Source organism: Meriones unguiculatus, chromosome 14, assembly GCF_030254825.1.
Source record: "Meriones unguiculatus strain TT.TT164.6M chromosome 14, Bangor_MerUng_6.1, whole genome shotgun sequence".
Lineage (NCBI taxonomy): Eukaryota > Metazoa > Chordata > Mammalia > Rodentia > Muridae > Meriones > Meriones unguiculatus.
In genome coordinates this window covers 75718867-75790955 of record NC_083361.1, presented here as the reverse complement: position 1 = coordinate 75790955, position 72089 = coordinate 75718867, and the positions used below count along the sequence as shown (strand labels likewise).

General features: G+C 42.8%; 1 protein-coding gene across 2 annotated transcripts; it reads left to right on the top strand.

Moving 5' to 3' along the window:
• The first annotated feature begins 45118 nt into the window (after nucleotides 1-45118).
• Nucleotides 45119-70345, top strand: Eed (embryonic ectoderm development). Of its 2 annotated transcripts, none has more exons than XM_021644042.2 (12): nucleotides 45119-45404; nucleotides 47532-47684; nucleotides 51933-52025; nucleotides 53066-53131; nucleotides 54360-54485; nucleotides 55495-55576; nucleotides 57711-57802; nucleotides 60866-60999; nucleotides 63010-63115; nucleotides 68577-68735; nucleotides 69385-69458; nucleotides 70010-70345. In XM_021644042.2, exons 1-12 carry the CDS (start codon nucleotides 45291-45293, stop codon nucleotides 70134-70136), a joined length of 1326 nt encoding a protein of 441 aa, XP_021499717.1. In that variant the 5' UTR covers nucleotides 45119-45290; the 3' UTR covers nucleotides 70137-70345. The 2 variants fall into 2 exon arrangements, with proteins under 2 accessions (XP_021499717.1, XP_021499718.1); XM_021644043.2 differs by having other exon boundaries at nucleotides 68577-68646; nucleotides 70010-70148.
• Nucleotides 70346-72089: the final 1744 nt, after the last annotated feature.

Here is a 72089-nt window from a genome sequence, read left to right as displayed (position 1 = left end):
AGGCAGTTCGCACATCTGTGAGGTTTGGGGTGCCTCTCTGTTCCTCCTCTCTTCGGCTTAAGGGATTTCATAAATGACAGAGGAGCCACAAGAAGAAAATGTCTTCCAGGAAAGCAGGGTCCCAGGAGTTGTTCCAAAAACGTAAGACTGTCGGAGTAAAGGAAAAGCAGACTGAAGTTTCCCAAGCTACGAGACCCCCCCCCCCCCCTCAACACCTGCCTCCATGGCAGAACTGAGATCCCGGATCCTGGATTGGAGTGAAGCTTTCCAGTCCTATGAGGATGATTTCAAAAACAGCTGTCCTGGCTCCAGGAAGGTTCGTCTCTGCTCTTTATGAGGAAGGAATGATGTTCCAGATGCTGGCAGGGCATGCAGCATTCTCCGTCAAGATCTCCAGAGGACGGAGAACAGAATGTTCACGAAGCAGACCTTGTCACACTCTGTCCCTACGACACCTGAAATGTGCGCAGACCAGCCAACTGGGTGGCAGTGGCGCGGAAGCTCTCGGCCCTGTCTGAGTAATAAACGCAGTGTTTGAGGGGACTGTGCCACAGGCTGAAGAAATCTAATAAAGTCCAGATCCGGATGTAAACTGTGTGGCTTGGAGCAGACAGTGAAATGCGTGTCGTGTAAATTCACTTCTCCTTTCTGAGGGTGCTTGAGTATAATTTAGGAGCCTCTTCTTGCCAATAAGCCATAATGTACCCTTCCAGCCTGAGTGTCTGAGGAAATTCTGATCCTTTGTTCCTGACACAGCTCTCTACTGAGTACTTATACATCACAGGTGTTGCAGGGAGACTTGGGTTCTCCGGTCTCATTCTAAAAAAAAAAAAAAAAAAAAAAAAGAGGATGTTGTTTTGTAAAAATCCAGGCCCCTCTTTTTGAACATCATTTGTGGGAAAGGGTGGCTGACTCTCTCGACTGCATATGGAGAAAATAATTTCATGCAGAGCTTAGTTCTGGCGTTTGCCAAGCTCCTCATCCCATCTGGGGGCAAGCCCAGGACTGAGAGAGAGAGAGAGAGCGAGCAGCAGAACATGTTGCTATGGTAACTTGGCATCACACACCTTTGCTCCTTTATGTCAGCCTCCTTCCCAGCAGCCCAACTCCAAACCTCTAAAATACCTTTATAACCGGCATACCACTTCAGAATATGGAAAGCTTTTCTTAATTTTCATGCAGCCAGATATAAAGCCATTCTTCTGAGCCAGGAACACGCCTGTAATCCCAGCACTCTGGGAGGCAGAGGCAGGTGGATCTCTGTGAATTGAAGGCCAGCCTGGTCTACAGAGCAAGTCCAGGACAGCCAGGGCTACCCAGAGAAACCCTGTTTCAGAAATCAAAAACAAAGCAAAACAAGACATTCTTGGGCTCTTGGGCAGAGAGACAGTGCTTCCTTTTGAAGGCTAAGGGTCTACTGATTTTGCTTCCTGACACACAACTACATAACTAGACCCACACTATCTTCTATGAAGACTTCACTTTCAAATCCCTTTCATATATTAGCGGACTTTATCACCATGTTGTTTTAATCTCAGGCTCAAACAACCCTAAAAGACAAGAAAGAAAGCGTTCTTGCTTAAACATTCTGTGCCTAGAAACATCCATGTGAGGTAGAACTAATTTTCCTATTTTGCAAATGAGGGATGGTGAAGGGTAAGACGGGTCAACGGAGCTGGGCTCGGGGACACATGCCTGTAATGCCAGCACTAGGGGAGGCAGAGTCAGGTGACTCAGGGGGAAAAAAAAAGAAAAGATGAGTCAATGGATAAAGGTGCTTGCTGTTAAGGCTAATGACCTGAGTTCAATGTCTGGACCCTGCATCATGAACTTCTGAGAGCTGTTCTCTGACCCCAACAAGCATGCTAAGGCATGCATGCATCTATGCGCACAAATAAATAAACATAAAAAATTCTTTTGAAAAAGATAAGTAATGTAATCAGGCCTTTGACTCTAAATTTCATGTATCGCTCTTGTATCTCAACTGGTTATTTAGTCTCTTTCAGCCTTCATTATTTTGTAAAAATACAGATTCATTCAAAGCAGCAACTAGTTTGGTTTGCTTTTGTTTTCTTTTCTTTCTTTCTTTCTTTCTTTCTTTCTTTCTTTCTCTCTCTCTCTCTCTCTCTCTCTCTCTCTCTCTCTCTCTCTTTCTTTTTGGCTTTTCAAGATAGGATTTTCTCTGTGTAGCCCTGGCTGTCCTGGAACTTGCTTTGTAGATCAGGCTGACCTCAAACTTACAGAGATCTGCCTGCCTCTGCCTCCCATGTGCTTTGGTTTTTCAAAAACAGCTTTTTCAGACAGGCTTAGTTGCACACATCTTTAATCCCAGCACCAAAAGGGAAAAGGCAGTCTACGCATTATGCCAAGCACTGGTGGTAAATGTTTGTAGCCCCAGTACTAAGAAGACTGAGGCAGGATGGGTGTCAGCCTAAAATACACAGTGAGTTTAAGGCAAACCTGAGCAACTTAGCAAGACTCTGTCTCAAAAAACACCAAAAATATACCCATCCATTACCAATGATTTTTAAAGTTTGTGACTCAAGGAATACACTGGCGTGATTCACATGCTGTGCAGTCTTGTCCACGTGAAGCCTATGCTCCAATCATTTTCAATATTTCAGCAGAGTTGTGCAAATATCACCACAGTCAGTTTTAGAACATTTGTGTTATCTCAAAAAGAAGTCAAAGATCTTTTAACTTTATTCCCAATCCGCTGACCGTCACACACCCACTTGTATGCCCAACCATAAGCAATCGCTAATACATTTCACGTCCCTATAATCTTTCCCACTCTGGGCACTTAATATTAATGGGTGTGTGTGTGTGTGTGTGAGTGTGTGCTTCTTCATGACTGCCTTTTCCTAATGTTTTCAAAGCTCATCCATGTTTGAATGTGATAGTATGGCCAAGAGGTATGATATTTCGTCATTTAATCAACAGTAAGTGGGCATTTGGTTGCTACTATACTTTTTGTTGTTATTAATAATGTTGCCATGAAGGTTTGTGTATCAGTTTTTCTGTGGTTTTCATTCCTCTCCAGTTTATGCCTAGGAATAGCATAGCTGGACCAAATGATAACTCTCCATCTTTCCAGACTGTTTCCCAAGGTGATGTCACCATTTTACATCCTACTAAGAAGGCATACAAATTCTAGTTTCTGCACACCATTGCCAACATTTGGTGTGATTCAGTTTTTTTTCTTTTTGCTTCTTTTTATTTCACAGTTGCATTTCCGTGTCTGAATGGTTATCGTTTTTTGATGGTTACAAAGTGTTCTGAATCAGTTGGTGCGCCATTGTTTAATCACAGCTTTAAAGCTGGGGCTTTGGATCTTGTCCAGTTTCAAACTGTTTTAGACCATAGGACCCGAATTATTAACACTCACTGCTTTTTTCCCTTACTCTCTTTCCTTGATGTATGTTCCAAAGCAAACAATGGATACACACTGGTTTGATATTGCTTCTCTGATTACTCTGCACAAAAGTTGTCTGTATGTAAGATGCCACCGGTAGAGTTGGTGCCTGCCTTCCTCTCGAGAGCTTCTGTTAAGAAAAGGCTTTGCCTCCTTACTGAGGAGTACTAATGGTACAGGTATATTATATAAAGGAGCCCTAAGTCGCTTTGATTTGTGTTCCTTTTTGCTGTTGGGGACTTACAACATTTTAATGGCCATCAGATAGCCCAATTGAGTCAACTGAGCCAAAGAAGCCAGGCAGCACAGGAAAGTCCAGGGATCAAAGCAAAATGCAGAAGAAGTTGAAAGAAATTCCCTTGGCGTGGGTTCGTTCTAGCGAATGGCTAGCTGTAGATGAAGAGGTTGCCGGGAGGGATGCTGAGCTGATCTAGACACATCCTTCCCCAACCCATGCTTCATTCAGTACCGTTCCTTGCTTTGCTTCTCCCTGTGTACTCATTCCTTCTCATTTCCATTGAGAGTTTTCCCCATCACTTCTCTCTTTAACATTGGCATTCTCTGGAATTCCATTCCTGGATTCTTACCTTTCAACATTCTGGGTAATAATCTCCATCTTTCAGAGAAAGCACTGATATGACGCAAATTCCCGAAGTTCCCATATAGTCCCCTCCAGCTCAGCACCATGAGGTTTAACACTGTTCCAAGCACGTTTGTTTAGACAGTTTAGACTGGTGGTTCTCAAACTGTGGATCGTGGCCCCTTTGTGGGGCAAATGACCATTTCACAGGGGTCCTCTAAACCAATCTACACATCAGATATTTACATATAATTCATAACAGTAGCAAAATTACAGTTCTGAAGTAGCAATGAGAATAATTTTATGGTTGGGGGTCGCCTCGGCATGAGGAACAGTATCAAGGGGTTACAGCATCGGGAAGCACTGCTCTAACCTGTAAGCCCCACTGGCCCAGGGACTGGTAACTTCCTGAACTACTGGGGCCTGTCATTCACCTAAGATAACAAGTCACGTGTTTTCGCAAGCTTGGTTGCCCCAATTGCACAGGATGAGCTTGATCACATGTAGTTGGTTGCCCCAATTGCACAGGATGAGCTTGATCACATGTAGTTGGTTGCCCCAATTGCACAGGATGAGCTTGATCACATGTAGGCTGGAAGTATGTAGAAGGAAGGGTGTCAGGATGTAAACGTGCCCCAGATTGGACAAAGGTGGGAAGTATGTAATCTTGTGGGTTTTGCCTTTATCAAGCCTGGGGCTGCTGTAAGTCAGTACCATACTCAGGGCATCCCGGGTGTGGTCCTGGCCAGTGTCCATTGTCCTGGCCAGTATTTAATAAAGCTTGCTTCAAATTTGGCTCAAAAACTGTGGTAGTGGTCTTCTTCTTGCAGGTAGGATTAATAGCATTCCATGCCAGAAATCTTCCACAATTCACGTCTGAGAGAGAAGGACAGTGTAGACTTTGAGATCTTTACTCAGTTCTTAGAAGGTCTGGGGCATAGAGCCAACATCAACTACAGTTCGCCAGAGACCCCAGTCCTTTCTACCTCTGTGGTCCTTTCTACCACTGAACATTATTTCTACTCTTTATGATAGCTCCATACTTAAGATAGTATTCTCAGTATGCAAAAGCTGCAGCTGAGATGCAGAAGGACTTAGGAAGACTGTCTCAGGGCCTGTCATTCTCCATTCAGCAGGGACCTGAGTTTTGGCGGGGGCCTGGAGCTCGCTTCCGGACCGAGAACGGAGTTCTGTTTCTCTCAGGGGAAGCTAGAGCGCTTCAGAGAAAGGCCCATGTGCTTGGTGTGTGGAAAAGGTTTTCCACAGAGTGTTATGGTTTAACTCTTTGAGCATGAGCTCACCAGTGGCAATTGAAGCTAGGGGGTTCCAAAGCTTGTGTCAAGAGAGAAGTGTTACAGCTCTTGGTAAAGCTGATGTGCTGAGCGTGGCAGAGGTGCGGGAAGAAGCCCATGGCTGGTCAGCTTGCAAGCCAAGGCACAGACCTGGCAAGGTCCAGGCCCAGGGGGGCTGGAGGGCAGGCCTGGTTAGACACGGCCGGTGGTTGTCATGGTGGAAGGCTAATGGTATCACAGCCAGTCAGCAGCATGCACCCCAGCATGTTTATTTGAAATCATGGATTAAGTAAACCTTTGAGCAGTGGGAGGGATTTTTGAGGGTGAACATCTTTGAGGGGGTCAGAGGATCAGAGATACTTGGTTTGCATGCAGTGGTATAGCACCTCATTTTCCTTGCAGTAGCATGGAAGGAGAATACAGTACTTAATTATGCCAAGTAGAGTTGATGTCACTGCTTAAGACTAAGATCCTTTGCAGGATGGGCCATTTCTAGGAACAGATGGCTATCTGAACCAGTTTCCTTACCTAGAAAGGGTCTGGCCTGTAACCTTCCCTGAGGGCTATGTGATGATCCTTACAAGACCTGGGGTCACCCAGATCAGGGGAGATTTTTAGAACCCTGCTGAGAAAAGGGAGTCTGTCATTATAGACTGAGCGCAAATAAATGGCTATCCGGGGACATCAGGCTTCAGCCTTATCCAGCAGAGGCTCACAGGGCTGATGACGCTAAGCAGTAGAACTGAGCCCTGGCTCACTGGCAGTGCAAGGGCTCAAACACAGGTTTTGTGCCCCTTGTGTGATCACCCTACCCACTGAACTACACTGCCAGCTCTAGCACGGGTTTCCTCCAGGAGAAGCTTCCATTTCACCACGCAGGTATGCTCTTGGATAACTTACTTCAGTTCTAAGCCTCAGTTTTTAACATCTGAAGAACACACATAATAAAATGGTACCTACGCTATCATGAGGCTCAAATGCCCATAGAGCATGGAAAGCATTTAGGAGTTACCTATACTTAACATTGTAAATTCCCCTCCAGCCGCCTGTCCCCCTCTTCCCTCTCTTCCACTGCTTCTGGTGACTGTCCTGTTTGCCCTTTTGAATGAGAATTAAACATCTTCCCTAGGGTCATCTTTGTTGTTTAGCTTCTTTAGGTCTGTAGATTTTAGTAAGGTTATCCTATATTATATGGCTAATATCCACTTATAAGTGAGTATATACCATGTGTGTCTTTCTGCTTCTGAGTTCCCTCACTCAGGATGATCTTTTCTGGTTCTATCCATTTGCTTGCAATTTTCATGATTTCCTTGTTTCTAATAGCTGAGTAGTATTCCGTTGTGTAAATATGCCACACTTTCTGTATCCATTCTTCCATTGAGGGACATCTAGGTTGTTTCCAGATTCTGACATGATCTCGGTTGCCTGCTCTTTGATCTCGTATGCCTGGTGATGCCACAGAGGAAGAGAATCCAGGCGGTCCTGGTGAGACTTGATAAGCTAGGATTAGATGGCAAGGGAGGTGCCTCCCTCTCTCAGTGGATCAGGGAAAGGGGATGGGGTGGGGGACCAAGAGGAGATGAGGGAGGTGGCTACAATCGGGATATAAAATGAATAAATTGTAAATGAATAAATAAATAATCCCCCCCTCCAGTTCTGTCTTTTAGCAGCTGCATCATCAGTCTTTCCTGTTCTCAGCTGGTCCCTGTGTCTGTCTGTCCTGCTGCACTGACCACACTTGAGATCAGGAACTCAGCCTGCCCTGTCCCTGTCCCTAGCACAAGGCTGAACACAGAGCTGTTGTGTTTACTGAAGCAAAATTTAAAAAAATGAGTCTCTGGGGAACATATGCTACATCTATTCTTGGATTGTTTCTTTAAAACATTCATCCCATTCTTATCTCCCTGCAGCGCCAGCCTTAAGATATTTCGTGTGTCTACCTTCTATTCAAGTAAACCTACCCTGTTGTGCCAGTTTCCTTCTGTCTTCCTTTGTTTTAGCCACTTCCTCTTTGTTCTTTTGACTTCCTCCTGCGGAAGCTCATCTCCTGCTGTGTCAGTCTCCATCCCCCTTTGTTTTTGTCAGTGTTGAGAGACTTTTCCCTAAAATTAATGTTATTGAGGGTTTCCCAGAAATCTGTATAGAGTTACAGTAACAGGGAAAGCCCCACCCTTCCTTTTCCCCTCCTGCGGCAAGCCCTCAAGGCCTCAGAGTATCTGTAGACTGAGTGTGGAGTCAGCCTGAGCTGCTCTCTACCAGCAGGATTCAGGCCTGGAAACGTTTGACTCAGAGTTAGCTTAGCGTGGCCAGCCACACAGTCAGGAATTATTAGAAGCAAAGGGTAGCCAAGGCCTGTCCACCCCGTGAGCTCACAGGTGAAGAAGTTGTATCGATGTCAAATACATTCAAATATTCCCCATTAGACTTCACAGAGATCTGGCTCCTATTTAACCCTTTTTTTGAACTCTAGCCTTGAATGTCCAGAATAGGGGCCTGTCCCCTGATAATGAACCCTACACCAGTAATTATCCTGATCTGTCTAAAATCTGTTCTGTTTAGTATATGAATATTAAAACAAAATACGAGATTGAAGGGGATTGATTAAACTCACTGGGTGGACACATGCCTTTAATCCCAGCACTGGCGCAAGGGCAAATCTCTGTGGGTTAGAGGTCAGCCTTGTCTACATAGTGAGTTCCAGGCCATCTTCATAGTGAGAACCTATCTCAAAAGAAAATAACGATGAAATGAAATACACTGTGGCTGGCAAAGAAAAGACGCACAGTAAGGTGTGGTTAGCAGACTCGGTTTAAGACATGGAGAATGTTCTCTTTCTTCCATTTAGGCTGGCGCACAAAGGAATAATCTTCCACCATGATATCTGCATATATACAAGACACTTATAATTCTTGTTTTGGCTGCCACTATTAAATGAAGCACTGGCCAAGTCTCACAGGCTCTACTATCAAACCGAAGGATTATTCAGTTCGCTATCAAAGAGAACTTTGAACTGTGTGACTGAGTGCTGTGTAAGAAGGAGAAAGGGAGAGAGCTGTTTGGGCAGGTTTTGCTGTGTCAGTCTTGCCGAAGCCTTGCCTCAAAGCCACGTGGGATTTTTGAATGAAAAGATGAACAGAAGGATAGTGTGGAGCTAGAGATGAAAGCAACAGTTAAAATAAGAAGGCAAAGGGCTGGAGAGACGGCTCGGCTGTTTGTTAAGAGCACTGGTGGCTCTTTCAGAGGACCCGGTTCAATTCCCAGCACCCACCTGGCAGCTCACAACTGTGTGTAACTCCTGTTCCAGGGGACCTGACACTCTTACATACACATACATGCAGGCAAAAAAATGTCAATGTACATAAAATAAATGCTTAGGAAAAAAAAAAAAAAGAAGAAGGCAGGAGCATTCAGACACAGCAAATACTCTTAAGAATGCAAGGACCCGCCAGGTGGGTGATGCACTCCTGTAATCTCAGCACTCAGGAAGGCAGAGGCAGGTGGATCTCTGTGAGGCCAGCCTGGTCTACAAATCAAGCCCAGGACAGCCAAGGCTACACAGAAAAACCCTGTCTCAGATAACCAAAAAGAGAGAGAGAGAACAAGGCTAGTGAGCCCTGTGAAGGGCTGGGTGGGCAGGTCATGGAGGGGTGCTGATGGCTATGAAACTGAAAGACTCCCAGGAGCCTATCTAGACGGGGAGACCCCGCTTCCCAAGGAACAGCGAGACCAGCCTTCGGATGCAAACCGCAAGAGGTTTATTTTGATACACGGGTACCCAGGGCGACCAAGCCTATCGGAGGACTTGCGTGCCTCTCGGTTAGGGTGACGGGTTTTTATAGGGCTCGGGAGCAGGAGGCGCCGTTACAGAAGCGAGAAGCAGTTACAGGGTTCTGATTGGGTGGTTTGAACAAAGCCGTAGTTAAGTTACATACCCAGAACAGGGAAGGCGGGAAGGCAGATTGTGAGCCAAGTCACGTACCCCCCGGAACCGGAAGGCGGGAAAGAATGCAGCGAGGTAGCTCTTGCTATACCACGCCTACTCTACATAGTGTTAATGATCGCTGCTATCTTTTGGTCTTTCAAAACTACAGCTCATAATGGAGCCTTAGAAAGGTAGAACATGAGGACCAACTCCCAAAGTTGTCCCCTGACCTTCACATGGACATCACGGGATGCACAAGTCCCGCCATAAAACACACACAAAAAATATAAAATAAAACACACAAAGCAGGGTGTGGTGGCACACGCCTTTAACCCCAGCACTCCAGGGAGAGGCAATCTTGATCTCTGTGAGATCAAGGCCAGCCTAGTCTACAAAGCCAGTCCAGGACAGCCAAGGTTACAGAGAAACCCTGTCTCAAGAAGACAAAAAAAAAAAAAAAAAAAAAAAAAAGGAAGAAAATACACAAACAGATTTTATTTTTTAAATGTTTTATGTTTTATAAACATCTTAAAATTTTATTTTATGTGTATGGGTAAATAAATATCTGTGCACCATGTGCCCGGAGCCTAAGGAGATCAGAAAAGGGTATCAGATCACCTGGAACTGGAGTTACAGATGTTTGTGGGCTGCCATGGGGGTGCTGGGAATCAACTCAGGTCCTCTGGAAAAGCAGTCAGTGCTATTAACTGAGCCATCTCTTCAGCCCTAACAACAACAACAAAAAAAAAATAAAAACAAACATGGGGGAGCGCTTTTTTGAAACAGGGTTTCTTTTGGCTGTCCTGGACTCTCTTTGTAGACTAGGCTGGCTTCAAACTCATAGCAATCTGTCTCTGCTTCCCTGAGTGCTGGGATTAAAGGGCAGCCCTAATAGATTCCATTTTAAACAAAGCAGAAAGAGAAGATTGGCTTATGAGCAATGGATGTGTGTGTGTAAGACCTATTGAAGATGAGATTGATAGAAGTTTGATCTAGGCCAAGTAAGATGTGCATGAAGAGAACGGCTCATCTGGCGGGAATTTTGAAGAATCTGAAGAGGAAAGCATCTGAGGTCTCCACAGAGTGTGGATTTTGTTAATGGAAAGAGGAAGAGTACTGGGGCACTTCTGGGAAAATTCGCTGTTTCGTTTGTAGACATGAAAGAATACCTTTACTGGGAGACCTTTACATCAGCCATGTTTTTCTCGGTGGGGAGAAGTGTGAATATTACTGTCAGGCCAGGCTTGCAGAGTTTTTTGATCTTTCACAAATAAATCTTTGAATAATTCCAGGTTATTTATTCTATTCCTTAAAATAATTTAACTCCTGACCCCCCTGCCTCGAGCATACATGCTGGTAATCTGGGTAATAATATTAGTAAAGGCAGGTTAGTTAATACCAACACCTCAAGTCCCAGTGGTCGAAAAGTATTCTTTAGCGCATTCCTTATTCCTCTCTTATTTTTGTGTTTCAAGGGACAAAATCCAAACCATGAAGTGTGCTAGGCAAGTGCTCTCCACTGCTGCCCCACACCCCCAAACACACTCCCATTTAATTGGCCAAAACAAGTCCTGTGCCACACTGTCCTCAAAAGAGCTGCACATTCCCTTGATGCCTATGAATACCAATGTTGAGACTGGCTGTGACTCTGATGAAAACCCAACAGACATTTTCCCTACGTCTATCTGCAACTGCTCTGCTGTGTTTGCATCGTCACTAAAATGTCCTCGCTATCCACCAGTGATGCCATAGCGCAATTTTCACTGGCCCCCAGACTTTAACGCTGCTGGCTCCATGATGTACCAGGCAGCAAATAAAACTCAGCACATAGACAGCACCACCAGCCAACGTGAGAGCAGAAAACTAATCCGTCGAAGTCCAGAGTTCTGGGGAAATCTCTAAATGTGCTAGCCTCGCTTTTTGGCTTCCGTAGTTCTGCTTCTGGCTAATTGTTTGTTTTTGTTAACTGAGGTACGTCAACCCAAGAATATGGTTTTCATCCTTAAAAGCTACATTAGGATCCCAAACATTCAGTGTAGTCATTGTCTGGATAATAAAGACTCTCTACTGGCTTAAATTCATGTTCAAGTAGTAATGTCTGGTGGATATCCCAAAACATAATTGCTACAGGAACAAGTTGTTTTGATATTTTGCTCTTTCTCTTTTTTTTTTAAATTTATTTTATTTTTTAAACGTGTATGTGTGCATGTGTGTCTGTACTCGCACGAGGGCAGGTGCCTATGGAAGGCAGAGGCACTGAATGCCCTCTGCAGCTGGTTACAGGCTAAGCTGCCTGATCGGGGTGCTGGATCATGAACTCTGCATGAGCAATACGTGCGCCTAAGCACTGGACCTTCTCTCCAGCTCTTTTCAGTCCTAGGTCTTCTATTGGCCGAATGACCAGTAAGCCCTCTCTACTTCTCTGCTCCCGAGGGCCCACTTCCCTAACTCCTCCTGGAAGGCTCAGTCCTGCTCTGCGCTCTGTGCACGCTGTGCAGTTTCTTCATACCGTTTCACTTCCTTATCACTCAGCACGTTAGGTTGAGCCACAGAACAAAATAACCCGCAGACAAACAGCAAATATTGCCCAATCTGTTATTTGTTCTTCCTGACTCTCACCAGTTAGTTACCCGAAGTTCTCAGTCTGTGCCATCCTATGAATTGCTGACTGGATAATTCTGGTAAGAACTACTCATCCTTTGTGTCAGGATTCCACACACTGCTCTTTGAATCTCTGATCCGACGATCACTGCCACCCCTACATTAAGGGTTTTTTTGTTTGTTTTGTTTTTGTACATAATTATTTTATTGATGCTAGTCTTGTAGGTTACCTTGATCTGTAGGTGGTACATATCCAGAAATTGTTAACCCACTGTCAGATACTGTATTTTATGAAACTGACTGCTAGTTCTAGTTACATTGAAGTAGATCTTGGTCTACAATTACACTTATTAGACTTTTGCTCATATCCAGAAGAAAGGAATATGCAACAAGTACATTAAAATATAATTTTTTGCCTGGCAGGGCCTTTAATCCCAACACTTGGGAGGGAAAGGGAAGCAAATCTCTAAATTTCAGGCCGGCCTGGTCTACAAAGTGAGTCCAGTACAGCCAAGGCTACAAGAAAAGCCTTGTCTCAAGAAACAAGCAAACAAATTCTGATTACCTTTGAACATCTCACTTTCTGTGTTGTAGTATAGTGTTACTGCTTGTTTATAATTCATAACATACCTATTTTCTTCTTCTTCTTCTTCTTCTTCTTCTTCTTCTTCTTCTTCTTCTTCTTCTTCTTCAAAAAGAAACATTATTCTACTGATAGAATAATAACTAAAACAAATAAATTCAGGGTCTAAAGAGATGCCTCAGCAGTTATGACCATTGACTGTTCTTCCAAAGGACTGAGTTCAATTCCTAGCATTCACGCGGCAGCTCACAGCCATTTGTAACTCAAGCTCCAAAGAATCTGATGCCCTCCATAGGCACCAGGCATGCATATGGTACACAGATATGCATGCCAGCAAAACATCCAAACACATAAAATTAAAAAGCACAGAGCACACACAAACGAAAAGCAAATAACTTCGGAGGTGTCTGTACCAGGGACCTTTATCCCAATCCTGTGATACTTGGTCCTAGTAGAGAAAGAATACAAACAATTGTTTCCAACCCAGTCTGGCCCAGGAGCAAACAAGACCAGAAGAATTGAGAGCTCAACCAGTGTGTTTGTTTGTTTGTTTGTTTGTTTTTCAAAGCAGGGCTTCTTTGTGTAACAATCCTGGCTGACCAGGAACTCACTATGTAGACCAGGCTTGTCTCTGTCTCCTAAGTGCTGGCATTAAAGCCATGGGCTACCATGTTCCACCTCAACCAGTGGGCTATACGTGGAATCACCAAAAATGCCTGGTGAGATAGGAGAGGGGGACACTCCAAAACCATTTTATAAACCTGAAGAATTTTGTGAGTGACAAGAGGGATGTGGCCCTCATTCTGGACATCATCCACTTCTTGTCCTCCCCTCAGGACATCATGGAAAGTTCGTTTTCAGTTCCTGATATGTGTATCCTCGGCCATCTAGGCTGGCTAGATGGCTCAGTAGTTAGAGATGCTTGCCCCGGGACCCACACGGTTGAAGCAGAGATCCCACTCACACAAGCTGCCCTCTCCCCTCTTCATTTGAGCCACGGACTGCACTTGAGCTAGCTCGAACGCGCATGCTCGTGAACATGCGCATTCGCACAAACAGCTAGACAACACATAAATGCAATTAAAAGAAATTCTTATGAAAAATAATCAGAATAACTTTGATTCTGAAAACCTAAAGAAAAAGAGGCTTCTATTATTTTACTACAACACCTTCTGCCCCAAATAGCAGCTGGGAGACAGGAAAGTTTGGTCGAAGGATGGAAGCTGAAACCACATCCTCTTGCACTGCACTTACTTTGTAGGACTCAAAGGAAATGCTCTGAAGTACCTTATATTCAGCCCTTCACTGCTCACTACCAGAATGCTGGGCTGTGCAAAGAGAAAACTGAAGATGGGCACCTCCTCTGATACCCTCGTTTGCCTCTGTGTCCAAATCCTGTCCCCAGAGGGAGAACAGCAGAAACGAGGCTCAGAAGATGAAACCTCTTCTTCCACTCTGCAGTGCTCCGTGCCAGCTCCATACCCTCCCACTTAACCCACTGACCGAAACCAAGCCGACCACGCCTCCAACTTCCTGTCATCCATCTACCCTACGCCTATAGCATTCCCCTTGAGGACATTGAGAATCCACATTCCTTTCTCAATCTTGGAGCTTCAGCAATGCTAAGAGAAAAATGGGAAGTCATTTTGTGGACGTATCTCAATTTACTGGTTAACTTGCAAACCTTAGGGTTAATTTTTGTTCTCCTGTGGATGACCTAATCTTAGCTGTAACTTCTTGCTGTACTGCTGAGGAGAACACAAGATATGGACTCTGCAGCTTGGAAATACGCACGTAAACTATGTGCTCAGAATCCTAACTGGCTGGAGTGTAGCTCCTTTTAGACCAGGAAGCAGCTGCTCGGGATTGCAACAACATAGCAGGAAGCTATAGATGGAGGAGGATGATACTGTCTCATCACAGGGGCAAAAATTTGTATCAAGAAATCTGTTAGGCCAGAGAGATGGCTCAGTGCTTAAGAGTAGTTACTGAACTTGCTTGAGAGAAGGCTTTAAGGAAGTAACAGTGGAGCAGTGTGCCTAGCCTGTCACAATGGTGCCATCGTGAGACAATTCCACGCAGTGTAAAAAGTGAGGGAGGAAATAGAAACTCTTAGTGAAGACCGCATGGTCAAGAGCTACAGAGCCCTGCCAGATCGTTCTTCATTCACAGCACACACATCAAATGTCTCATCTCACTAGAGGTGCATTGCAAGTTGAGGCATAAACCTGTACTCTTTCATTTCTAAGCGCTTCTCAGATTTTCAGTTGATTTCCTCATGCTTATACAACAACACCAGTAAAATGTGAACAATAGCCATTCTCCATGGAGGCATGTAATGATGCATTTATGTACTTTTGGTTCCTGGTACACAGTTCCTAAAATGCTAAGTCTGCTAGAATTATAAATATCTCGTGTACACTAACTAGATAACTGGCAGTTGGGAGTTTAAGCAGCTTCAGGGTAGGAACTAGCAGGTAGAAAGTTTTGAGCGCAATTGTAAAACTTTCAGCCTTGTCCCTAAATTCTGGGATAGAAGGGTTGGAAACTGAACTCAATCACCAATAGCAAAATGATTTAGCGCATCACATCTACTTAATGAAACTTCATGAAAAGTCCAGCACGGTGGGGTTTGAGGAGCTTCTCAGCTGGCAAACACATTTACCACAACTCCGTGGACAAGAGGTCCTTATTCTTAGCACATCTCTGGACCTTGTCCTCTGTACTTCCTGTCTAGCTGTTCATTTAAAATGAACTGGGAGCTGGGCTGTGGCCCATGCCTTTAATTCACTCAGTAAACAGAGGCAGGCAGATCTCTGTAAATTAGAGCCAGCCTGGCCTACTGAGCGAGTACCAGGACAGCCAGGGCTACACAGAGAAACCTTGTCTTGAAAAGCAAATAAAAAAAGAAAGAAGAGAAAGAAAAAGAAAAAGTAAAAAAACTGGAAAATGTAAAAAAACAAGCCTTTGTAAATTCAGTGAAACATTCTATCAAATTATCAAGCCCCAAAACAGGGAGGGAAAGATAAGACCAGGAATGTACTTTCAATGACATATTCCTCTGAGTGGGCGTCATCTCCAGAAGTTTCTTCCATCTCTCAATAATGCCACCCATGACTCTGTCAGTGGCTTAACCCATATATGAAGGCAGGACCCTTCTGATCCAATATATTCCTCAAGCCCCACCTCTGAACACTATACCAAGGACCATCGCAGAGCATTGCACCACGAGTCTCCTGTAATGAAATTTATATCCAAACCATCAAATTTCCTAACAGGCATTTTCACAAAGGAAATGTAAACGTGACCAACAGGAACATAGAAAATTCTCAACATCACTAATCCTCAGAGAAATGCAAATTAAAACCACAGTGAGGGGCTAGAGAGGTGGCTCGGCGGTTAAGTGCACATGCCACTCCTGCAGAGGACCTGGGTTCAGTTCCCAGCATGCACCTCAAATAAGTGGATAACTGCAGTTTCAGATGACCCAGCACCTCTTCTGGCCTCTGTGGGCACAAGACATGCACATGGCGCACATACAGGCATACATAGAGGCAAACACTCCTGCCCATGCAATAAAAGTAAACCTTTAAAAAGTAAAGAAAATCAGAGTGAAATATTACCTCACACCTGTTAGAATAGCCGTTACTGAAAATGCAAAAACTAAGGTAGGTGACGAAACTCCCATACATTGCTGGCCAATGTGTGAGCAGACACAAGCAGTATGAAAAGCTGTGTGGAAGTGCCTCAAAAATTAAAAATAGAGCTAAGCGAGGTAGCGTGTGCCTTTAATCCCAGCACTCTGGAGGCAGAGGCAGAGGCAGAAGCAGAAGCAGGCAGATCTCTGTGAGTTCAAGGCCAGTCTGGACTACAAAGTGAGTCCAGGACAGCCAGGGCTATTACACAGAAAAATCCTATCCCCCCCCCCCAAAAAAAAACTTCTTTTAAAAATAGAACTAGTAGGCCAGACGATGATGGTGCGTGTTTTAATCCCAGCACTCAGGAGACAGAGGTAGGCAGATCTTTGTGAGTTTGAGGACAGCCAAGGCTACATAAAGAAACACTATCTCGAAAAAAACAAAACAAAAGAACTACTACATGATTTAGAAATCTCACTACTGGGTATATCCATAACAAAAGGAAATAAAATCAACATACCAAAAATACACTTGAGTCACATCACCTTTGCAACATTATTTACAGTAGCCAAGATATGGAACCAATTGTCTTTCAACAGATGGATAGAGGAAATGTGATTCACATGTTCTTCAAAATAAATTTCAAGCCAGGCAGTGGTGGTGCATGCCTTTAACTGCAACACTTGGGAGGCAGAGGCAGGTAGATCTTTGTGAGTTCAAGGCCAGCCTGGTCTACAGACTGAGTTCCAGGACAGCCAGGGCTATGCAGAAAAACCCTATCTCGAAGAAAACAAAACAACAAAAAATAAATAAATTTCACTATTTGTGACAGTTGACATAAATTTGCAGGATATAAACAAGCCAGGCATAGAAAGACAAATACTGTAAGATCTCTCTTACATATGCAAACTGAAAAGGCGGAACTCAAAAAGCAGAATGTAGAATGATGGTTGCCATGATCAAGATGTGAAGGAAGAGGACTATAGAGATATTGGCCTAAGACTCCAATTTAGCTGGACAGGGTGGACAGATCCCTGGGTTCTATTGGGTAGCCTGATAACCATAGTTAATAACATGTATTATATGCTTGAAAGTGTCTAAAAAAGTAGACCATAAATGTTCTCACCACACGGAAGTGTGTGGAGGGTAGGCATGTCAATGTGAACAAATATGAAATCCTCATAGCGCACATCGTAAATCGATACAATTTTCACTCCTCACTCATCCCTCCAGAAGAGAACAGAGACATTTGGGTGATCTGGCATTGTGACTGGAATCTGAAATGTGGACAATCTTGTATAACTGAGCTGTAAACCTGGATTCTAACAGTAACTCCTGGTAATTTATGTCAGATTAAGTGAATTGTTGGAGACAGTGTTATTGTCCAAAGGGGACACTAACTGGGGAATTGGTTGCTATGAGTGTGGGGAAATGCCTGTATTTGATTAGCAAAAGTAGATGGACTTAAATAATAGATCTGTTGAGTTAGGAAAAGAAAACTAGTACAAGAATCCCAAGGATTTCACAAACATCCCCCCCACACACACATTCTCTTTTTCTGTGTGTACATAAGGAGTCGAAGAAAATGCTTTTAGTGGATGTTGGGATACACTGTATTACTTTTACTCAAATAATCCAGGTCAAGGTTTAATATTTGCTTTGTTTTTTTTCTATTCCATTTCCTTTATTTACTCTGGCAAATGTCAAGCAAGCTCACCATGATTGGAAATCCACATTGACTCCGTTCCACTCATCCAGCTCCTCTCGTGGTTCTGTCACGCACTCCATTTTCTAGCACGTTCTGTACGGCAGCGATGGAGATAATCTAGGCTTTGGAAGAATGGTGACTGCTGCCATGTGATTTGGGAAGGCCCTACAGAACACAAGTTTGAAGACAGAATCTGCTGCACTGTGGGCTTCCCATCCCTGGCCATGTTGATCTTTGATATCTAGTTCTTTATTTCTTTTTAGACTACCCAAGGCCCCAACGAAAGTCATTCTAGGCTTCCCCTTTCTGGACTCATACATACTCATTGCCACCATCTACATCTTTTCTTCCCTGATACCTAGAATGAGCCTTTCATTGGGGTGAGAGGCGTTTTACCTGCATGTATGCACCTGGATACCCATGGAGGCCAGAAGAGGGTGTCAGAACCCTGAGACTAGTGTTCTATGTGGTTGCTAGTCTCTGTGGCATTGAACCAGGGTCCTCTGGAAGAGCAACCAGTGCTCTTGACTGAGCCATCTCTCAGCCTCATCTCATTGCTCTTTACTCTGCCATATCATCTGCTTTCTTGCTCCATCTGCTTGCTCATTCACTCTGGATATTGTATTTTTTAACAAAATACAAAATGCTATGAAGCCTTCTCAAGAGACATACATGTTTCTTAGCATCTGTAACCCTACAATTGACATACAGTGGATTTTATTTTCTTCTCTTTCCTTTTCCTGAAGATGAGGTTCTACTGTGTATCCCTGGCTGGCCTAGAACTTGCTGTAGACAGCAGACTGACCTCAAGTCCACAGAGAACCACATGCTCTGCCACCACACACAGCCCCTACAGTACATATTTAACCCACAGGTGTTGACTTAAGGATAGTGTCAGTGTGATCATCTCAATACTAGCCATTGAGGCTAACTGAGAGAGCAGATACTTACAGGTGACCTCGCCTTTCATTACACTTACAAAGCATGCAAGGATCACGTGTTATACACCCACATGTTATGATCTTGTTTTGAAATATCCCGAACTGAGCCATTTTTTACAAGAGTATAATGAGTTTCCATTATATAGCAGACTATATATTGGCATATATTCTCAAATTTATATAAAACAATTTTTATTGTGTGCGTGTCTCTCCCACCACTATTTTTTTATTGCTGTTGTTGTTTTCCAGAATGAGAGATGGCTTCTCAGAGGACACAAGGTCCAAGTTCCTATGGCCCATGGGTCAGTGCATCAGGATATGAACCTAGCTTTGTCTTCTTTAAAAGCACAGGACTATTTCTTCATACTGTACTACTGATGGGTTAATCCAAAGAACCTTTTTATAGGACCAAACAGGCTGTCGGTAATTACTGTTAAATACATAAGCAATGTAGATCTGAATGGTTAAAAATGACCACTTAACAAACTGAGCCCATGCAGCACACATCATTAAATGTTTGCTTCAAAGTATGCCAGGGCTGGAGAAAGAGCTCCATTTGGGAAGTGTTTACCTTGCAGGCATGAGGACCTAAGTTCTATCAGCAGAATTTACATAGCAAAATTTAAAAGCCACGCCAGGCACGGTTACATAGCCCTTGGGGAGGCAGAGGCAGGTGGAAGTCTATGAGTTTGAGGCCAACTTGGTCTACAAAGTGAGTCCAGGGCAGCCAGGGCTACACAGAGAAACCCTGTCAAAAAACCAAAAAAAAAAAAAAAAAAAGAAGAAGAAGAAGAACGAATTATTTAAATGAGATTAATATAGGTAAGTAGTGCTTACACTAATATCTGTATTAGTGAGTAACTCTCAAAATGGCATCCTTTGTTCTTACTTTCTATATCATGGTAGCTTTAAACCTCATAAGGCACTACCACATGTATTTCTCACTGGAGTTATTTAGCGTTCACACACAGTGCAGTATAGAGGTGAAGACGTAGGCTGGTAAAGGAAGAAAGCCTGAAAACGAGATTTCTTCTTCTTCCTTTGGCATTTAGCACTCATCATGTTTCTAAGCCATTCTAAAACTCTAAATCTCGCATGTTTCCTCCACTTCTCTCTCGGGGGCTTTCAGCTCCTCTCCTAAGTACCCGGTGGGACTGCCATGACATCCACGCCGCCACACATGACTGCTCTTCCACCACCTCACCTTTCCCTTCACAGTCATTGGGGCCTTCTCCATCTTAATCAGAAAAGGCTGGACACCCCCCCCCCTTTAAGGGCAACGAGGGCTCAGCCCCCAGGGTTCAGCTCAGGGCCTTTCTCTTGGGGAATGCCCAATGCAGTGGGAAGGCTGGGTGAGAGATTCGGTGTCACCCACAATGTTTCCCCGCCTTCTCTTTCGCTTGGGGCTTCTCTAGCAGTTGGGCCGGGGAACCCCAGCTCACTCATCTCTTAACTAAGATACTGATCTTACACTCTGGTTGCTTTGGTGGGGGCAGAGGGCTGAAGTAAGTGTCCCCACCTACAGCTAACGTTTCCCACCGCTCTAGGCAAGCTTTACAGAAATCAGTTCTCTGTAAGCCTACCCTGTCGTTCCCAAACTAGTGAGAACTATTGATGTGCAGGGATTCTCTTCCTCAAACAACGAGCAACAGGACTCAAACGTCCTCTCACTCAGGCTGAAGGGGTGTTCCCTGCCCAAGTCCTTCGACAAAAATTCCTTAAAGGATTCGGAAAACAGACACTCAATAAGTTTTTAAGGGAGAGGGCTGTAAAAACCCAGAGCAAAACTAGTGGATTTGGGAGAATAGCAGCTGCAACTCTGCCTGCTCAGGACCCCTCTGCCTACAGGAGGTTAGGCATCTGGAGTATTGGTTTGACTTACCCTTTCTACAAGACACTAATAAATATCTATGAAAATTACCATGCCTTCCTTTCTCACATTCTTGATAATAGCACATGAAGGCTAGTCTTACTTACCTCTTGCTAGGCTATTTAAAACAAAAAGATCTTAGGTGGGACTGGTATTGTAGGCCTTTGCTCTCAGCTGCTTGGGAGGCTGGGACTTGACGTTCACAAGTTCAAGGCCTGCCAGGGCTACAGAGTGAGTTCAAGCCCAGCCCGCACAACTTAGTAAAACTCTGTCTCAAAAGGCGGGTATACCTTGGTGGTAAAGCACCTGACTAGTTAGTGTATGTAAGGCCCTAGGTTCAATTCCACATATGAGCTTGTGAGGTTAGAGAGATAGCTCAATGGTTAGGAGCAGTGTTAGCTTTCCTGATCCGGCAGGAAGGTGTCTAGGAAACCCACAACTCTGAGGCCTGGGAAGGTATTCCAGGTCTAAGGTGGGGCACTGTCCCAAGGGTATTCTGAGACACAGGAGTCCAGGAACCACACAGCTCTGAGAGGAGGCCTCCTCAGCAGAGATGTTGCAGCTCCCAGGAGACAGTAACCCCAACCTCTAAGGAGCTGAGGAGCTTGGGAGCCTGAGCCCCAATCCTTCTTCCCTTCTTCTGGCCTTCTTGGTTTCTCCCAATAAGAGAGAGACACCAGGCAGTAAATCTCTTAAAAAGAGATTAATCGGAGGGATGAATACAGGAGTGGCTGCCTCTGCTCACAGGTGAAGACAGCAGAGAACTGGGCAGACATAGCCTTTATGCAGGATTTCTTTTAGGAGCTTGGGGAAAGCTTAGGATTGGGGAGGTTTTGTTCAGCCTTTTCACCTAAAGTTAGTATAAATCTGGGAGGGGTTCCACTGAGGGGCTGGAGATGGCCTTTGTGACAGTTAGAGGCTGGAACTGCACGTTTGACAGAGAGTTGTGGGGGAGTTCATGCCCTAAGGAGTTTATACAGACTTGAACTCTAAACAGAACTTTCCTTAACTAAACTGTGAGCTTAAACTAAGAGGTCAGGTTTCTAGTTCTGGTCCCTGGCTGTCAGTGTCAGACCATGCAGAGCCCCCTGCCCGGAGGAATGACTAGTTTATACATTGTTGCCACAAAGATGGCACCAGAGCTCAGACTAGCTTCAGTTAAACACGCCTCCCTCCTGGAATTCCCTGTCCACAGCAGCCTTAACTGATGCGGGGCTCTGCTTTCTCTATGGCTTCAGCTTCTCAATTCCTCTGATCTCAGGTCTCGGGCTTCGGAGGTTTAGCCTCAGCTGCTCTGGAGTCCTGAGGTGTTGCTGTGCGGAGGTGTAGAGAGGCCAGCAGTACAGCCTGAGGGTCTGAGCACCCCTTTCAGGGACCACAGGGGCTGGCACCCAGGGTTGTAAAGAGGGAGTACCCAGGGAAAGATGTAGGGGGAGCCTAGAGGCAAAACTTGAAGCAGCCCAGCCTGGGTGCTGGAGCCCCTCAACAGGTGCCTGGGCACTATCCTTCAAAGTATACAAAGTTTACAAAGTAGGAAAAGTAAACAGAGGGAGTCTGGCAGGGACAAGAATAGCCAATAGGCACTAGCTGCACAACCTTGAGGACTAGAGTTTTGAATCCCAGGACCCACACAAGCCCAGTGTTCCATGAATTCCAAAGACCCCAGTTCCAACACAGGGAGAGACAGGAGGCAGCTCCCTGGCATCCAGTAACACCAATAAAATGAGAGTCACAAGATCAGGGAGAGACCTCGTCTCCAAGAAAAGGGCAGAGAGGGATAGAAGACTAAATCCAACGCCGTCTTCTGCCTTCTGCACTCAGGCCCAGGCTTACACACCCACACAAACATGTGCCGCACACCCATGGGCACACATTCACACAGAGACACAGACACGCACATACAAATGTTTAAAAAATGTTAATGAGTTTGATGGGTGGACTGCAGTGAGCAAACTGCAGTAGGTTAGCAGATGGACTGTGAAAGCTCAAAATACCAAGCCCTGACTTTTCAGACGTCTTCTCCTCTGCTCACAGCTGTCAGTGACATCAGGAACGATTCTGGAACAGCACAGCAAGCCTTCCACCCGGCTCCTTTAGTCTATTGTGCCTCGTGCTGCTGGCTCCTACCTTGGATCTTAGCTCTGGGTACCTTCCTTCCTTTTTTTTTTTTTTTTTTTTTTTTGAGACTAAGTCTCACTATGTATGATGGTTGGCCTGGATAGACCAGGCTGGCCTTTAGGTCATAGAGATTCATCTGCTTTTGCCCCCCCCCCCCGGTGGACTACAGCTGTGTGCCACACCAGCCACCAGATATCATTTATTATTACACCATCCTAAGTGTTCTCAGTCTGAGCAACCAAAACATTGGAAATCCACGACCTCTATGCAGAACACTCAAGCCTCAGTGTGATTGATTTATTTTTTAATCTCCCAATCTGATATATCAACACTAGCTATGCTGCTATCTTCCAGAAAATGAAATCAACTTTAGGACTGATTCCCTTTGAAGGTTCTCCCTGCTCCCTTCCTACTGTGAGATCAGTGCGAATGCCATCCCTACTATCCAAGACAGCAGCTGTAGCTGAATCATGACCGTGAAAAGACTTTCTGGAAGTTGCAAATGTTGCCTTATTTGACAAAAACAAAACAAAACAAAAAAGTTTGGGAGGGGGATTTTCAGATATAATAAATTGAAGGATCTTAGGTTGAGGAGAGTACCCTGTATTACCTGGTAGACCCTACATGCTTTATTAGCGTCTTCATATGAGAGCTGAAAATGGAGATTTGACATACTAGGAAACTGCTATGCTTTGTACCTCCCAGCCAGTTCTCCTGTCGACTGGCCAATACTTCTGAAGCCTTCAGTGTGAGGACAGTATTTATAACACTACCTGAAAACACTGAAAAGAGCTGAAACGTTTCTCCAAGATACCCAAAGGTTAAATTTACTGGTTTCTCCAGATCCTCAGCCAAAGACACAGCCATTGAATTTGTTTGGGTCTTTGGAGAATGTTTAGGTGACAATGGAAAGAGCCAAGAGCCAGGAGGCTCACAGAATGAGAAGCAAGGACAGTATCAATGGGTTGCCATCCTTGATTTGTGATAGCAAAAGCACAGGGAGGAGAACTGGATAATCAGAGGAGCTTAAGACCTGGCAGGTTTGAGGGTTGGAGCTTTTGTAGGTGGTGAGGTCAGTCTTGAGGAAGGATTCAGTAGCTTAAGTAAGGCAGGATAAAGGACACTTAGTGGTTGACAGGACATGGAAAAGAAGAGTGAGGCGTAATCTCCAAGACACTGAGTCTGGGTAGGATACAGAAGGAAGACAGACACACTTGCCAGGCAGAAAGAAAGGAAATGTTTAAGCTGATATGTTGTGCTTATTTGTGGAGTATAGTATTGTAAATTAATACATTTATATACTTTACAATGATCAGATTGGGATAACTGGTGTACGTCCTCAAAAATCACTTGCATGTGTCGGGAACCTTCAGGTTCTATTTTAAATGTACGTTCTTCCTTCCTGTCTCTGATTTACTCCTACCATCTGTTCTATGTGATCAGTTGCTTCTTAGCTCCCACAGATGGGCTAAGGTGCACAGCACTTGTCTTTCTGTGCCTAATGGTGTGATGAAAGGCTGCACTGCAGCTTGGTGCCAACACCCTTGCCTGGCTGTCCATGGCCCGGAGTTAGATTGCCAGCAACGGAGTGACGATGGAGGAGCAGCGATCTCTATGGGGAACAGTGACGGGACTTGGAGTAAAGCCGGGCAGATCAAGCAGTGGGAGCGGTGGAGTGTCAAAAAGGGTTTTTATTGTTTTGTCGTTTTGTTTTCTCATGAGGTGGGACGAATTAGAGAAATGGAAACACTATCACAAGCTAAAATTGTGGTTGAGGGGTTATTAATGGAACTACAAAATAGCAGTTACCCTATAAAGCCAAAAGCTTGTACTCGAAAGGCCATTTTCAAAACTTGCCTCTCAAGCTGGGTATGGTGGTGCATGCCTTTGATCCCAGCACTTCCAAGGCAGAAGCAGGTGATCTCTCACGAGCTGCAGGCCACCAGAGGCTATAGAGTGAGACCACATCTCAAACAACAGCAAACAAACAAACCTAAGCCCTCCCCCTCCTCGGGCCTCTCCTGCTACCTGGGTATAGATGGGTTTCCCTGGGGGTGGCTCTCTCTGTTGTCCTTCTACACCCCACCACCAGGCATATCCCCCTTATGCTTATTAGGTCACCATTGTCCTGATCAAAACTCTATAAGCAAAATCAACACAGTTCCCCAAGCCCTCTCTTCTACCCAAGACTGGGGGCTTTCTGGGTATACAGGAGCTCATATATTACAAACAATATATCATCTATATCACTGGCCTCGGTTATGGGGGTACAGACTCCTCAGTTTGGAAATAACATAAAATAAAGGCTGCAGTAACTGTTTCATGTTTTTGTTTTGTTTTGTTTTGGTTTTGGAAGAATGAACAGAGGAGAAAAAGCTACAGATGCCTCAATTTGGCTTATTCAGATTTTCCTCCAGTCTAAAATAGTTGTCTAGGTCACATGTTCTGAGAATTCAGATATTTTTAAAAATTTTTTAAAGATTTATTTATTATTTCTACAGTATTTTGCCTGCATGTACACCTTCACGACAGAAGAGGGCACCAGATTTCACTATAGATGGTTGTGAGTCACCATGTGGTTGCTGGGAATTGAACTCAGGACGTCTGGAAGAGCAGCCAGTGATCTTAACCTTTGAGCCATCTCTCCACCCCTCAGATATTTTTATTTCTGATGATGTCAGGCAAACTGACTCATGAAGTAAAAAAAAAAAAAAAAAAAGTGACCATACATACCATACTTAAAATTAAAAGATAAACCTTACAGAATTAAATTTATTTTCAATATATCTTACCTGGAAATCAACCAACACTGCTCTATATTTACCCAAAATGAGTCAGAAACTAATGTCTACTCCAAATCCTGCCTACAGATGTTTGCAGTATTTTATTCAAAATTGGAAATTACCAAGCTGTCCTTCGTAGAATGAATAATTAAAGTGTACTACATGCAGACAGCGACACATTATTAATCAATGGAATGAAATGATTGAAAGTGGGGAACAAGGGAGAACAAAATATAATGGCATGTTTGTGTGCAAATGCCAGGAAGCCCATCATTCTGCCTGCTTATTTTGATTTTCTATTGCTGTAGTAAACACCCTTACTGAAAGCTACTTGGGAAGGAAATGGGTTTGGCTTATGCTCTCCAGTCACAGCTGATCCCTGAGAGATGTCAGGGCAGGAACTCAAAGCAGGAGCCTGGAGGCAGGAAATGAAAAGCCACATAGCAACATCCATTATTAACTTCCTCTCCACAGTTGGCTCAGCCTGCTTTCTTATACAACTCAGGACAACTTGCCTGGGGTTGGCTCCACCCACGATGGCCTGGGCCTTCCCGTATGGATCATTAGTCAAGAAAATGTCCCACAGACTTGCTTCCAGGTCAGTCTGACGGGGGTGTTTTCTTAATTGAGGTTCTCTCTTCCCCTATGACCTGTGCTTGTGTCAAGCTGAGAAAACCAGTCTACCCGTATGCTAACCGAAAGCATTAACTAAAAGCAAAAAACACGTTTTTCAAAGGTCAATGAGGCTGAGTGTATTGGTACACAGCTCTCCTAAAGCATATAGTTCCCATATCTTAGCTTGGCAAATGCTGACCCAAACACAAATGCTTCCTAGTTTTTTTGTTTGTTTGTTTGTTTTGTTTTGTTTTTTGTTTATTTTCTTTTTTTTTTTTTTTTCATCTGTTCTGCCAAGATTCAGCAGTTTGAGGACAAGCCTGTAGTCTTTGGGAAGGGTTTGGTCATTGTGTGGCCCAAACCAACAAAGACCAGAAGGCTGACCACCTTGTCCAATTGTGGACAGCCTAGAGCACTTGATTTGTGACCTTTACTTGTGACCATTCTTTCCATAGCTCAGGATTACCCATCTGCTCAGCATATCCAATGATCTTTGCACCCTCACTGGAGTTCTTTGTGCTCCCAATTTTTCTTGTTTTCCTTGAAGTCTAGCTGGATTACAGAGCTAAGTTTGTAATTATAACCAAAAACTAAGAAAAGAAAAAGCTAGTCTGAGAAGGCTGTATGAGTCCAACTACAAATGCTTTTGAAAGGCAAACTATGAAGACAGTATAAAGATCTGTGATTGCTGCTGTTGTAGAGGAAAGACATGGAAATATGGAGAATAGAACAATTTCAGGCAGTTCAATATGAACAATGCTGTAAAGTGTGATATATGTCACTGAGGTATTGTGGAAAGGATATTAGACTCTAGAAGGCTTTTCTTCATCAGCTAGTTCCCAAATAACTGAGACCGAGAGCTTTTAGACTTATAAAAGCTTTGAGGCACAATAGTAGGCAGATATCAACCCTCTACACTATTTTGTTCTTTCCTAGCTTCACACCCCAAGTTAGTTGCCATAATTGTTCCTGCCTCGGTTGCCTGTTCCATCAGACCAGCCCTCATGACCACGTGCTCATGGTCCATACTGCCCCATGGCAATTTCGTTCTCTCTGGCTTCCTCTTCTCCTTTATCTGGCTTCCTCACTTCCTTCCTTCTCTCTCTTGCCTTGTGGTCCCCATCTCAACCCAAGCCCAGGAACCTAAGCTCTGCCTACTTCTCATCTGCCCAGTTACAGGCTTTTACCTATTTTTATTAACCAACCAACTTTAAATTTGGGAGCAAGGTTTATATAACATCACTTCATGTACATGAGCATCCAGATCTTGGGGGCCAGCATATAACATATAGCACCAGACCAATCTCCAACATTGAGGATTTCTCAAACCGCAAAGAATACACAAAAAATAATGGATTACAATGTGAACATGAAATTTTAATTAATAATAATATGACAATATTGACATATCAACTGTAATATATCTACCACAAAAGTAAGAGAAGCCTAGTGTCCCAAGCGTTTGCTCCATGCTCTTCAGGAGCCCAAGGCAGAAGGATCTAGAGCTCAAGGCTTACCAGGGCTATAGAGTGAGTTTAGGGTCAGCTTAGGCAATTTAGGAAGATCTTTTCTCAAAATCAAAACAAAATCTTTTAAAGGCCTTGGAGTATAACTCAGGGGTAGAGAATTTGATCTTCAGCACCAAGTCAAACAAATAAATACAACATCAGTAATGGGGGGATGTAATGCAAGAACAGGGACAAGGTCATGTACAGCTATTCTGTACTTTCAGCTTTTTCTGTAAAACTAAAGCTGTTTTTAAAAAAATCTATTTATTTTAAAAATGCCTTCAAATTTAGACCCTGTTAGTTTATAATGACACAAAATGCATTTTCCTCCAATAGAATAATAATCATAAATCTGAGACTCTTACAGTGAATTTCTATGTAAAAAGATGAAACAGAAGTATATCAAAAGTGCAACAATAATCATACATTAACTATTTTTAAGGAAAAATGCAGTGAGGTAAAGAGCATAAAAATAGGAAAAACATATTTGCAGAGATAAGACAGTCAAATGTGCACAGAGCTGCCTGAGAGTCCACTTGGCTTGGACAAGGCACACCCCCCCCTAACAGGGTAATTATTAGCCTAGGACCCTCTGCTGCATAGAGGGAGCTGCTTCATGATCCAAGCCATGAGTAAGTGTCTCCTTTTTAATTACCTCTTGGAAACTCCTTTTTTGGGGTCAGTTTCCATTCAGTCCTGTTGTGGATCATATTCAGGACTGGAGATGGGGTCCATCTGGACTGAACTGGTTTTGGATGTGTGCACAGTAAGGCAAACTATCCTAAAAATGAACTATTATGAAAAATTCCGCTATTTATCACCTTGTGTTTGTGCACAATTAGATATGGATATGATTAAAATCAGATGCACCATGGGAAAGGGCATGTAATCAAGAAATGTTTACATAACCCAAGTTTGTCCATCAAGACAGAGAACCACCCACCTTACGCCTCCAACTCCTCTTCCTCCTAGACTCCATAAAAAGAAGTCCCAAATAATAGCAGATACCCCTGAACTCAAGAACTGGAGGAGTCTGATGCTTTCTTGCTGTGTGTCTGATCTACACTTTCCTTTTTTTTCTGAATAAATTTTCCTTGACAGTTTGTGATCTGTGTGTAAGACTAAGAATAAGAATGGCTCCCCTAGGCTCATATCTTTGAATGTGTGCTCATCAAGAAATAGCACTGCTTGAGAAGGATTATCAGGTTTGGTCTTTTTGGAGGAGGTGTGGCCTTGTTGGAGGATGGGTGTCACTGGGGGTTGGGCTTTGAGGTTCCAAAAGCCCAAGCCAGACCTAGTAGTTCTCTCTTCCTGCTGCCTGTGGATCTGGATGTAGAACTTTCAGCTATTTCTCCAGCACCATGTGTGCCTCATAAAGCCATGCTTCCCACCATGGTAATAAATTAAACCTCTGAAACTGTAAACTAGCCCCAATTAAATGCTTTCTCTTATAAGGTTGCCTTGGTCATGATGTCTCTTCACAGCAAGAGAACATTGGCTAAAACCCTGAGTGTCTTTCTTCACTTGTTTGAAGACATCAAGAACCTGGAAAGAGTCCAGACTTCAAAACTCTCACCACCACAACAAAAGGGAAAGTATGAAAGATAAAGTAATGGGCAAACATCCTAATTTTTAAAAATACATTTTTAAAAATAAATAGGCAATAAATACGTGTAATATATTCATGGAAGAAATGTAAATGACTAATTAACTTTCAAAAATATCACTTATTTAACGTTTTGTTGGTTCTTTGTGATCATGCACCAAATCCCACGCATCTCCCCGTCTCTCCATAATCACCCTCTGCCCTTGCAACCTCCCCCTCAAAATAAAAATAAACAAAACATCTTGTGGTGGAAGCTGTAATTTGTCATGGTTGTGTCACATAGTATACGCTTTGGTCCGCACATTTTTACTTGCAAATGTTCATTGCATTGAGTCTAGTTTGAGGGCCTCTGGCTTTTGCTTCACCATCAATCCTGGATCCTCACTGAAACCTTTCCCTGATAGCCTGTTGTTGCCTTGTATTGTGGAGACCCTCCAGCTTTGGTATGCAGGACCTGCCCCTTCATTTGGCCCCTCAGTTCATAGATGGGTGGATGCTGGGGTGGGCCAACTCAGAGCCCTGGATCTGGGCCTGTGTGAAAACTGAGCGGGTCAGCCCAAGCACTCTCCTGTGGGCACATCATCAGTGCCGGCTTTGCCTGGGCAAGGGGTGGGGCCAGCTTTCTTGTTCTCACACATGCACCCCAACCAACAAGGCCAGCTCTACTGAGCTTCCCGGGCGAGGTGCAGGGCCTGCTCTCCTGAGTGTCACAGCTGTCGAGAGATAGGGCCAGCTCTCCTGCTCACTTCTTCCTGACCATCTGTCCTCCACCAAAGCCGCCAGAGCCAGCTCTCCCACACTGACCCGGAGAGAGGCAGGGACAGCTCAGCATAGTGCTCAGACATCAACATAACCTCAGGGGGCACCCCAGATCAGGACACCCACATGGTCTTTGGTGGTAACATGGGCCTTGGGCATCAGCACAGACCCCAGCTGTGACAGGACGATGAACCCAGATATGGTTCCCAGGGGCAGCATGGGCTCGGATGTCGCCATGGCCTCAGGTGACAGTTTTGTATGCCAGCCTCATACAATTAGCAAGTGGAAACAATCTGGCCAGGATCCTGAATCATGCACATGGTTTTCAACAGTTCTCCCCCATCGGTGCACAGGTGATGCTGCTGGAAGCAAAGGCTCATTCTTTCCCGCCATCTCAGGCCAGATCCCAACCCAAACAGGTCTCTGCTGCAGGAGCTAACAGGACAAAGACCTCCTCCGAGTGTACTTTCTCTCTAGTGACTTAATGTCCCAAGCATCAGTCAAAGCTGGGAGGAGATGATAAAATTTAAAATGACTACAAGAGTCACCCAGAGGGTCCTCCAGATTAATAATGCGGAAAATGTCTGCACTCCCTACCTTTAAACTCTGTGCCTCTTCTAAAGTCTTCCCTCCCCATTTCATCGCGTTCTGGATTTTTAAAGACTCCTCTTAAGGATGGAGATCTTGGGCTCCCCCTTGAGGCGTAAGTATGCCACTATGTCTTCTTGGACTGGCTTAGTTTTCCCATCTTACCATCAGCCTTCCTAAGCTGTTAAGTTTCCTTCATTCTCATTTCAGAGAGACTGTCTACAATTCCCATGACACGCTCTTTGTGCCTTAGCCACTCTGCTCTTGTAATTGAGAGGATTTCTGGCCTGAGGCATAAGTACCATTAGTTTGGCCTTGATTTCCCCACCCTCCTAAACCACCACCCTCTAATAACGCAGCTCTCCACTTGTCTCCCCGGCTTGTAGTGTCCTTCCTCCAGATTCTTGTATCTCATTGGCACACAGTTCTCTTCCTGCCTTTTTCTCAGCCCTTTTAAATTAAAATTTTCTATTCTTCAAAAGTCTAATTGATGCAACTTTCCACTACACAACTCAGAGATCCTATAAATCGCTTTACAAAGGTCTTGTCCAATGCCTAGAATGAAGTTCTCTCTCTATATATATTTTTAAATATCCCTACTGGTGAGTACGCAATCTCTAGCACATTTATTATTAGATAAATATCAAATCAAGTTGTTGAAGGATGATTTCAAACACCCAATTTTTTATAAGCAAATATAACTTCATTTTTAAAGAGGCAAAAAGGAAAGAATTAAAAAAGAAAGAGAAAAGGAGATTAGAGAAGAAAAATAAAAACAGAAGAAATTAAAGTGCCTGGAAGGCTAACGTTATGAGACTCACAGTGTAGAAGGAATCTCTTGTATATTGTATTTAATTTACCTGTCAATTAAAAAAATATGGCCTATAGCTTAGGCAGGAAACAGAGGTTGGACATCCAATAGGCAGAAGAAATTCTGGGATAAAGACAGGGGGGTGGGGGGCAGAGTTTCAGCCTTCAAGATGTAAGGAAGATGGATGTATGGTGCCTGAGCTCAGGTAACCTGCCACAAGGCAGAATATAGATTAACATAAATGGGTTATTAAGTTATAAGCTAGTCAGAGAAGAGCCTAGCTAACTGTCCTAGGTATTTGTATAATATTTAATGAGTCTCATGAGTCATTATTCCAGGAGCTAAAGGACAGGGAGAAAAACCACCCACAACATAAAGACAACTTCACAGTTCATACTAGCCGGGTGTGGTGGTACACACCTGTAATCTCAGCACTCGGGGAAGCAGAGGCGGGCAGATCTTTGTGAGTTTGAGCCAGCCTGGTCTACAAGTCCAGGACAGCCAAGGCTATGCAGAGAAACCATGTCTCAAAACAAACAAACAAACAAACAATCAGCAAATGTCACTCAAGTCCCATTGTGCTCTTAACGACTTAAATGTCTACCAAACTACTCTCGAAGCCCTAGCTTCTCTAAAAAAGAAAAACACTGGGTTGTGTGCACCCCAAAATTATGTGACCATCTCCCCATTTAAGCAGACTGATGGCTGACTGAGCAAAATAGCCTTCAGAGAGAGAGAAATGGCTCAGTAACTAAGAGCAATTGCTGCTCTTCCAGAGGACCAGAGTTCTGTTCCAGCACCTACATGGAGCCTCTCAAACCTGTTTGCAACTCCAGCTCCAGGGGTCTAACACATCTTCTGGCTTCCACGGGTACATACATGACATCCATTCACTGTGGAAAGCTGCTTGTTAGTCAACTGCTTTGTTATTGAGCATTCAGCGAAAAACATGTTCTCACCCTGGGCTTCACCTTGAGACAGAGATAAGAGAATGTTTTGCCAAGTTCCTTAAACTTTTTTGTCTGACCTTGGACCTTAAACCACTGCTACAGGGATGTGATTTAAGAAAACAAGTTCACAAAATAGCTGGGCCCAGGGGTCTTTTCTGAGACTGATACTCCAACCAAGGACCATGCATGGAGATAACCTAGAACCCCTGCACAGATGTAGCCCATGGCAGCTCACTGTCTAAGAGGGTTCCCTAGTAAGGGGAACAGGGACTGTCTTTGACATGAACTCAGTGGCTGGCTCTTTGATCACCTCCCCCTAATGGGAGAGCAGCCTTACTAGGCCACAGAGGAAGACAATGTAGCCACTCCTGATTACATCTAATAGACTAGGATCAGAGGGAAAGGGGAGGATGACATCCCCTAACAGTGGACGTGGAGAGGGGCATGGGAGGAGACGAGGAAGGGAGGGTGGGATTGGAACGGGATGAGAGAGGGGGCTACAGTTGTCATACAAAGTGGTTGTCCTCTGACACCACACACATGCCATGGCAAGCCCTCCCATCCCAAATAAAATAAGTTTTTCAAAAAATGGAAAGGAATTTAAATAAACATATTAGAAAAATAAACAGACCAGGGAATTAAACTGCAACTTCTGGGACACTAAGAAGCTTTTGTGATTTTCTTAAAGTTTTGGGTTTGGTTTTTGTGTTTTTGTTTTTTTTTTTAATGTTTTTTAAATACTGCCCTGAATTTGCTAATTTTATGATGTTTTCCTGACTTCTTTTAGGCAATTTAAAAAAATACGTCTATGTATCTATGTGAGGGCTTGTGTGTATGCATGCTGGTGCTCACGGAGGCCATATCTCTCAGAGTTGGAGTTAGAGGTAGTTGTGAACCTCCCATATGGGTTCTGGAAACTAACTCGTCTTCTGCAAAAGCAGCAAGTGCTCCTAACCACCGAGACATCTCTCCTGTCCTTTAGGGGATTCTTCAACTACTCACTGTCCTTGCAAGTAAGTGTTGCTGGTCCCCTCTGAGCCTCCAGATGTGTTGCTCGCTCCAGGAAATCCCTCTTACCCCATTCCTCACAGTCTATTTTCAACCTTTGTAAACACATCAGCAGAGTGACTATAGACCAGATGGTCTATAGCCTCTTGATGCCATCATTGCCACCAGTGCTGTGGCCATGGTTGGGTGAGTACCAGGCACACCCAGTTGGGGGTCAGTGTGGTACTTGAGGAGAGAATGAACTGGTATTGTAGAACTCAACTGTAAGAAACCAGTGCTTTTCCTTACTGAACAGTCAATGTCAGCAACTTCAGAAAGCATGACAACTCCATGCTGCCCAGCCTACAGCCTAAAAATTTCCTCTATCTGTTAGGGACCTTAACTCAGATAAGATGAGATCCTTGGTTTTAAAGAAGATCAGTTCAGGACTAACCATTATGAAGGAAAATTGGGGTTTACTATCCCCATAAATTGATGTTTTTAGTATCACTACTAACTGTGAGGGTTAAGAAAAGGAGCTGAAGGAGAAAATAATAGTCTTGAGCGTGAGTATGGACTCTAGTTGAAGCTGAAATTCATTGTCTTGACAATTAGATTTGATTGGTTCCATATGCAAGTCCTGGGATATCTGTACTTTTGGTATTTGATAATTTACAGGAATGTATCAGAGATATCCTGAAGGCATGTATGTATGTTTGCCAGTTTATTATAAGTGATACAAGGGCTGTCTGGTTGAAGAGATATACCAGGTGAGATCCAGAGGGATCCCAAGAGCAGAAGCCTCTGTTTCCACAGTCAGGGAGTACAAACACCACTCTCTCAGCACCTTGATGTGGACACTGACTGTGAAACTACCCATTCCTATCACTTGGTGCTAGTTATGGAGATTTTGTAACGTAAGTATGAATAATCAAGTCACTGGCTAGTAGTGAATGAACTCAATCTCCAGGCCTTCTCCTACCTTTGAAGCAGGACCTAGTCTATAATTCTATATTTCCAAGGAAGACGGCCTTCCTAGTTGCCAGTCTATATCCTGAAGCCATCTAAGAGGCAAAAAATTGCTTCGTTAGATCAAAAAAAAAAAAAAATGTTCCCATCACCCTTCTTACTCACTCAGGAAATTCCAAGGATTTTTAGGATCTCTGTACCAGAAACCTAGACAAAGACCAAATATCTTTCTATGATACTACAAAGTGGCAATGAATTCAAGGGCATAAATTCCAGGGTGTATGCAGTTAATAAGTACTTTGTAATGATGAAGCCAACAATGTTGTTAACTGGGTTTCAAAGGTAATGATAAATCATTAGGTTGTACTTGCGTTTCATTGCAATTTATTTCCTACTAACTTCTTAAATTGACAAATTAATGACATCAGCATGTCTTCCCTTAGTAATTACAAGCCTACCCTTCCCACTTTCATCTAGTCCTAACACTATCTTACTCTGAGTCATTTATTTGATAATTAGATGTTACACATACTCCTGGGACTGTGTGGCTGAACTGGATATTCTGATGCTGTATTCCAGTTAGCTTTTCTAGGGAGGCGAGGTGGATGCTTTGCAACCATGGCCCGTTCACGAGACCTAGGAGTTTAAGTCTGAACTTTGCTACTGTACACCAATGCTTACCCGATTGAAAACACATGTTCTACCACAACAAACTAGACAGAAGTTGGCATTTTTTTAAATATTTCTTTTAAAGTGTGTGTATGTGTGTTTTACGTATGTTTCTATGTATATATGAATATATATTTACATGTAATATGTATGTATAGCATATGTATATGTATATGTATATGTATGTATGTGAGTGCAGGTACCTGGAGAGTCCAGAAGAGGGTGTCTTGTGTGATTCCCTTGGAGCTGGAGTTACAGGCAATTGTGGGCCACTTGACATGGGTGCTGGTAACCAAATGTGGGTCCTCTGCAAGAGGAGTTCATATGCTTAAGTGCTGAGCCTCTAGCCTCTAGGAGTTCATATGCTTAAGTGCTGAGCCTCTAGCCTCAATAAGTAAACAGTTTAAGGGAATAAACCAGACTCTGCTGATCTACATACGCATGCTCAAAACTGTTCCTGACAGGGTTATAGAAAGTAGAAAGCCCACTCTTTCTTCCACAGAAAGAAAACAAGAAGATTATCTTATTATAAACTTATTATTATGTATTGTTGTAAACTACACTGAATAAAAAGCAGCTGGATATTTGGTTTTTCCTGTCCCCGAAAAACCAGAAAGCAAAAGCTATCCTGGACTCACTTTGTAGAACAGGCTGGCCTTGAACTCAGAGATCTGTCTGCCTCTGCTCACCTAGCAGTTTTCAACTCACACTTTCGCTCTTTGATCCCTCTTTCAGGGTCCCCAGTACATCACAGGGGACTCTGTGCAGGACAAATGTGTGGAGATGATTCCAGTAACCCTGGCAACAGCAGATAATGACTGCAATGTCTGTAGCATCAACTAGAAAATGGATTAGGGATTAGAAGCTGAAGATCATAGTCACCAGGACCTGGAAGAGCATGGGCATGGAGTACCATAACCACAGGTGCAACTAGATTCCAACCTCAAAGATGCCAGGCGCCCTGGCCTGAAGTAACATTTTGATTGCCAAGACCATCTCTGCCAGGCTGTTAGCAAGATGAAAGCAAAGGAAATGAACTAGAACAAGCTAAAAGAACTGAGGTTCAATCCAAGGAGCCTTCTCTGAGTGCCAGACAGTCAAGGCTGGCAGCAGCATTACCGACTTCCCCTTTCCAGCGTAGACAGGGCAGGGAGAGTCCTGTTTCTCTAACCAGTCACTGATAAGCACTGATAAGCCATGACTTTTGTTTTGTTTTGGTAATGACTGGTAGTTCTCTCGATGAGACCACTCACAAGAACAGCAGTGATCAAGGTCAGGAATAAAGAGGAAACAGTGAGCCACGTAAACTGCATGGAAAATTAAAATGAAAACTAAACAAAACAAAAATTCATTCAAACCACAGGTCTGATATGGTGGCACATACCTGTAATCCCAAAATTACAGGGGATTATAGGAGAAGTCTGCAGGATCAGAAGTTCAAAGCCAGCTTTGAAAACAGAAAGCCTGGTGGCGCACACCTATGATTCTTGCACTTAGGGAAGCAGAGGCAGATGGATCTCCGTAAGTTCTAGGACAGACTGATCTACAAAGTGAGTCCAGGACAGCCAGGACTACACAGAGAAACCCTGTCTCGAAAAACAGAAAAACAGAACAAACAAAAACAACCCAACCGAACAAACAAATAAAGAAACAAACAAAAAAAACCCAGAAAATTCAACGATAGTCTGAGCTAAATTAAACCTTCCCAGAAAACAGGCATGGCTAGACAGATCATGGGTAAAGGTACCTGTGCACAGGCTTAATGATGAACCAAGGTCAATCTTCTGATCTTAAGTCGTGGACTGTGATACAGCTTTAGAAAGGGGTTGGAATGTCTGCCTCTAGCTTGAATAGACAAAAGACATTTAGAGATATGTGTATTCAGGACTTTCATAACGAAGGCTCCAGAATCTAAACAGTATATTTTACCCTCTACTCTCTATCATTAGAGAGGATTATGGGGCTTCTTAGGGTGTTTCTTAATTTTACACACAATCTGCCACTTTCACGAATATGGTATAAGCGATTGGCACAGACAGCAGACATCTTATAAAGATATTGATAAAACTACAATCATGGGCCTGTGACACCTGGGTCAATAACTGTTGTTTCAGTGGATTTTGACCTGAAATAACAGACCCTAGGCATCAAGCTCCTTCAAAGCACGGTTTGGGGGCTGATGTGAACAGGGATTTTCTTTTCTCTAGGCAGTATTAACGTAACACTGAGAGCTACAAGTGTGTCAAAACTTTGTACTTTCCAAATGCAGGTTTAGACAAGATTATTTTAAATCCCTTTACTTATATGGATTTCTAAACCTCTGGTAGCATCTGTGTAGAAGCCCCAAACTAGGATTGTTTTTGTCTTTGCTCAGCCAACTTCAAGAGCTTGTTATCTTTTTAATCCTCTGAAGAAGTCAATACAAATGAGATATAATGAGATATAATGCTGGTTTCCCACAGTGGAAGGCTCCCATTGGGTTTGAAGGCACTGTGGATGTCAAGAGGAACCAGAAACGGAATCTGCGTTACAGATAGGCACAATGAGGCAACTGAGTTGGAACAGGGAATACTGAGGGTGTAGCTCAGTCGGCAGAGAATGTGCTGTGCCCGTTTGGTACAGGACTGCATAAACTGGACATGCGGGGCCGGGAAGACGTCTCAGGGTAAAGGTGACTGCTGCCAAGAGGATGACCTGAGTTCACTTTCTGGGACCCGCACGATGCAAGGAGAGAACCAGTTCCTATAAACTGTCCTCTGACCTCCACATGCACTCACATACATGCTTAATAAATGTAATTCAAAAATAAAACAAATCAACAAATTTTGAAAAATAAACATACAAGCACGGTAGTGAAAAACCTGTAATCCCTCGTTACTTAGGCCCAACCTGGGATACAGGAAACTCAGTCTTTAAAACAAAACAAAACCGGGGTGTGGTGGTGCATGTCATTAATCTCTGAGGCAGAGACAGGAGGCTCTCTTTGAGTTCCAGGCCAGCCTGGTCTACAGAGTCCTGGACAGTCAGGACTACACTGAGACCTTACCTCAAAATCCAAAACCAAAACAAAACCAACCAAACAACAACAACAAAAATAAATAAAAAAGAAAGAACTTAAGAAGAAGGTATTTTGTATTGCTGGTTTGTGAATTTGAAAATGTAAGACAATGGATCCCAATCACTCAGAAGGCAGAGGCCAGACAGCAGAAGTTCCAGGTTATCCTTTGTACCTAGCAAGTTATAAGCTAGCCGAGAGTAATAACATCCTGTGTCAAAAATAAGCACACACTCAAAAACCCCATTAAAAATTAAATTTCCCAACTATGTGTGTATTTATATCTCTGTGTACGTATAAGGAGACTAAATGTAAACATCAGTTATGGCTATCTGCAGCAGTAGGATTATGGGAGCATTTTTTCTCAATGTTTTCTGTTTAACAAATTATCCGAAATATACACCTTACTCTTGTCATTCCAAACAAATTATACTTTGAGAAGAACAAAAACAAGGTTTAAATTTCTTTGCATAAAAATGTCTCAACCAAACTCCCCCAGGGCATACACAGTATTTCAGGATGCCAACTGTGAAGACTCAAAGTCTCACTGGGAGAAGTTGTATCTGGAGACAAAGAAGGTACTTCCTGTTCTTCCTGGAACAGTCACAGGAGTGGTAGGGAGTGTTTGAAGACCTACATACTCTTATAATAGATCAAGGGTTTTTTTTGACAAGATTTCTCTGTGTAGCAGCCACTTCTGATGAGATCTGATAGACTAAGATCAGAAGAAAGGAGAGGAAGACCTCCCTTATCAGTGGACTTGGGGAGGAGCATGCGTGAAGAAGGGTTGGTGGGAGGATGGGATTGGGTGGGGAGGAGGGAGGAGCTTATGGGGGGGGATACAAAGTGAATAAAGTATAATTAATTAAAGAAAAAAAGATTTCTCTATGTAGCCCCAGCGGTCCTGGACTTGTTTTGGACACCAGGCTGGCCTTGAACTCACAGAGACCTGCCTGCCTCTGTCTCCTGAGTGCTGCCTGTAGTTCAAGTTTAAAAAATTTTTTAAAAAATAATATGTATGTTTGGTACAAGTTTATCTGCACCACTTGCATGAAGGTGATGGTGGAGGCCAGAAGAGGGTGTCATTTCCTCTACACGTAGGCTTAAAGGTGGCTGTGAGGCTGATGTGGGTGTTGGAAAATGAACTTGAGTCCTCCAAAAGAGCCCCCAGTGCTCTTAACCACTGAGCCATCTCTCCACCCCTGTTCAAGGGTTTTTGATTCTGGTATCTCTGGCTCCCAACCATCTATAATGAGATCTAGTGCTCTCTTCTGGCGTGAAGGCACACATACAGGCAGAATACTGTATAAATAATAAATAAAATCTTAAAAATAACAAAATAAAATAAAATACACAGGCTGATTTAATTCAGCAGTTAAAAAAAAAAACATTATTATGTATGCCTGTGATCCCAGCATCAGGGAGGCAGAAGCAGGTGGATTGCTGTGAGTTTGAGCCCAGCCTGGTTTACAAAGTGAGTCCAGAACAGCCAAGGTTACGTGGAGAAACCTTGTCTCGAAAAACAAAAAAACAAATAAACAAAAAGTATGCATATGTGTGAATGCACACACACATATATAATTCATGTACATGTGTGTGCATACATACATATATACGTACATACATGTATGTTAGTTTTCTTTTATGGAGAACCCTAATATACATCTTTGCTGTTTGGCATACAGATAAAGTGAAGGTAATGGACGTTAACTCCACCATTTACCCTGGGAATGAACAGTCACGGTGTCACTTAGTGTGTACCCCAGGTTCATGAACTGTAGGGCATTTTACTCAGTGCGCTTTCTTTTGCATTTTTAAACTTGTGCACTTGGAGGAGTATATTCTATGTTTCTGTTCAGTTACACTTGTGTTGGATCTAGATTGAAACAGTCCCTGAAGGAAGGAGGGAGGAGAGGTTTAAAGGACTCCAGAAATTCCCCAGAAAAGTACAAGGTTTCTCCCTGGGTTGTCTAACAGTAAACAGTTACTGGAGAAGAGGGGAGTCTGGGATGGAGGGGTCTCACATTGTTTTGTAAAATCTGTGTAATTTAATCTATGTAATTGCCCTTTCAATACAAAAACAGCAGTCTGTGATGAAAAAGAAGAAACTAGCTTTACAAAGAAATGGAACCCCAGGTGTTTCTCAGGGTTAGAGTGAAGTTCCAGCTAACGGCACTTCTCCACACCTGTCGGAGGCTGGCTTGGGCTGTTAGGCAACAATGGTTGCTTTCTTATGGCAGCTTAACAAACTTTCCAACACTGGGAAGATTGAAAATCTTTTTCCCCCCTGTCTTTTTGTAGTTGTTAGAGACGAGGTTTCTCTGCTTAGCCCTGGCTGTACTGGAACACCCTCAGTAGACTAGGCAGTCCTTGAACTCACAATGATCTGCCTTCCTCCTACTCCCTCGTGCTGGGATTAAAGGCATGTGCCACCTCCGCCTGGCAAGATCTTGAGTCTTAAAACAATACTATCAAATTTTCTCCACATCCAGCATTAAGTCCTAATTTTTTTTTTCAGAACCTGGCATTTATCTGTAATATTCTAGGTCCTAAAATGAAAACCTTTATTTAATTTAGCAGTGATTGTTGCCTTCAAGGGGTTGAGCACACATGTACTATGGGCCAGGAAGGACTTTGTCTTTAAAAAGCAATGTGTTTACTTCTTAAAGTCAACATTAGGCATGGAGGTGGTTTTGTTTTTCTACTAATAAGGGAGAACTTGGCTATTTAAAGTAAATAATTATGGATGCTTTTGGAGCTAAAACAACATTTTCTCCTACTTCAAATCTAACACGTGCTTAATACCAAGAAGACAGAGAAGCAGAAAGGCAGAAAGACATGATAGCAATGTGGCAATGTACAGTACTTGCCTTGTGTGTGAAAGGGACCCTGGGTTAGATCTCCAGCAAGTACAGCAGGGAGGAAGTCGATGAAAAGAAAGGTGAATATATTGGCAGCTTACTGGAGAGCCGTATGGTACTGGACCCAGAGTTAAGCTGTATGAACTCAGAACTCGCCATTCCACATGCCACCTTTGCAACTTGAAGCTTCCTTATCTATAAATAATTATAAAAATTAAAGATCAAATTAGGTAAGTTATGCAACAGATCTTCAGTGAATCTGACCTCTGGACACAACTTCTGGCTCCTTTTGTCCTAGCATCTTAAAACAGGAACTGTGCTGGCTTTGATACATTTGAAAAGAACACCCTGTATCTCAAGTCACTTTCAACAACATACGTTTTCCCTGGATCCTTTTTCTTACTGCAAAGGAGGGAACTGTGGATAAAATCTTACTCATAGAGCTCACCCTGGTGGTGTGGGTGCAGGAGAGCTGGTGGGCTGACCCGCTCAGCTACCTCCCAGGTCCAGATCCAGGGCTTTGGGTTGGCCTACCCCAACATCTACCCAGCTATGATCTGCTGGAACTTGTGAAAGGCCCAGTTCAAAGCTGCAGGAGCTCTATGACACAGGGCAACAAGAGGATATCAGAGAGGAGTCCCCGTGAGGATCCAGTGTTGACAGTGTAGCAGAATCTAGAGGCCTCCAAACGGACCAGTGATTCATTGCACTGAATATCTGCAAGACGCGTGAACAAAAGAATATATATGTATTTAATTCTTCTTTTCTTTGGGCGGGTGGTTGCAAGGGAGCAGGGCAGATACACAGGGATGGGGTACAATGATGTGAAGTTCGCAAAGAATCAATACAAAGTTTTTTAAAATCTCACTTATAAAATGAATACTAATAACTGTAAAGCAAGGTAAACCTTTGTTTCAAAATTCAAAGTCTATCTTTCAGCGAGTTTTCCAGAAATGATAAAGGTTTCAAGTTCTTTCAAATAAATTGTCTCATTTAGCTTACACAAACTTCCTCTGCAAAACTAAGATACTGAAGTTTAAATCCATTGTTTGAGCTGATCCTTCCTTAAATTAGGGAGAGACCATTGCCAACTATTTGAACTTAGGAAATAAACTTACATTTTGTGTCTCCTCTCAACAGTAAGATAGGAAGACTTTCCTTGTCCCAGTGATGCTGTTCCTCAGGAACTCAGCCACACTGATGGCTAGAGAGGATCATTGTCCTTCGACTCTGCCATACCATCAGTTACTGATGGTTCTTAAACATCTCCAGAAACAACCCTTCACTTGCTAGCTTTACTTAGCAGTTTATTATTTGTCTGAGATAGGGTTTCACATAGCCCAGGCTGTTCTGCATGAACACCTGGTCCTCCTACCCTCTCCAGGGCTAGGATTATAGGTGTGAGCCATCATGCCTGTGTATAAAACAGTTGGTTTTTGTTTTTGTTTTTTTAAAGTGCTAGGCATGGTGGTACACACCTTTTATCCCAGCACTTGGCAGGTGGATCTCCATGAGTCTGAAGCCAGCCTGATCTACCTTGTCTCAAAACAGCTAGGACAACAGTGTGTGTGTATGTGTGTGTGTGTGTGTATACATGCATTGCTGGGAGCCAGAGGAAGACATGAGGCCTCCTATCCACTCACTCACTGCTTTATCTCCTTGAGACAAGGTCTCTGTTAAACCTGGAGCTAGGCTGGCAGCCAGAAAGCCCCAGAGATTTTATTTCTGCTCTTCACAGAGCTGAGGTTCCATCATGCCTATTTTTCTGTAGCTATCACGGACTCAAACTCAAGTCTTCATGTTCACTCTGTCAGCGTTCTTACCCACTGAGCTACCACCCTAGCCTAACATGGCCCTTCTCTCTCTTGCTGGAAAATATTAAGATTTTGACAGTGTACCCCAGTGATTCTCAACCTTCCTAATGCTGCAGCCCTTTAATACAGTTCCTCATGTTGTGGTGACCCCAAAAGTATTTCATTGCTACCTCCTAACTGTGACTTTGCTACTGTTATGAATGGAAACGTCTACTATTCAGGGTATCTGCTGTTGGCCTCTGTGAAAGGCTATTGACATCCAAAGGGGTTGTGACCCACAGGTTGAGAACCACTGGTGTACCCAGTCTTACTTTCCCTTTCGTGACACCTCCTACCCAAAATGACCATAAACCGGACATAAAAAGCATTTCAGTATACTCTCATTTCTAAACTGTTACAGAGCCATTTCTTTTTTCATTTTTATTTTTTAAATTATTTTTATGTGTGTGGGTGTTTTGTCTGAGCATATGTCTGCACACTTAGATGAATTCCTGGAGGGCAGAAGAGGGCTTTGGATATCCTGGAATTGTGCTCTTAGGCCCTGAGCCATCTCCCAAGCCCAGTGATTTCTTTTTAGCTGAAACATTGCCTAAATTTATGACTCTGCATAAGACTTACACAACCCAGAGAGTAAATGGAACTGCTACGTTCACTGTAAAGACGTTGAAGTCTTCAAGTGCTATGTAATGGATGGGGTGCCCCCTTGGGAGACAAAGCCAGGTCTAAGAGAAAGAATGTATTATCAAGCTGGTGCTAGCGAATGTCTTGACTGTTTCGACCTCTTCATTTTACAGTTGGCAATCTAGAAATAATTATCCTTAAAACTGAGCTGAGAGGATGCTACTCATTCAGTCATTCACGTAGCTTAACGATGCACCCACCCAATCCATAAGGCTCACAGATCTGCTGTCACTTGTCTGTCAAGACTGTATCTAAAAGGGTGGTGATATGGCTCAGTGGTTAAGCTCACTACTCTTCTAGAGGACCTAGGTTAGATTCCTAGCATCCACAGGGCGGCTCACAACCGTTAGTAACTCTAGTCCCTGGGATCCAATACCCTCTTCTGACCTCCTCCGGTACTGGGAACACAGATGTGAGTGAAACACTCATACATTTTTTTTTAAAAGTGAAAAATTAAAGAAAATGGTTTTATATGACACACTCAAATACAGTCAACTAATAGTAACCTTTCCCTATATTAAAAAAAATTGCCTTTTGCCTAAGTCTCACAAACTCATGCGATTGTTCACACCGATTTACAGGCCTTATCAATTTCCTAGGGCCTCCGTTTTCAATAGCTAAAAAAGAGCAGTTCAACTATAAATCATGGCAAAATAGAACCACGTGATTTTCTTTTCAATTTTTATTTATTTTTGGAAACAGGGTCTACTATGAAGTCCCGGCTGCCCTGCAACTCTTTGTGTAGACCCACCTGCCTCTGTCATCCTAGTGCTGGGATCAAAGACACGAGCCACCACACCTGTCGGAACCACATTAAGTTTAAGACTTTTTTTTTCAGACAGGTTTTAAATAAATGCTCCTGGCTGGCTCGGAACTTGCTACTTAGACCTGGATGATGTGGACACTGAGGTGATCGTGCAATACTCATGTTGTTGCCTCTCAGAAGCTGGCTTACAGTCATGCTTCATGCATCGCCAAGTATTTTTACTTCAACCTAAACGCAGAATTTAAAACACAGCTTTCCTTAAGCCAAGAGTGGCACCAACCGGTTGAGGAGAATCATTCATTGTAATGGATACTCCTTAGGGTGAAATATCTGCCCAGAACGTAGGCGTGTCCGGAGGCTCTCCCTGGTACAGTTCTGAGCCGTTCCGACCCCTTCCCCAACGCTTTCAACCGGTGGCGGGACTACCTGGTTCGGCAGACAGGAACGGAGAAGAGGAGGGGCCAGGAGGCCGGTCTCCGCGACCCAGCGCGAGAGTACGGCTCGGCGCATGCGCCCTCCGGGCGGGCGCCGTCCACGGGCCCGGCGGGGGTGGAGGGCAGACCGCCGCCTCCGGAGTCCTCATCTCTCCCTCCGGCGGGGAGCCTGGGCTGCGCGGAGCCCCGTGGCCGCCACCGAGACGCAGCTCCCCAACCCGGTCCCGGGAGCCGCCGGCGCAGACACCCAAGGCGAGCGGCGGCCCCGCGGCTCCCCCTCCCGCTGGGACGGCGGTGGTCCGGCCCGAGCCACGGGCTCTCGCTCGCTGGCAGCGGGTCGGAGATCGCAGGACTGAGCCAATTGCGGACCAAACGTCCTGGCCGGGCAGGGGGTGAGGGAGCAGCCCTGGGAGTTCCGCCCCCGCGGCAGGCGCCAGTGGGGAAGGGAGACGTAGCGAGCCCCGTCCCCCGAGCCGGCCGGCCCGGCGCCGAGAGGGCGGCGGGAGGAGCGCCCGTCGCGAGGGAGCGGGGGCCGGGAGCAGCCGGGCGGCCGTGCGGGAGGGCGCGCGCGCGCCCCTTTTTCAGCAGTGTGGCGGGGTCGCACGCACGCCCGCCTCGGCGGCTGGGCGCGGTTTGCGACAGTGGGGGGGGCGGCGGCGGCGGCGGCGGCGCCGGCTTTGCGGCAGGCCCCGGCCGGGCGTGCTTGACGGCGGTGTGGCGGAGGCCCCGCCCGAGGCGGCAGGAACCTGGAGGGAGGCGGAGGAATATGTCCGAGAGGGAAGTGTCGGCAGCGCCGGCGGGAACGGACATGCCCGCGGCCAAGAAGCAGAAGTTGAGCAGCGACGAGAACAGCAACCCGGACCTCTCCGGAGACGAAAACGTGAGTGCGGCCGCGGCGGTCCCGGGACGGCGGAGGGGAAGTTTCGGGCGCTCGGGGGACTGGGCGCGCGGGGCGGGCGCGCGGCCGTGGGGGGAGGGAGAGGTGTCACCCGGCCCTGGGGAAGACGCGGGCGTGCGCGGAGACCCGGCTGGCCGGGGGTCGGGCTGGGCTGCGGCGCGCCCCGGCGGAAAGTTGATGAGCGAGCGGGGTGGGGTGCGCGGGGGTCTGCGGGGCCGCGCGGGAGGACGGTCGCGAACCTGAGGTCGGACCGGGGAAAGGCATGCCCAGGGGAAGAGCTCCTGCCTGCCGAGGCGGAGTCGGCGGAGGGGCTGTGTCGCCGCAGAGCGCCGCGAAGTCTTCGGGACGCAAAGTGGAGATTGTTGGCTCGGATCGACGTGACTGGGGGGGGGGGGGGTCCTCTGCGGTCTTCACCGCGAACGTGGGGAGTCGCCTCCGTGTCGGCTTTAACCGTGGGAGGAGCGGGATCGAGGAGATCGTGGAGGGGAAACCACCTTTGATTCATTTGGAAGTTTTTTAACCTAACGTAAAGGGATCGGAAGAGTTCCGGCAACCGTGGTAACGGCCGGTATATTCGAGCGAATGTGAAGATGAAGTCACAGTGCTTCGAGAAAGGCTGTCCCGTGAGAAGTGCTGTGCAAGTGTTGTGAAAAGTGCCGTGCACGTGTTCTAATAATCATCTACCTAAGATTGCATAACGCGCAGTTACAGCTTCGGCCCTTCCCTGTGTTTGATAATTACTCAGAATTCAATGAAAATGTCAAATTTGTTTAGAATGAGGAAATTGTCACGGGGGAAAAATGACTCCTTTTGATTTTGCAGATTCTTAGGATAAATTTTTTTGATGCTTTCTAAAGCTATCCATAACCACATAATTTGGTTTAGCTTTTGCTCTAGTCCCTTCAAATAGGAAGGAGACTGACTGAACGTTTGGTATGTGTACCTTTGACACGTTGTTGAGCCTTTTAGGGTAATTTTTTTGGTTTTTTTTTTTGAGTCAGCATCTCCCCTGTGAATCACAGGCTGGCCTCACACCTGTTATGTTTTGTTTTGTTTTTTTTTACCTTAACCCTCTCTGTACTTAGAAGGCATTTGCACTCCACCACGCCCTGCAGAATACTGTGTTTATACAAGTGAAGTGTATAAGATTACAAATAAGACCAAGTATAAAACTTTAAAATATATTTATTTTTTTTTTAAAGGTTGGAGGCAGAAATTTCATTTTTGTGAAGCACACACCTGACATATAGGGGGCCCCAGGTTCTTTCCTCAGCAAAAGATATGCTAACCCCTGTTTTTGTAAGTTTTGAGGCAGGGGTCTCACTTTGTATCCTTGGTTGGCCTTGAATTCATAGTGATCCTCCTGCCCCTGCCCACTGGGACTCTAGGACTGAGACACTATGCCTAGCTTCATTTCTTTTATGGTGTTAGAGAATATGTTCTAGAATATTGTATTTTTGTAAAAGATTTAATTTTGGACCAGTGTGAAGTTTGAAAAAAAAAAACTTAAAAACTTGTGTTTTTGAAGGAACTAGTGATTTTTAAGTACCTTTTGACAGTTCTACTTATTTTTAACTTTTTTTTAGTATAATATCAACTTTAGGAAGCAGTAACTTAGACCACAAAGGAAGGCAGTGCAGGCTTCATGGACTTCAGTAGCTGTTGGACACTCTGACAATGGTTCCTCCGGGATGAATTTAGGGATGACTGCCCCAGGGTAGCAGTCTGTCCCAAAGAAGACTTAAGTATGGGTTCCGAACTAAAGCTAAGAAGTTAAGATGACTTCAATATTTCCTCAGGCTGTGTCTGTTTGGACAGATTACAGTGTACAGAGTTCAAATATGTGCACAGAGTTTAAATGTGTCTGTAGTAGTATTCAAGCTACGAGGCAAATTGCATTTACATATACTATGGACCCTGTAGAACTTTGAAATTCTGAATGGTTTGTTATAGGTAAGTAGAATTTGCATAACGGATTTTTTTTCTGTAGGAAGTATTACCACCAGCCCCAAATGACCACGCTTACGCTTTAACTTGAGTAGCGCTCTCGCTTGTTTTTAAATGCCTGTGCATCTCTGCCTCATGACGTTCCTGGTTTACCGCTCACAGGATGATGCTGTCAGTATTGAGAGCGGCACAAACACCGAGCGCCCTGACACACCCACAAATACACCTAATGCCCCAGGAAGGAAAAGCTGGGGGAAGGGAAAATGGAAGTCAAAGAAATGCAAATATTCTTTCAAATGTGTGAACAGCCTCAAGGTATGTACAGGGAACACTAGGCTGCAGGGTTCTCAGGGACATGCAAGCTACCCTGAGGTTTAAATATTTTAAAACTATTGTTTTAAAGGGGTTTCTGTTGGTTTATGCTGGCTGTTGTAATCTATCATACAGTAATTTGAGCTTTAGTGATTGTTGTACTTTGTATAATACTGAGTATTGCAGGCTGATGCTGCTTCATTTGCTGATACAAATATAGGACTTAAGAAATGTTACTCTTTATACTCTAGTTAACTTTAACCAAAGCTAAATCTGGCATCAGTTACTAAAAAGAGCTGAATGATCTGTTAACTGGACCCTAGCGAACTTTAACATAACTTAATTTTTACAGTTTTAAAAACATTTTAAACTTTTACTTATAATTGTCTTATAAGAAAACAATGTGACATTTTAAAAACTTACTGGTTTTGGGACCAGCCAGATGGCTCAATGGGTGAGGGTATTTTGTTGCCATGTCTGACAACCTGAGTTTAATCCTTGGAACTCATATGGTGGAACGAGAGAATTGATTCCTAAAGTTGTTCTCTGGTTGCCATATGTGTCTGGTAAGTGGACCTTTACACACATACACACATACTTTGATTTATTTGTGTTTTGGGGGCATTGACACTTGGCCTGAATGTGTGTCTTTGTGAAGGTGTCAAATCCCCTGGAGCTGAAATTACAGACAGTTGTGATCTGTAATATGGTGAGGGGGGTTCCTGCAGCTGTCAGGCAGGGAAGAAGCAAACTGCATGAAGAGAACGAAAACTTTGGTGCAGGTTGACTTGGTCATCATGGATCAGACTTTGGGGAGGCTATCAACCAGGGGGTTTATTGTAGGCCTGTTTAACACAATAGAATTTGGAAAAGGGTTTCTAGGCAACAACAATCCCACAGTCATGTCAATTCCAGGCACACAGTAAAGGTTAAGGTGTTACTACATAGAACCTTTCAAAAAGTGCGTGTGACCATGAGGGTGGATTCTGTAGCAGAATCCAGTGTGGTCTCTGACAGCAGAGAGGTCATCAGGCCATAAAGGACACTGGACATCTTCCCTAAGGATGGGTAATGCTCTAAGGAGGAAAGAATCTGGTCATTAGAAGGAATTAGGGTGAAGTCTGTTTACAAATAACAAAAATGTCACCAGACCTGGATGGAATGAAGGTATTTGGTTTTTATCTCCTCCACTGAGGAGGCACCCCTGTGTGATTAACATTCTTGGTTCTTTTAGTTCTTCTCTGTGAGTACCTTGTTCTTTTTACAGTGTGATGCTGGGAATTGAATCCAGGTCCTCTGGAAGAGCAGACAGCGCTCCTAACCACTGAGCCATCTTTCCAGCCTCCAAATCAGTCTGTTTTCTGGTTATTCAAGACAGGGTTTCTCTGTGTAGCACTAGCTGTCCTGGAAGTCATAGACCAGACAGGCCTAGAGATCTGCCTCCATTTGCCTCCTAAGTGTTGGGGATAAAAGGTGTGTGCCACCTCTGCCAAGCAGTGGATCTTTTTATTAAGAAGAGGTCTCTCTATGTAACCAGGTTGCCTCAGACTAGTCACAGCTCAGTGTTCTGTGTGTTGTGACTATAGGTATAAATGCTGTGCCCAGTTTAATAACTTAAATATGCAATATTTGGGGGGGGGAGCAAGAAGTTAAGCGTTAGATTACTGTATTCTCAGTAGCATTTTTATTAATTCATGAGAAAGAGACCACTAGTGATAAAGACTTGGTGTTTAAATGGTTTATATATTATTTACTGTTTTCTAAATTTTATGGGCTTTTTTTCCTTGAGGATATATATGTATCATATTGTATACTATAAATCTATATCTGCAGATATAAAATCTTATAGATATGTTTAACTTTGCAATTAAAAAATTAACCCTCTCCCCCAAAACACTCCACCCAAATCTAGTCAATAAACAAGTGATGAAATGAAGATACATTTCAAAAGATGAAGTAGGACCATCCACGTAAAATTAATTGTATGGCCTATGTGCCTGTTCTAGCTCCCAAATGAGATAGAGACCTGTTATTATTGACAGGTAGGCAGATTTTCATCTATTCTCACCTGTCTGTGCTAGCCTGGCCTCCTCCTCAGCCACACACCCTCCCTTCTAGTCTCACCCTGCCTGCTCCTGTTCCATCTTTGCTCTCCTGGAGACTCTATCATAGTGACTCTCTCATGGCCTAGCTACCTTCTCTTGCCACCTACTCATGGTGACCTTCTTACTCCTGCACCTGGGACTCTGCCTTAACTCTCCTTCCTGCTATAGAGTGTTCAGCTCAATTGACCAGTCAGAGATGGTGGAGAACATTTTTTACACAATGTTGAGACAGGAGATTCCTCAATAGCAATGATAATAGTAGAATCTCTTAGCATTTAGCTCATACTGGGTTCGTAGTTAACAACTGAATACACAGACACACACCTTAACACTGTGTGAATGAAGGTCACCTCTACATATCGGAAATGGTTCAGTGGGCAAAGGCACTCACCCAGCACAGCCAAGCCTACACCAAGAAGCCCTGTCTTTAAAACAAAACCAAACCCCCAAAACCAGCTTCATAAAGTTGTCCTCTGACCCTGGTTCTGTGCTCCCTCCCCCATCGTGCATACACATGCACAATAATAATGAGCTTTTGTAAAAAACTGACACACAATCGATGAATAGATACACGAAAATGGTCACCATCCTTAGCAACCAGGGATATGAGATTCTGTCCTACCTCTTTCTGGATGCTTATTGTGTTTTGAATAGGGCCAGAGGATACTATGTGCTTTTTGTGGGAATGTGAAATAGTGCGGCCACTGAAGTCAGTGTGGGAATTCTTGAGAAACTCCATGTAGAACTATGAAAAGTTCTTGCCACACTGGTTCTGCATGTCATAGAGCCACCTCTTCATCCATGTTTATGGTAACTTCACAGTAACCAAGCTCGGGTGCCCATCAGTAGCTCAGTGGAGAAATGTATATAGACAGGAATTTCACTCAGCCATGAAGAATGAATCTGTAGAAGGGAATTACTTGGGAAGCAGGAAACTAATAGAGGGTAATATCTAAATTCAGTTAAAAGTAAATGATATATTTGAAAGAAATGTCATACAAAACTCACTGTTTCTACTACAAACATAAACTAAATGTACCTTAAGAAAGCCTTTTCTCAATATACTTTTTAGGTAGTCTTAGCAAAGCATTTTCTAGTGTGTAGCAAACTTTTTTAAAAGTGCTCATTATGGTAACAGTACCCTGTAAGAGGTGAAACTTCCTGTTAGTAGATTAAGAGGTGAAGCGTCCAGTATACTTTGTTGGTATTTACTGCTGGTATTTATTCATATTACCTTACTGGTTTTACATACTGTCTCTAGAGATTTTTGTTGATTTATTATGTGTGTGGCTGTGTCTTCCATGGGGGTATGTGCTTGAGGTAGTGGATGGTGTGGGTTCTCCTGGGACTTTTGAGTGCTGTATCTACATGTCCACCTGCACGCCAGACGAGGGCATTATAGATGGTTGTTGGCCACAGTGTGGGTGCTGGGAATTGAACTCATGACCTCTGGAAGAGCAGACAGTGGTTTTTAACCTTTGACTCATCTCTCCAGCCCACATGGAACTGTTTGTTACAGGCTGTAGTGAGCCACCCAGCATGGGTGACAGAGCCATTTCCTAACTTGTGATCCCAAGTCTTTGTTAGAAGACATTCACATATTAAGATGCGGAAGCTTGTGTAATGTTTTAGTTTTAATGTCAAAAGTCATTGTGTGTATGTTATATGTCTTAGTGTTCTAATGCTAGAAAGAGACACCATGAGCATGGCACCTCTTGGAAAAGAAAAATTTAATTGGGACTGGTTACGGTATCAGGTTTAGTCCATTATTATCATGGCTTGGAAGCATGGTGGAATGCAGGCAGACATGATGCTGAGAGTTCTGGATTCACAGGCAGGAGGAAGAGAGAGACTCTAGGCCTGGCATGAGCATTTGAAACCTCAAGGCCTACCCCAGGGACACACTGCTCCAACAAGGCTGCACACATCTCAACAAGGCCGTGCCTCCTAATCCTTTCAAATAGTGCGGCTCCATAGCATTCAAATATATGAGCGTATGGGGGCCGTTCATATTCGGGCCTCCACACTCTATAAAATTGTGAATGGGATGAATTTGGGGAAGAGAAAGACGGTGAAATAAAGGTTAGTTTGCTAATGTTCTTTATTTTTAGAAGCATGTCAATTTTCTTCCATGGTTGCTTTATAGGAAGATCATAACCAGCCATTGTTTGGAGTTCAGTTTAACTGGCACAGTAAAGAAGGAGATCCTCTGGTGTTTGCAACTGTGGGAAGCAACCGAGTAAGTGGGAAGTGGGCAGGTTGGCAAGAGTGATTGTTTTTCATTTGGTGCAATTTTAGTATTGAAGTAGAATATTTTAAAATAAATTCTGAATTAACTGAAGATAAATTCTAGCTTAATGTTACGACTCTGTGTAAGAGAGTTTCTGAGCAGTAAGTGGTCAGGGTTAAATGACCAGAAAGTACTTCTTTATTTACGTTTGTTATGAAGCAGGTTTATAGTTTGTCTGGAAGACTTGACTGTTGTCTATCATTCAAACATGAAAGAAGCCTGCGCTCTCATTTAAAGTGGCACGTCATGAAAGCAGCCTGCGCTCTCATTTAAAGCGGCACGTCACGTGTATCAGTGGCTTGTCTGCATGTGTGTCTGCACAGTGTGCGTGTGGAAAGGGCGTCAGCCTCTGGGATTGGGTACAGAGGACTGTTAGCAGCCATACGGATCCTGCATTGGGACCTTCTGCAGGGGTAAATGCTCTTAACCACCGAGCTCTCTCTCCACTGCCCGAAGTCTGTCATAAAAAAAAAATGTAATTGTTATAAAACAAAATTGTAAATCCAGTGGGTTTAAGTAATAGTTTTGAAAGTGCTAATTATATATAAAACCGTTAAAAATTGTACATATTTATGGGGTGTCAGGTGATGTTTCAGTACTTGTGTACATTATATGAGGTCCTTTAATTAGTCAATTCATATTACCAAATATGTTTTGTTACAAATTTAAAAAAAGAATAAACCAGAATTATTTTTACCATATTACCATATGGGAAGGTTTTCAACTTTGACTCACTTTGAAAAGTTGTGATTAAATGGGTGAAATGTATATTTATATTTAAATGTTTGGAAATAGAAACTATTATTACTAAGCTATTAAATATAGTCTAGTGTTACATAAAACGTGCCGATTTATAATGGCTTTGGTAAACATACAGAGCTGTTTAAAGCAGTTTCCATAATGTTAGTTTATAATTACAACTAGAGTGTTTAAGAGGCAAAGAGAATATTTCTTTATTTGAGATGATATGCCTATTTTTGTTTCTTTAGGTTACCTTATATGAATGCCATTCACAAGGGGAAATCCGGCTATTGCAGTCCTATGTAGATGCTGATGTATCCTTTGCTGCGTGTTTTTATGGTTCTGTTTTAAGACATTTATTTTGATAAGTACAGTAAAACTTTTAATAACTAATTCCCTAAAGTTACTGTCCCCTCCTTCTTTAGCTAGGAGTGTTGTCACTAGGGGATCCAAGTTTCTACCTGGTCTTGAGTTTGTTAGGAGGTGGGTATGGTGGGTAGGTACAAGATGAATGGAAGTGGGTACATTAGAAGTCCATGGTAGAAATCGTTAGCAGAGACCAGCTAAAACCTCTTGCTTATTTGGTCATGCTTAGAGTTTTACAAGTCCAGTATAGTTTTAATACTTAACTTAGCTGGCAGTCATTCTACATATTTGATCAACAAAGCAGAGATGGAAAAATTAAATGTATGTAAAAATATTGGAAAGTGAGTTATGAAGAAAAGGAAGATCTTAACTTAAAAGCCGAGGGATTAGCTCACAGGAATTTTAAAAAGCTGAGTGATAGGGCTGGAGAGATGACTCAGGTTAAGAGCACTGGCTACTCTTCCAGAGGTCCTGAGTTCAATCCCCAGCAACCACATCGTGTCTTAGAACCATCTATATTGAGTTTTGGTGTGTAGGCAGAACACTGTACGTGTAATAAATCGTTTAAAAAAGCTGATTGGTACGGTGTTACTTGCAGACTCATTTGAAGAAATACAGCAAGTGTGGCAAGGTGATATTGACTCTGTTGATGACACAGAAATGCATGAACCCTTGCTGTGATAGGAAGGTGGAAATGGACCATTTATAGGTTCATAGCAGTATCAGGACAGAGGGTCAGCAGGGCAAAGCCTGTGGGCTCGCCATCTAGCTTTGTAAATAAAGTTTTACTGGAAAGAGGCATGCCTATGTGTTGCTGTTTCTGGCTATTTTGGCACTATGCCAGTGGAGTAGAGTAGTTCTACAGGCAGCTAAAGAGAAGTGGGGTAGAGTGAAGAATAGGGAGGGAGCTCATTTGGTATGGATTTTAACTTAAAAGTGCCACTGTGAGTATTTATTTTTGAGAGGAGAGCCTTGCTGAGTGGCCTTTAAGAACATCTTCCTACTTTTGCCTCTTGGCATCCTGGAACATCTAGCTATCAGTATGCAATTTTTGTATAAAGAAAAATGAACACAATATCCAAAACCTTAGCAGTTGTATGGAAGATCCCATTTATTGTGAACATTAACATGTTTATTTTTCAAAATAAATTATATTTCTTAACTGGTGTTTCTTAGGCGGATGAAAACTTTTACACTTGTGCGTGGACCTATGATAGCAACACCAGCCACCCTCTGCTCGCAGTTGCTGGGTCTAGAGGCATAATAAGGATAATTAACCCCATAACAATGCAGTGTATAAAGGTGCGTCTTCTGATCAAATTGTAGATTTGCCGCTTTTGAATAACTTTTTAAAGTTATTTTGGTGAAAATAACTTTAAAACAAATGCAATCAATTACTTAAATACCCAAATTGATTTGTACCTTGCGTTTTTTCTTTTTTTGGTGGCAGGGTTTCTCTGTGTAACGATGTCCTGGAACTCTCTTTGTGTAGACCAGACTGGCCTCGAACTCACAGAGATCTGCCTGCCTTTGCCTCCCAAGTGCTGGGGTTAAAGGCGTGTACCACCACCGCCTGGCCTTATTTTCTTTCTTGGTACATTTCTTCTCTTTTGGGTGTGTGGAGTGTGTATATGTGGAGGTCAGAGATGTTGGTTCCCTCCGTCCACCGTGTGGGTCTTAAGGGGCCAGCTCAGCTTTGAGGCATGCCAGCCAGCACCTTATGTGCTGAGCATCTTGTCAGCCCCCTTCCTTATTTAGATTAGTCATTTGAAACCCCTGTGACAGTTGGAGAATGTAAATTAAGGAATACATAGGACAAGTTAATATTCACACATTTGTTTTGTTTTTTTAATTTTTCTCCTTCACTTGCTTTGAGAGTCTTTAACGTAAGAATAACAGCTTTTTCTAAGGGACCCAAACTGAATTGTGGGTTCCAGGGCACCTTGTAAGGATCAGGCTTTACAGTTTCTGTTTTAACCCTAGAGCTCATTGGCATCTCGTAAACTATGCTGCTAGCTGCGTCTTGGCCAACTGGTCTCATTTTCCTTTCTTTAAGTTTGTTGAGTGAATTATGAAGCCAGGGTTGAAAACTAGGTGAATGTTTTCGTTGTGGGGACAGAGAGCAGTATGTAGTACTCATTGGACGTTGGGCCTTGAGGATGGTTGGCAGGTGCTCCACCACTACACTGAGTGTAATTGGCTGGTGCTCCACCACTGCATTGCACCCCAGCCTTATATGTTTCTTAAGGTTTGAGAAAGAGAATTTATTGGCTTTTAAAATACGAAATGAAACGTTTTAAATTTATTATAGCACTATGTTGGCCATGGAAATGCCATCAATGAGCTGAAATTCCACCCACGAGACCCAAACCTTCTCTTGTCCGTAAGTAAAGGTAAGCTTACAAGAAACCAATGTTAATCATTTTGTTTTGGAATAATTGTTTAAAAGAGACAAGTTGTATTTTAAGGAAAAATAATCAAAATTAAAAGGGGGGATTTAGTAGTGAAAAAATAAAAACCATATATTAGCATCTCAAAAATAGGCCTCTGCTTATCTATTAATGTTAGACACTGGGATGTGTCAGCCTCTTCACATATCGTATGGTGATAGTTGTAGCGCCTTACCCTGACAGATTGCTTTAGTAGTCTTGAATGACATATCACCAAGTTAGGATTTTCAAAAGGATTTTAGTGTTTCATTTCCCACCAGTCTCTTCAAAAATGTTAAAAGAAATATTGCGCGTTAAAAACAGGGAGTTCTGGTGAGGAGGCACCGTAGATAAAGCCTGGCTATACTCATTCAGAACCCACGTGAAGGTGGAAGAGAACTACCTCCATGTTTATGCTGTGGTACCCAAGTACCTACACACAGAAATAGTACAGGAAGCACTACAGTGTCCCAAGCGACACTTTTATTTTAAAAGATTTTATTTTTGAATTCTTGAGAACGCATCCTGCCTTGCTTATTTTTTATGACGGTTTCTTACTCTGTACCCCAGGGTAGCTACAAAGCAGGAATCCCAGCCTTGTCAGTGCTGAGGTCACTGGTGCGAGCCACTGCACCTGGCTAAAGTTCCTGCATTCTCCGGCATGAACGCTGAACTCTTTGAAGTATTTCCCTTTAGGACTGGAGAGATGGCTCAGAGGTTAAGAGCACAGTCTGCTCTTCCAGAGGTCATGAGTTCAATTCCCAGCAGCCACATGTTGGCTTACAACCATCTATAATGGGATCTGGTGCTCTCTTCTGGCCTGCAGGTGTACATGCATTGTATGCATAGGAAATAGATAAATCTTTAAAAGAAAGGAAAATATACTTCCCGCTAAAAAGAAAGCATTGCATCACTCCTTGTGCCTGCACTGCTGTTAAAAGTGAAACTGGGTATAGGAAGGCTGTTTTGTTTTAATATATTTCGTCTTTTGATGGCATGGATGTCTGCATCACATGTGTGCCTGGTGCCCAGGGAGACAGAAAAGAGTTAGATCTCTTGGAGCTGGGCTTACAGTTACCTGTCATTTTGGTCCTGGGTCCTCTGGAAGATCAGCCAGTGTTCTTGACGGCTTAACCATTTCTCCAGCCCATATGCTGTTTTTAACCATTTCTTCGGATTTCTAAAATTTATTAGTTTGCTTTTTCTACACAATTATTGTTTGCCTCTTCTCTTTATACTTCTACTTCTTTTAAGTCTGTACTTCAAAAAGTTTTATTTTATTACTTTCAAGTCTATGTAGATGTATATGTTTGCTTGTGGGTATGTGCATGTGATGGCAGATGCCTACAGAGGCCAGAGGCATTTGATTTTCTAGAGTTGGAATTAGAGACCATTGTGAACCACTTGCTGTAGACTCTGGGAACTGAACTTGGATCCTCTGGAAGAACAACTACTCTCAGTTGCTGAGCCATGTCTTCTCCACTATGTTTTTTGTTTGTTTGAGACAGGATCTCTCTCTGTTTAGCCCAGGTTGGCCTTAAAGTCAAGGCAGTCTTCTTACTTGGTCCCCTTCCCACCCCAAGTTCTGAGATTATAGGTGTAAGGGGAGGAGGATTTTCCCTTTTTATTTCAGTGCTGAAGCTTGAGCCCTAGGCCTTGGGTGTGCTGAGTGAGTGCTCTGAACAAAGTCCTCAGTGTCTGCTGCAATTTTCATTTGTCTGTTTTTGAAGCACTCTCAGCGCTTAGAACTTACTTAACATTAATATTCTACATGTGATATATTTTAGATTATATAATATTGGTTTTATTGTACATAATCTAAATTTTCATATATTTTACTTTTTGTATTTGTTTACCAAGATAGGGTTTCTCTGTGTCGCCCTGCCTGTCCTGGACGTGCTTTATAGACCAACTTGGCCTCGAACTCACAGAGATCCTCCTCTGCCTCTGCTTCTGCCTCTACCTCTGCCTCCCTGAGTGCTGAAATTACAATAGTGCGCCACCATGCCCAGCTTAGCTTTTACGTATTAAAGATATACTAAAAGTTTGCAGGAGATGAGTGATAAAAGTTTCTCTTAACTTTCTTTGTTTATGCTAGATCATGCTTTACGATTATGGAATATCCAAACGGATACGCTTGTGGCCATATTTGGAGGTGTGGAAGGGCACAGAGATGAAGTTCTGAGTGCTGTAAGTTGAAGCTCGGGTAATGACCTCAGTTTAGTGAGAATCTCTTCCTCCTCATAGGCACATTTGTCTGCTTCCTGCATCCCACCAGGCAGTCATGATGACATTGCATGTAAAGGGATTGAGCGATCAAGCAGGGCCTCTGACAGTTTCAGTTCTATAAAAATGACTCAGATTTCCTAGAGTGCCATGATTATCAGGGAAGAGTATTACAAAGTCATTTCTTCTTGTGGGCTTAGTGGTGGTTTTGGAGATAGGGTTTCATCATGTAGCTCAGGCTGCTGTTGAGATCTCTATCCTTCTGTCTCAGCTTCCTGAGGGCTGGGATTAATGGTGTGCTCCACCAGACCCAACTTTTTTCCTTTTAATTTAAAATCATCTAGTTGATTTTCTTTGTTGTTCCTGTTAAAGAACCTTAAGTAACTATCCACAAGAATTTTTTTTTTACTTGAAGTCGAAATAAGTGAATCACTTTTAGGAAGTCTTATGATGTGCTTATCCTTGTATTGTTTTAGAGTGCCTCTTACCTGGGTAGCATACAAGACCAACAGTTGATGTTTAAAAAAAAGTGCTGCGCATTATGTTTTACAAACAAGGTTCGCTATAACTCTGGCTGGCCTGGAACTTGCTGTGTAATGATGGTTATTACAGATGGCCTTATGACTCGCAGATAGCCTACCTCTGCTCCTTCCTCAGTGATGAGAATAAAGCCTGTGCTGCCTATCCCTGGCTTTTTTTTTTTTTAACGTTTCTTTATTGTGTGTGTATTTGTGTGAATAGGTGGATGTGCACTTAGCACAGTTCTCCCCCATGTAGAGATCAGAGGACAACTTGCAGGGGGTTCTTCTCCTCTTCCATGTGGGTACCAGGGATCATACTCTGATCTTTAGGCTTGGTAATAGGCTTCTTTGCCATTGGAGATATCTCACTGTCCTGATTGTGCTTAAAGATAGGCACTGTGTTTATGCAGACACAGTGCAATAAGCCTTGCAGCCTTTCCATGTTAACTCACTAACTTAACTACTTAAAGCATGTATGGAGTACCAAAATACTGCATTAAAGTTTAACTGCTTTTGAGGACTACCTAATCATGAATACCTACCTAATGCTGCTGGGTCAGCTTGGATTTTTCTCAAAGTTGTGGTGTTGTTCTACATTGATCTCTGTGGGAGTGAATTCAACAGAACTGTCCTTTATTAAGAAATCTGGCTGAATAGATAGCTTAACCCTTAAGAGCACTAGCTGCTCTTCCGGAGGACCTGGGCTCGAGTTTCAGCACTCATGTGGCAGCTCACAACCATCTGTAACTCCGTTTGCAGGGAATCTGATTTCCTCCTGTCCTCCATGGGCTCTGCATACATGTAGTACACAGACAAAAATGTAGAACACCAATAAACATAATGAATCTTTAAGAATTTTTTTTAATGCAACAGAGCCGTGGACTCTAAAGGGTATGTTGTTACTCATAGTGAAGTTATTGGAAACAGTAACAAGTAGATTTGTGAAGTCGGTAAACACGAAGGCTAATGTTCTGATAAAGTAGTTTTCAAGCATCAGTCATTACAGGACACCTAGGTGGTACAGAAGCACCCTCTTCTGGTGGGTAGGCCTGCATGTAAACAAAGTGCTGTATAAACATCTTTTGGGTAGAAGTCTTGGCTTTTCAAAGCAGGGTTTCTCTGTGTAGCCTTGGCTGTCCTGGACCTGCTTTGTAGAGCAGGCTGGCCTCGAACCACAATGATCCACCTGCCTCTGCCTCCCTAGTCCTGGGGCTAAAGGACAACACCATGCCTGGTCTTACTGTTACGCAAAATGCAAGCAGGAAAAACTTTATCTCTTTTGTAACAAAGGAAGGTATGTGAGATTTTTTGTGAACTCTTTGAGTGCTTTGTACTAAGTTAAATATAGCATATCTGGATTGTGTCCACCTGTAAGCTGAGATTGTTATTACATAATATTTGTAGTGCATTAAAAATTAGTAACCATTATAAAGTAGTAGTATTTGTAATCCCATGGGATGCTGATGTAAGAGGATTCTGAATTCAAGGCCATCCAAAAAGAAAAAAAGCTGGTTATGTCTTTTAGACTTTCTTTTACTCATTTAAAAGGTAAGCCCTAAATACAACATAACATTGAAATGACCCTAAAAACAATATAACTTTGAAGAGTTTTGACTGAAAATACAGTGGTGGGAAGGTGGGTCCTGGTGGGACAGCCCAGAACAAAGGTGAAGACCGCCAAAGCTGGAGCCCTATGTGCAGTCCCCTGGCAGAAGAAGGTGTCCTCCAACCTCTGTACACATGCCATGGTACACGTGTGCCACTGTCCCCCAACACATACAAACAGATATATTTTCTTTGTTTAGTTTGTTGGTTTATTGATATTTTTAAACATTTTAATGTGATATTTTATAGTGTAATTTGTTCATATTTACCCCTCTGCCCCAACTCCTCCCTGTACCTTCTCTCTCCCTCTCCCCACCCAGTACGGTTTGTGTCAGCTGACTACTCCTGGGCATGGCGCCTGCCCAGAAGTGTGGTAAATATAGCAGGTGTCTCCACCGAAGAACTGACTCCCTCTCCCAGAAGCAGTCAGGTGCTGGTAGCTCCTCCAACTAGGAGAGGGACTTCCTGTCCACCTCCTCCGTGCTGGGACTTAGTCAGTGTCATTTTAAATATACAAGAAAAGGGGTGGCAATAGTTGAAGGACTCACACAGTTTATAAACAACTCTCACTTCAGTTTCTTAATTGGAGTTGGACAAGAAAAATAGAGTAACTGTTGGACAAGAAAAGTAGTGTAACAGCTTTTTTTGTGTCAGAAAATAAATATTTGCGGCATTTGATATAACTTTAAAATCAAGGAAGATATTTAAATATAGTTGAAGAGATGAATGTGAATTCAAGTAACTTACTTTTAAGTTCCATTTTGCACGCTAATGGTGGCAAAGTAAATTTTAAATGGAATGAATACACTAGAGTCTGTGACCTATGATAATACTGAGATGAAGCCTGGGTAGCATTTGAGGCTGTAATTTACTTATTGGCATTGTTCTGTTTTATTTCTAGGATTACGATCTCTTGGGTGAAAAAATAATGTCCTGTGGTATGGATCACTCTCTTAAACTTTGGAGAATCAACTCAAAGAGAATGATGAATGCGATTAAGGAGTCTTATGACTATAACCCAAATAAAACTAACAGGTGACAGTTTCAGTGCCTTGTGTTCTTGAATAGACATGTTTTTCTTTCCCTCCAGTATTGTGAAATAATCCCCATTGTTGCTTTAGAAGCCTTTATTATCTTAAAACCTCACGCTATCATTTACCCGCCATCAGTCACCTCTTTCAAATAGAATCCCTTATTTTAAAGTTTTTTTTCAGTCTCATTTGAATTGTTTTTTGTCTGATTTAGTGGTGCATCTCACTTATTTTGGTTTATGTTAACTCATTATGTTGGAAGTATAAAAGTTTTAAACTACCTGAACCTACTGAGGAATAGAGAAGGAAACAGACATAATAGTAAATTCTAATTCGGTATACTAAACTATAATCTTAAATTGATTTCCTAGCTTTAGGTCATGATAATAAAATACTTTCCTGCTGGGCTTGGTGGTAAATAGCTTTAATCCCAGTACTGAGGAGGGCAGAGACAATGGCATTTCTGTCATTCAGGAGACTATATGTCAGCCTGGTCTACAGAGCAAGTTTCTGGCCACTTAGAGCTACGTACATAGTGAGACCCTGTCATTAGATAAATAATGATATTTTCCTGTAAGTGTTGCTTCCTTCATTAAATAAAGAAAATTCAAATTGTGGAGTCTTGTTCCATAATACAGTGGGGTAGAGAATCCCTGGTATTTATTGATGCTTCAATTGTTTCTCTTTTAAAGTGCTTTAGGTCTTAGTGTGACTGCCTTCTTAAATATTTACTGGGTAGTCTGTAAACATGCTTACATGTTATAGTTTTACTGTAAGCATCATATGCTTAAATATGTTAATTTTGTACTTTTAGCAAAGAGTTTATTTTCAGGGTTCCAAGTCATTAAACAGTGAAATAAACTTAACATATCTTAGTGGCTTTTAAGAATTACTATAACTTTTAGGCTTCAACCTTTCAACACCAGGTGCAATGTTACATTTATGTTTTGAAATGATAGATTTCTGAAATAAATATAAATTATATTTCACAGAGTTTCCCTGATGTTTCTTTAGGGGCTATAACTGATAATATGCATTTGACTAAAGAGCAACTGAAATTGTAACAGCTAAGAATTCATGTCAAGGGAGGTGGAGAGATGGCTTGGAGCTTAAGAGCTCTGGCTGTTCTTCCAGAGATCCTAAGTTCAATTCCCAGCAACCACATGGTGGCTTATAACCATCTATTATGAGATCTGGTACCTTCTTCGGCATGCAGGCATACATGAAGACAGAACACTGCATACATAATAAATAAATCTTAAAAAAACAAAAGTTCATGTCAAGATAGCTTGTTGAGATGGGTAAGAGTACTTACTGTAAAAGCAAAAATGACCTGAGTTCAAATCCCCAGCAATCCTGTAAAGCCTGGTGTGGTTTTGACTTCCTTGCAAATAGAGCTTGCCAGCGAGTGGAACTTGCTAGCTGGGAAGCCTAGGAAAGCCACTAGCTTCAGATTCAGTGAAAGAGCTGGTGATACAGGAAGACATCTGAGGCATACCATAGAGTCAGTAAGTAAGATTGGAATAATAGTTTAGTAAAAATGGAGGTTAGAGGACAACTTTGGAGTCATTTCTTATCTTCTACTTTCCTGTGGGTTCCAAGCATTGAGCTCAGGTCAGGCTTGTATGGCAAGTGCTTTTACCATCTCACCCACCCCAAGTATAAAATCCTAAGTTTAAAAAGGAAAACAAAACATTATATTGGGAAACTGACACTGAAAGGAAATAAAAATGAAAAATGGATACTTTAGTTCTTAAAAAAAAAACAAAACAAAACAGGTTAACTAGTACATTTTATTTAGGGACATAGAGAAATAAAGTCATTTTGTGTTGTGGAGTTTTAAAAATTGAAATACAAAAATAAAGCTCAGTAGGCAGACTGCCTGATTTTATATGAAGCTTTAGGTTTGAGCCTGAGCACTAGAGAGTAAATCCCAAACTGAAAAAAGAACAGTATGATCCTACTACACTTTTTTTTTTTTTTTTTAACTTTTACATTTCCATTCTTCCTTCAGGCCATTTATTTCCCAGAAAATCCACTTTCCTGACTTTTCTACCAGAGACATACATAGGAATTATGTTGATTGTGTGCGATGGTTAGGCGATTTGATACTTTCCAAGGTACGGAAAACTAGAGTTAAGCTGTTAAGCTGTACTTGCAGTGTGTGTGTGTGTGTGTGTGTGTGTGCGTGTATGTATGTGTGCTCTGCAGGAAACACTTATGACATTTATTAAAATCAATAGAAAATAGTAAACTTTTCAAGTCTTGTATTTTGGCAGATCTACAGACTTAAGGAAAGAAGTTGAGTAGAATGTAGTTCCTTATGCTGTAGTATAAGAAGACAAGCTTAGAAGGTGTGACTGTCTGGGAATCGTGATACTGAAAATAACTAAAGCCAACAGAAATGTTTTTATGTTGTCTTCAGTAAATTCTTATTTGCAAGAATAGGTGGCTGGAGTTCATTGCTTCTAAGTTGCAGTTTGCTCACCCTGTTCTATGTTGTTGGTGGCTATAGATACACAGCCCTCTGCATCTGTGATCAGAAGTATATGAACAAAAGAATGGCATCTGTACTGAACATGTACAAAGAGCTTTTTTTGTCATTCACCAAACAATACAACAGGCTTTCATAAATATAGTCGTGGTTGAAAGTATGTGGAAAGATACGGAACGTATGATGCTTTCTCAATAAGTTACTTGATTGAGCCTGTACTGGTGTCTGTAGTCAGTTCCTCTTTGTCTTGCTTTGTTTGGTTTGGCTTTTTCCAGTTGCTCATCTAGAGGAGTCATTGGTAATGTTACCTGCACATGTAGGCTTGTCAGAGTTGGAGACATTCCAGCCTGAGTGTCAGGGTGTGTCATGTTTTCTTAGGTAGAACCTAGTTTGATCCCCCCGCCCCTTCATTTACTTTTGGGTTTAAATTTACTGTTGTTGGTTTTATTTTCCCTTCCTTAAACTCTTAATGATGTAGACTACAGGAAGTTTTACAGGTAGTTCAGAGAGGTTAGTATGATCATCACACACTTGCGCTCGCTCACATTAATATTATTACATATTTTATAGTTTATATATAGATATTATATATTTGTATACTGTTTGTCTGTGAACCATATGTATGTGTGTTGTGAACTCAGAGGCCAGAAGAGGGCACTGGATCACCCGGAACTGGAATTATAAATCAGTAGTTCTGTTATTCTGTGCTTGTAGAACCAAGGAAAAGCCACGAGTGGTGGTTCACGCTTGTGATCCCAGCACTTGGGGAGGCAGAGGCAGGTGGATCACTGTGAATTTAAGGCCAGCCTGGTTTACAGAGAAGTCCAGAAAAGCTAAAGCTACATGCCCTGTCTTGAAAGAAAAAAGAAAACTAGGAAAAGAATATTGATATGTTGTATGTTAGGTCCTTGTCATTTCAAGAATCTTACATATACTTGGGGACCTATTAAGATTTTTTTTTTTTAGATTATTTAAAAAATTTTTTACATTTATTTATACTTACATATTTGCTACGATTTATTCACTTTGTATCCTAGCTGTAGCCCCCTCCCTCATCACCAAGATTTATATTTTTTTATTCAATAGGATTCACTGGAGATCCTTCCAAGTTGCTGCCTGTAAAGCAGTTCTTATTTTCTATTGCTAAGTAGTATTCCATGGTATCACTGTACCATCACAATCAGTTAACTAATTTTTTATGTATTTGTTTACATTAAGGTAGAGTCTAGTACAGCCTTGGCTGGGCTGCCCTTTGCTTATTAGAACAAGCTGGCCTCAAACTCTCTGCCTCTGCCACCCAAGTGCTGGGATTAGAAGTGTGGGCCACCATGCTCAGGTTTTATCACAGTTAATTTAACACCATATTTTTGGCTGTGTTTGTTGCTTACAGTTTGGGGTACAGCACATCTGCAGATGAACAGTTGTATGCAGGATTTTGTGTGGATTCTTGTTTTTTTAAGCCTAGAGCAATTGTTGGGTAATGGTCAAGTTTTTAAGAAACTATCGATTATTTCCCAGAGTGCCGTTTTACACTCTCAGCAGCAGTGCATGAGAGATCAGGTCTCTGTGTCATTGCCAGCATTGAGTATTAGTATTTTTAGTTCCTCCAGTAGATGTGTAGTGAAACCTCATTGTGGTCTTGGTTTGCATTTACTGCTCGTGATGCTGTTGAGCATTTTTTTTTCATGTGCTTATTTACCATCTGTATTAGGGCTTTGTAGAGGAACAGAATGGCTTTAGGTTGTGGTCTAGCTAACCCAACAATGAATGCCCATGAATGGAAGGTCCAAGAATCCAGTAGTTGTTTAGTACACAAGGCTAGATAGCTGGTTTTAAGTATACAACAGAACCCTGAAGAATGCCAGTGTAGATTGAATTTGCCCAAGCAAGCAGACAGACAGCTCCCTTCTCCCATGTCCTTATTGAAGGCCGCCTGCAGAAGGTGTGGTCCATAAAAAGATTATGGACCCCACCTCAAAGATTAAGATTGTAAGTGGGTCCTCCTAATTCAAATGACTTAAAAAAAACCATCACAGGTGTGCCCAGCCATAGGTTTAGTTAATTCCAGGTGTGGTCAGGTTGAATCTTTAGCTGGTTTTCTAATTAGTTTTTTTGTTTTATTTTTATTGTTGAGATCTGAGTGTTCTCAATGTTTGAAAAAAATTGCCCCTTCTCTGTCCTTCATGGCTTCTGATGTGAAATATTCTGTCACTCCTCCCCCCCCCCTTTTTTTTCCTGTATAACTGTATCTATGTTCTTCTGTCCTGCTTTCAAAATTTTTCCTTTTTCTTGAGCTTTTAGATTGAATAGGAGTTTATTTTAGTTCGAAGTTTGAGTATAATTTGGCTACATGGGACTTTCTTTAATTTACCTTATTTGTAGTTCATTGATCTTGAATCTGTAGTAGATTTCTGTATTAAATAAATGTTTTGTCTCATACTTTGAACTGTATTACTAATGACTATAATATTTTTCAACCCTGATTTCTTCCCTTATTTTGAGACACTAATTCTATTATATTAATATATTAGATATTTTTACACACAGTGCTAGTCTGAAGTTACCATTGGCTATTTTTTTTTGTATTTTGTATTTTTATTAATTACAGTTTATTCACTTTGTATTCCCCCTGTAGCTCCTTCCCTCCTCCCCTCCCAATCCTACCTTCCTTCCCCCTTCTCCACCCATGCCCCTCCCACTCATAGGGGAGGTCCTCCTCCTTCCTTCTGATCCTAGTCTATCAGGTCTCATCAGGAGTGGCTGCAGTGTCTCCCTCTGTGGCTTGGTAGGGCTGTTCCCCCTTCAGGGGGAGTGATCAAAGAGCAGGCCAATCAGTTCATGTCAGAGACAGTACCTGTTCCCATTACAGTGGAACCCACTTGGACACTGAATTGCCAGGGGTACACATCTGTGCAAGGGTTCTAGGTTATCTCCATGCATAGTCCTTGGTTGGAGTATCAGTCTCAGAAAAGACCCCTGTGCCCAGATTTTTTGGTTCTGTTGCTCTCCTTGTGGAGCTCCTGTCCTCTCCAAGTCTTACTATCTCCCCTTCTTTCATAAGATTCCCTACACTCTGCCTAAAGTTTGGCTATGCGTCTCAGTATCCACTTTGATACCCTGGAGGTTATCCATTTTCTAGCACTGAGACTTTTGTTACAGACTTTCGTTGTTGTTTGGCCCTGAAATGACTGTCTTCTTCTTCCATCTGTTTCCTTTTTTATTGGTAATAGTCTGTTGCATTGTCTTTAGAACTCTTGATTCTCTTCTCTCATGTTGAGCACATCAGTTAAGTTTTAATTTTGGTTGTTGCATTAGTTAGTTGTTGCTTAGACAAATGCCTGACAGAAGCAATGGAAGTAAGAAGGGAAAGGAAGGAAGGGTTTATTTTGGCTCTGGTTTGATGCACAGCCTCTCGTGGCATGGAAGTCCTGTCAGCAGAAGGGTCGGGTAGCTGGTTGCATGCATCCTTGTTCAGACACAGAACAGTGAATTCTGCTGCTCCTTCACTTTAGTCCAGGGTTCCAGCCCATGGAATGCTGCTACCACATTTGGGGCAGGGGTGGGGGAGTGGGTCTTTCTACCTTAGTCACCTAATGTAGAAAAGCCCTCAACAGATGTGTGAGGGTATTTGTTTCCATAATGATTCTAAGTCCTAAGAAGTTGATAATCAAGATTAGCCATCACAAGCTGTAATGTTTTTACTGGGACCTGGGTGTTTGAGTATTTATTTTGTCATCTACCCAGTCGTTTTGTTGTTTTTGCGGCTTTGTCATTTGTCATTTGATGGATATCAAACTTGGGGCCTCACACCTGATAGGCAAGCACTCTGCTACTAAGCTAACCCCAAGATCTTCTTGGGAGCCTCCCTTGTTAGCAGGCTTTCTTTAATGTCTTCTCAGCTGTGGAAGGGAACATTGCAGCACTGCCTTGCAAGTTGCCAGGTGAAGGCAGGAGTTGAGGCTTTCCACTAGGCCTCGGCTGATAACACCTTAAAAGGAGGCGAGGCGGATACTGTTTCACTGCTTGCCTTGTGGCCTGTACTGGCCTGTGGATAGTCTGTTGTACTTTTCCCTCTGGGTCATTGTGATGTCCTGGCTGCCAGTCCTTCTCTTTAACCTGGCCAAAGAGTTAGCACATTACTACAAAGGATAAAGAGAGCCAGGAATGTACTTGTTGAGACCTAAGAAGTGGTTTCTCAAAAGCAGGTTCAAATGTCACTTAGCATTAGAATTTTCAAATCTGAAGAAGGCAGAGAAGAAAAATTGTGCTCTTCCCATTCTAGTCTTTTGTTGTCCTGTGGTTAAACTGTTTAAATGCAGAGATCCCTGTAGGCTGCCATCTGTGACTGAATAGACTGTCCTGAAAAACTCTAGGGGCAGAGTTTTTAATCTAGGTGCTGTTGAGGTTGGCCAGGCTTGGAGGAGAGGTTGTTAATGAGATGGTTAGTAGCTTCTGTCAACTAGAGGCCAGACACATTGCCAAAAGTGTGGTACTATGGGCCACTGGCCGAGAGAGTGATTGGAGTAATGGCCACAGGGAGACTGTTAAGTAGAAGTGTCAGACAGTGTTACAGGGTAGGGATGTGTCCCCACTGAGCCACTTTATCACCTATAACTTGGTCCTTTCAGTGAACTAATCAATTCCTAGGCTGTCTTCTCAGCATCTGCCATGTAGCACCCATCCTGAGAGGAAGGCTTAGTAGTGAACAAGGACAGGGAGCGTCTGCTGGTGACGCGGATTGGAAAACAGGCAGTATGAGCGAGTGGCCAGACTTGAAAAGCCTCCTGATGTAATACTAAAGTTTTCTGATTTTCTGTAGCACTCTTCAAGTCTCTGTGGACCAACCTCTTTTGAGCGGAACTTAATTTGTTCTGGAAGAGAAACTTGCTGTTTCAAGCAGCATGATTCTTCTGTATTGTTTAATTCTATTGCTAGTCAGATTTTTTGTCCTTGGGTGTAAAACTGGACTTGATAAAACAGTTGATAGTCTTGGAAAGCAGGCTCTTTGAGTTATTCTAAAATGGTAAAGTTTTATTTTTATTTTCAAAATTCAGTTCTAATATATGTCTCTTATTTCTCTCTTTTAGTCTTGTGAAAATGCCATTGTATGCTGGAAACCTGGCAAAATGGAGGATGATATAGATAAAATTAAACCCAGTGAGTCTAATGTGACTATTCTTGGGCGATTTGATTACAGCCAATGTGACATTTGGTACATGAGGTTTTCTATGGATTTCTGGCAAAAGGTAGCACATACTTTTACATTTGGAATTATCTTGTGAAACACTGTAGTTCTGGCTTTTCCTGTTCTGTCTTGCGCCTCGTCCTTTCACACTGGTTGGTTGAGCCTGTGTTGATTGCTTTGGCTGCCTTCCTGGGCACTGCACATTGTCTGCAGTGTTAGAAGAGGAACTGGCGGTTGAGTGTCAGCAATGTGACATCCCTAATGCCTGTCCCTAAGATACAGTGTTTATCATCTTACGTAGTCCTCTTTCTAGGAAAAAAAAAAAAATCAGCCTGGAAGGTTATCCGAAATATTAAAGGAATTATTGTCTAAAATGTTAAAGGAGCCCTGCTGCTGTGAATTTGTCAGATTAACTGAGCATCCCACTTTTCTGTAACTCTTAAGGCAGAAGAAAACTCCCATACTCATGGTAAAACTATAACGCCGACCATGAAATGTTGAGATCAGAGCCTTGTTTTCTCAAGATGCCAAAGAAACAGTAATTGCTCTTACTCCTACTTACAAGTCAGTAACAGATGCAAAGATTAGCCAAATGGGCCATCAAGGCTGGAGCTGAGGCTCCTCTAAGCAAGGGATCTATCCTAGGATTACCAGAATACCTTAGAGCTTGGTGCTGTATTAATTTCCTGTTTTCAACTATATTTACACAGATGCTTGCATTGGGCAATCAGGTTGGCAAACTTTATGTTTGGGATTTAGAAGTAGAAGATCCTCATAAAGCCAAGTAAGTAAAAATTTCTGAAGTGTTCTAAATTGTAGACTTTTATTTTATTTTTATTATTTGTTTACTTGTTTGTTTTGGTTTTCCCAGACAAGGTTTCTCTGTGTAGCCTTGGCTGTTCTGGACTCACTTGGTAGACCAGGCTGCCTCCGGCTCAGAGATCTTCCTGCCTCTGCCTCCCAAGTGTTGGCATGGGATTAGAGGCGTTTTCTACGGCACCCAGCAACTCTTGGCCTTTTTGTGCTTTCCTTAAATCATTAATTTTTGTGGTGAATCGAGCTCAGGGCCTTACACATGCTGGACAAGGTCATACTACTAAGCTGTGTCATAGCTCAAACACTTAAACAAAAGTTTCGGGGTTTTGTTGTTGTTGTTGTTTTGTTTTTGTTTTTTTAGCATTTCAATGAGCTGTTATACTGTGGCGAAACCTGGTGAAATTTGAGAAAGAATTCTTACGAAGATAGGCTGGTTTTAAACTGTACATTTTCTCATTTGCTCTTAAAGGTAAAGACTGTTATGTGTGCTATTTAACCTCTTGTCATGTTTTTCCCTAGATGTACAACACTTACTCATCATAAATGTGGTGCTGCTATTCGACAAACCAGTTTTAGCAGGGATAGCAGCATCCTCATAGCTGTCTGTGATGATGCCAGCATTTGGCGTTGGGATCGACTTCGATAAACTATTTTTTCCTAGTAAAAATTAGAGTATGTTGTCTTTGTAAAATAGAATTAATGTATCTTGCTAGTAAGGGCACATAGAGCATTTAGACTTGTTTTCAGCATTCAATCAGGCTGAGCTGAATGTAGTGATGTTTACATTGTTTACATTCTTTGTACTGTCTTCCTGCTCAGACTTTACTGCTTTTAATAAAAATTTATTTTTGTAAAGCTGTGTTATTTTTATTGTGATAAAAATAAGATGGAAGAAATAAAATTATACAGTATCTTTTTTGTAATGATTACTTTAACTGGAGGAAGCTATTGACTGTGGACTCTTACGTGTAAATTGTATACCTAAACTAAACTTAAATCTTGGTTCTGCTACCATGTAGCCTGTTCAGTCTCTGTGTTTGGTCATGTGCTCTGAAGAGACATGATCAAGGCAACTCTTATAAAGGAAAGCATTTAACTGGGGGCTGAGAAGCGTAGTCCATTGTCATCGAGGCAGGGAGCTTGGCGGCATGCGGGCAGCAGCAGCCTAGAGCTACATCCTGGTCCACAGGCAGAGACACCACTATGACTAGTGGACTGCAGGAGATGTAAAGGCATCACCTGGAATGTGGCCCAGAAGATCAAAATGGAGGAAAGGACAGAATAAAGTGAGAAGGCCTAACAATACATTTGGTGACTCAGAAAAACAAAATCGTGGAAAAAAAAAAGGCACTAGAAGTCACTTACCTGAGAACGCTGAGGGGTGTGTATGATAGATCTAGAATAAAGGGATGGCACTGCCATTGCCCCCTCACTGACATCATAGTAACTGATGTGCCACTCGACTTGTCTCTACCACACTCAGAGCTTCTCCCCAAGTTAGCATGTCCTGAGGAAGACCACCCTTTGTTCTAGATTGTGGGACAATTACTCTATTCCTGCTACAGTCAGAACGGCAGATGCTCTCTTAGGAAACAGGTTTTCCCAAGGACTTCAGTGCCACAGCCTTTAGGACAATAAGATGTGGGAATCAGAGTTCATACTGTTTCCAGTTAGTCAAGGGTACCATCACACAATATGGGTCCACTTAGAGCATAACTTGATCTCAGCAGTTAAGTGCTTGCCCAGCAGTCACACCATCTTAAATTCAATTTTCACATGCGGGCGCGGGCGCGCGCGCACACACACATGCATACCAAATAGTTGTATAATGAGCTTTGAGTTCTACATTTAGTTCCACAATACAGAGCACATTTCTTTACTGGATTACACCTTCGGCAGTGAAGGTACTTTATTAAAAATTATATTTGTTTATGCTGTGGACAAGTGTAGGTTTGTGCATGCCATTCAGTGCAGCAGTCAGATGACAACTTGTGGGAACTGGCTCTCTCCTACCATAATAGGCCTTGGGGATTGAACTCAGATTATCATCAGGCTTTCTGGCAAGTGCCTTAGCCAATTTGAACCATCTCACTGGCCTCAAGGACTGTCCCCATCCCTAAAGTTTACTTTTTTTTTCTTTTCCTGTGTGTGTGTGTGTTGACAGTCCATGTAGCCTGAACTTGCCCCAAATATTCCTCCGTCTCCATGTTGAGAATATAAGCGAATGCCAGCACACCCAGCTTAGTCACAGAACTTAAAAAAAAAAGTATACGATGACTAACATGGCTGTCACGAAAGTAGCTATGACAAACTAGCAGAGATTCAAGCATGCCTACACTGCCGATGTCATTTTAAGCTGAGAGCATGTGCATTCTTCCCAAAGGCAGGAAGGACATGATGGCAAATGCCGTGCAGGAATAAGGACTGCAGTAAGATTCCGACCTGTGAATTACACAGCAAAGTCTCCTAGAGCCCCTCCCCTAAGTGGACTCCATGCCCAGTTCATTCATGAAAAAAATCAGAAAAAAATTAAGAGGAGCTGAAAAATTAAGAGGAACCAGACCTATTTCTGGCCTTGAAGACAGGATCAGCTGCAAAA

What these genes read in the sequence shown, in the direction of transcription:
- Eed (XM_021644042.2), top strand. Translation starts at nt 45,291, where the DNA reads ATGTCCGAGAGGGAAGTGTCGGCAGCGCCGGCGGGAACGGACATGCCC. An exon ending in CAACTGTGGGAAGCAACCGA is followed by an intron (nt 52,026 to 53,065) that starts GTAAGTGGGAAG and finishes TTGTTTCTTTAG; the next exon opens with GTTACCTTATATGAATGCCA. An exon ending in TAACAATGCAGTGTATAAAG is followed by an intron (nt 54,486 to 55,494) that starts GTGCGTCTTCTG and finishes AATTTATTATAG; the next exon opens with CACTATGTTGGCCATGGAAA.